The sequence below is a fragment of the Strongylocentrotus purpuratus genome, unplaced genomic scaffold (genome assembly GCF_000002235.5).
Source record: "Strongylocentrotus purpuratus isolate Spur 01 unplaced genomic scaffold, Spur_5.0 spur5_scaffold_16, whole genome shotgun sequence".
Taxonomy (NCBI): Eukaryota; Metazoa; Echinodermata; class Echinoidea; order Camarodonta; family Strongylocentrotidae; genus Strongylocentrotus; species Strongylocentrotus purpuratus.
Window position 1 is genome coordinate 2239439 of NW_022145601.1, and position 72089 is coordinate 2311527.

Below are 72089 nucleotides of genomic sequence, written 5' to 3' on the forward strand. Positions count from 1 at the left end.
GACCCACTTTTTTGTTAGCAAGATAACTTTGAAATGGTTCAATCAAATGCTTTGATATTTGGCACACATATTTATAGGCATATGGACAAGACACGGTAAGGTTTTCAACATTGACCTTCACTGATGACGTCATCTAGGCGCCATTTTGTGAAATTTTCTGAAAATAAACTCATGATCATATCTTCATAACCAAAAGGTATTTCTCATTCATATTTATTATGATCAAGGTCAATATCAGTCCAGTCAATTTCAGGTCAAAAAACGCGCGCATGCGCGTACGTCCGCGCGTCAGTGCGCGCGCAAAATTTTTAAATGCTCAAAATCGTCTCAAATTTTTTTTGCATACGTTTTAGGTCATTTTAAGCATTTTATAAAAAATCGCGCGTACGAGCATGCGCGCGCGTTTTCGCGCGTAACACCATTAACAAACATAGAATCGCCATTTTTTTTTCTTTCATGATATTTCTCATACTTTTTCGAGGAATTTGATACCATGTTTATCTCTTTATGACCATTATTAACAAGATGAGCGTCAATTCAAGATAAATGTCCGTGCGCGCGAGCTCTTTTAATACATAGCATATATGGGCAAAAACATGCCTATACAAACTACATTATAGCTCTTTGGAATGAACCGTGACCTTGAACGTTTTTTCATATTTAGATAGAGTATGAGTCGGAAATATGATTCTATGTCTCATTTGGCCATTAAGTGTATCGTGACATCATCATAATGGCCTTGGAACTCAAAATACGAATTTGCATATTATGAAGTCAGCATATTTATGGGAAATTGATTGTATCTCTGTATATATTGATCGATTTTCTTCAAAATTTCGATATGTTGTAGCTAAGATAATTTTCTACAAGTTTAATTAATATCATTTTTCATTTTGATGACGTCATCAGAGTAAAAATTTCGATTAAAGGGCACATATCAGAAATTTCTGAAGTTGCGTGTTATGCCTATGGAAGGTGAATTTCGTTTACATCATTACATCAATGACATTGTTTTTTAGCAGTATCTCGCTTATTTTTGCTCTATTTTGTCTCAAATTTTAGTTGACCAGCCAACCTATACTTGTTCCAAACAAGTATTATGTCTAGTTATTATTAGGTGGTCTGTTGAAAACAGATCACCTGTTTTCGTCAGAATTTTCTTTCTTTATTATTAGGTGGTCTGTTGTCAACAGACCACCTATTGTTTTCGTCAGAATTTTCTTTCTTTATTTATTATTAGGTGGTCTGTTGTCAACAGACCACCTATTGTTTTCGTCAGAATTTTCTTTATTATTTATTTATTTTTATTTATTTCTTCCCATTTTTTGTTTATCGGTTAACTCAAGATCGGTTGTGTTAATTTCTTTCAATTTTGACACAGTCATAGGTCATTGTCATGAGACGTGACAGGAACATTTTCAAGGTCATCAGGTCATCGTGACGTCATCCAGGCGCCATTTTGTGAAATCACGTTATCCATCATATCTTCATGATGCATAAGCAAAGGTCATTCATATTCATATCACATATACTTCAGGTCAAGGGTCAACAGGTCATGTCATCAAAAGTCACATAAAGGTCATGACGCGCGCGTACGCGTGCGTCAAAATTTTAGAATGGTCAAAATCACCTAACTATTAAAGGAGAGTACGAATCAGGTCATTTTAAGCATTTCAAAATTTTCCGTCCACTCACAACGCGCGGAAATGGTCAAATTCATTTTTTTTTACATGATTTAGATTCCTCTTACCGTAAATGACAATTTACATTAATTTCAGTCACTTTTGACCTTTCATAAGGCCGTGAGCGCGCGTCAAAAATCAAAATCCGCGCGTGCTGCTATGGGCAATATAATGCAAATTTGATCAAAAACATCCCATTTTTAAAATCAAAATAGCTCTTCAGATAGTCAATTGACCCCAACTTTTATATCATGGTTAGAAAAAGCATGAGTTGGAGATATGATTTCATGTGTCATTTGACCCTCAATTAACTCATGACGTCATCATAATGGCCTCCGAACTCAAAATTTCAATTTGCATATTATGACGTCAGCAGATTTTTGCAAAATTGATTGTATCTCTGTAAATATTGATCAATTTTCTTTCAAATTTTGATATGTTGTAGCTGAGACTATTTGCCATCTAAATATTTCCTTATTTTTTCAATCAGATGTCAGGATCATGCTCATGCATGCTCATCATCATCATCATCAATATCATCATCATCATCATCATCATCATCAATGTTACCATCATCATCATCATGGTCTGAAGATGATCATTATCAACATCATCATGATAATGATCATCATCATCATTAACATTATCGTTTTTATCGTCATATAACATTATGAAAAAAAAGAAGTTATCATCATCATCATCATCATCACCTTTATTATCATGATCATCATCATGTTCATCATGATCATCATTGTTTACATGTCTATATAACTTCTCCCATTCTCAAATCTATCATAAGATTTAGACAGACCACCTTATTCGTCTTCGTGACGAATTAAATTCTAGTTTATTTTTATTTATTTCTCCACTTTTTTGTGCAACCGATTTCTAAATATCCATCCACCCAATTTCTCTCAATTTTGACACAGTCATAGGTCATCATTTTGGTATGTTATAGCTGAGACCATGGGCTATAAAAATGGTGTACTTTGTTTTTCGATCAGATATTGAGATCGTATCGAAATTTTCAATCGAAAGTTGAACTTGCAAATTCTCTAGAACTTTGCAGGATGTTCTTTCTTATTAGGTGGTCTGTCTTCGACAGACTACCTATTGATTTCGTCAGAATTTCCTTTCTTTATTTATTAGGTGGTCTGTTGTCAACAGACCACCTATTGATTTCGTCAGAATTTTCTTTATTATTTATTTATCAGGTGGGCTGTATACCGTACAGACCACCTTATAATTTCGTAAGAATTGCCTTTATTTATTTATTTATTTATTTTTATTCTTTATTTTTCTTATTTCGAACCACTTTTTTGTAAGCACGATTACTTGAAAATGGCTCAATCAAATGCCTTCAAATTTGGCACATATATGTATAGGCATATGTACAAAGCACAATAATGTTTTTAACATTGACCTTTACTGATGACGTCATCTAGGCGCCATTTTGTAAAGTTTTACGAAAATCAACACATGATCATATCTTCATAACCAAAAGGTATTTCTCATTCATATTTATCACGATTAAGGTCAATATCCGTCCGGTCAATTGCAGGTCAAATAACGCGCGCGTGCGCGTACGTCCGCGCGTCAATGCGCGCGCACAATTTTAAAATGCTCAAAATCGTCTTAAAATATTTTTGCATACGTTTTAGGCCACTCTAAGCATTTTATAAAAAATCGCGCACAGGCGCATGCGCGTGCGTTTTTTGCGCGTAAAACTATTACACAACATAGAATCGCCATTTTTTTTTCTTTCAAAATATTCCACATATTTTTACAAACAAATTAATACCATGTTTGTCTCATTATGACTATTAATAACGGAATGATTGACCGTTTAACAAAAATTACCGTGCGCGCGAGCTCTTGTAATACATAGCATATACGTGCAAAAACATGCCTATACAAAATCCATTGTAGCTCTTTAGGATGCAATGTGACCCCAATTTTTTTCTTCATATTTTAATAGAGTATGATTCGGAAATATTGTTTCATGTCTCATTTGATCCTCAATTAACTCATGACGTCATCATAATGTCCTCCAAACTCAAAATTTAAATTTGCATATTGTGACGACAGCATATTTACGGAAAGTTGATTGTATCTCTGTAAACATTGATCAATTGTCTTCGAAATTTTGATATGTTTTAGCTGAGACAATTCTCTACGAATGCAAGTGACCCAAATTTTCATTTTGACAAAGGCATCAGGGCGTATTTTCGCGATTAAGAGAGGCATGTCAATTTTTCACATTTTCTAAGGGACATGAGTTTTTCTCAAAACTGGATTCTACAATTCCGTCTTTCGCGAGCAATATCTCTGTCGTTTTAGCTTCGTTTACGCTGAACTTCGAGTATGTTGTAGCTGAGACAATGAGCTATCTCAAATGTGCCCTTTATTTTGTCTTAAATTTTAGTTCGACCAGCCCACCTATACTTGTTCCAAACAAGTATTACAAATCTAGTTTTTATTTATTTCTCCACTTTTTTGTGTATCAGATTTCTCAATATCCATCCACTAAATTTCTCTGAATTTTGACACAGTCATAGGTCATCATCATGAGACGTGAGAGAAAACTTTTCAAGTTCATCAGATTATCGTGACATCCAGGCGCCATTTTGTGAAATCACATTATCCTTCATATCTTCATGATGCGTACTCAAAGTTCATTCATATTCATATAACATATACTTCAGGTCAAGGGTCAACAGGTCATGTCATCAAAGGTCAAACAAAGGTCACGACGCGCGCAAACGCGCGCGTCAAAATTTTAAATTGCTCAAAATCATTTAACTATTAAACGAGAGTACGAATCAGGTCATTTTAAGCATATCAAAAATTTCCGTCCGTACGTGTCCCCGCGCACGGTGTGCGCGCTAACAGCGCGCGAAAAAAGTCAAATTCGAAATGTTTAAGTGATTTGGATTGCTCTTAACATAATTGACAATTTACCTGAATTTCAGTCCCTCTTGACTTTTCATAAGGCCGTGAGCGCGCGTCAAAGTTCAAAATCCTTACGTGCTGCTATGGGCAATATAATGCAAATTTGATCAAAACATGCTATTTTAAAAATCGAAATAGCTCTTTAGGGAGTCCATCGACCCCCGATTTTTATATCATGGTTGGAGAAAGCATGAGTTGGAGATATGATTTCATACCACCCTGACTCGTACAAAGTAAAACAAAGTCATCATATTGGCATCTAAACTCAAACAAACTTATTTTGTTGATGACGTCATTTTTGTCTTTGTTTAATTGAGATTATCTCACTTATCAGTGATCGATCTTCTCCCAGAATTTGATATGTTGTAGCTGAGATAATTCTCTATCAGAAATATGCCATTTAATTTTCATTTGGATGACGTCATCATAGTTAAATATTCGATTAAAGGTGCTAATGCATAATTTGTCATATTTGCGTGTTATGTCTATGGGAGGTCACTTTTTTCAAAACATGAATCTGCATGACAATGTGTTTTTGACCAGTATCTCAGTTATTATTGAACAGTTTTCTCCCAAATTTTGGTATGTTGTAGCTGAGACTATTTGCTATCTAAATATTTCCTTATTTTTTCAATCAGATGTCAGGATCATGCTTATGCATGCTCATCATCATCATCATCATCAATATCATCATCATCATCATCATCAATGTCACCATCATCATCATCATCATGGTCTGAAGATGATCATCATCAACATCATCATGATCATGATCATCATCATCATTAACATTATCGTTTTTATCGTCATATAACATTATCATTATCATCATCATCATCACCTTTATTATCATGATCATCATTGTTTATACCTATAATAATAATACGAGAAGGCTCCGCGGGGGAGGGGGGGGGGGGCATGACGTCTCCGCCGGCCTTTGTATTCTATTGTTTTTTAATGAGATCGCCGACCAAAGTTGGTGCAGCTATCTCCTCCTGAACCCTCCCCTCGGGGTCCCGGTGACCGGTGCCATCGTCCGCGGGAGAGTCTACTCTGTGTAATTGGCTATACTCCGCCCGAGGTCCTCCTCCGTGTCGACGTCCAGGGCGAAAACAGACGCGATATGCATAATGCAGGATATGCGTGACGACAGAGATACCTCATGCATATTCAACATTACATCCGTATCAAAGAGAGACACGACAAATGACGAGCAACTCACATTATGTTGCGTATGAAATGCTCTATGCAAAGGGCGGGGTTACCCCCCGAGTAAGCCCTCTTGCTATAGGGTGTGCTTTGTACGAGCTGCACAAGCAAGAGAGATACACGGGGCTAATTCCCGTCGACGTCCAAACTTAGAGACCTATTTCCATCATGATTGCCGCGATTTTTATTTTGTGATTACTACGGCCATATATACTGAATTTTGATTATCATTTTCTAAAGGAAAGTTTTCACAAGAAAACCATTGGACTGACAGTTCAGTCGCAAGCTGCCTTCAGTCAACACACAGTGCAGCGTAACTCCGGGAAGCTCCAACACCGGCACCCCGCACCGCAGGCGTCCGACGCCTGCGGCGCCGGTGTTCGAGCTTCCTGGAGTTATGCTGTAGTGTGTGTGAGTTCAGCTGAGCTGAGCTCGAGTCGAAGAGATTTGACACTTTGAAATTGTTAGCTGTTGGTTTGCATGATTATTGCCGCGATTTCCATATAGTTTCGTGAATAGATTTACGAAACCTGAAATTAGAATTAGTAAAAGTATTACTAATGTCTACGTTTTTAAACGACTGTCTGATTTTCTTTTGATAATTTTACTTTGAAAAATGATTATCGAAATTCATGGTCAGAAATAATCACAATCTAGGGTCTATTATTTTACAGTTCTTGCATCAAATCAATGCATGAAAACTTAGTTATTGAACTAGAGAAACGTTTTTTTTTTTTTTAAATAGGCAATTATGAAGTAGGAAGCCTGAAACCTTAGCCTACTAAACAAATCTCAACAAAGTGTAGGCTTATCCTTTTATGAATTAATGAAAAAGTAGCACCAGAAAAAAGAGCCCCCGAAAGTTGAAAAAAGTAGCCCACGAAAATTTCCCAAAAATTTGAAATAGAGCTCCCGAAATGAAAAACTTAATTTTTTGCCTGCGCCCCCCTCTAGAATTCCGCGATTTCCGCGGGTCCTGAGTTGAGTGTATATATAATATAGGCGTGGGGTCCACGGGTTTCAAGGGGCCATAAACCCCCAAAAGCTTGGGGGTTACGTTCTTCAAAGTTGGGGGGGGGGGGGGAGAGATCAGATCGCAGCGAGTTGAGTGTATATGTAATATAGGCGTGGGGTTCACGGGTTTCAAGGGGCCATAAACCCCCGAAAGCTCGGGGGTTTTAGGCATTTAATTAGGGTCAGATGAGCATATTTTTAATACTTTATTTGTGACACTTGCGTGTCACTAATTGGCTTTCCACACAGTAAGCAACCATAAGCAAACCTGTATGCCAGCCTACGCATAACCTACGCAGGGACTATTTTCCCATTAATACGCAGCCTAATTTCTGCGAAGTCGGTACGCCACACTACGGAACTCTACACAGTTCCAGTGGCTTAAAGAATAACTACCGGTTCAGTTGGATCTTTTTTTTTTTTTTATATAAGGCCAAATTAAAAAAAAAACATGTTTAGCGTCCTGTATTTTTCGAAAAATGGGAAGGAGGAGGCCCTTTTTTTTTAATGTTCAAAATGGCCGCTCCGTACATTTTCCCTGACATTCGGGCTATTTTTCAAGATGGCGGCCGACAATTTTTGTTTTTCTTTTTTAAAATCAGAAATAATTTTAGCAGTGCTTTTCATGTTTTTTTTCTTTCAAAAAATAAAAAAAATTCAAAAAAAAAAAAATTCAAAAAAAATTCAAAAAAAAAAAAAAAAAATAGGAGGCGGCCCCCAAAAAGGAAGCGGATAGGACGCTGTTTTATTTTCTTACAAAAAAAAAAAAAAAAAAAAAAAAATTCAAAAAAATTCAAAAAAATAAATAAATAGGAGGCGGCCCCCAAAAAGGAAGCGGGCGGGGACGCTAAACATGTATATTTTTTAAAGGCCTGAATGGCAAATAAAGTTCTTGGTGGTTTTAATTGAGACACTCTCTATATATCTATTTACACCCCCGCCCCCCTCTAGAATCCCGCGGATTTCCGCGGGTCCTGCTAGTGTCTATATAACTTCTCCCATTCTCAAATCTATCATAAGACTTAGACGGACCACCTTTTTCGTCTTCGTGACGAATTAAATTCTAGTTTATTTTTATTTATTTCTCCACTTTTTTGTGCAACCGATTTCTAAATATCCATCCACCCAATTTCTCTCAATTTTGACACAGTCATAGGTAATTATCATGAGACGTGACAGGAACATTTTCAAGGTCATCAAATTATCGTGACGTCATCCAGGCGCCATTTTGTGAAATCACATAATCCATATCTTCATGATGCGTACTCAAAGTTCATTCATATTCATATCACTTATACTTCAGGTTAAGGGTCAACAGGTCGTGTCATCAAAGGTCAAATAAAATCATGACGCGCGCAAACGCACGCGTCAAAATTTAAAATTGCTCAAAATCACTTAACTATTAAACGAGAGTACGAATCAGGTCATTTTAAGCATTTCAACATTTTCCGTCCGTACGTGTCCCCGCGCTCGTTGTGCGCGCTCACAGCGCGCGGAAAAGGTCAAATTCATAATGTTTACATGATTTGGATTCCTCTTAACGTAATTGACAAGTTACATTAATTTAAGTCACTCTTCATGGCCGTGAGCGTGCGTCAAAGTTCAAAATCCGCGCGTGCTGCTACGGGCAATATAATGCAAATTTGATCAAAAACATGCCATTTTAAAAATCGAAATTGCTCTTCAGATAGTCTATCGACCCCCAATTTTTATATCATGGTTGGAGTAAGCATGAGTTGGAGATATGATTTCATACCACCCTGACTTGTACAAAGTGATACAAAGTCATCATATTGGCATCTAAACTCAAACAAATGTATTTTGTTGATGACGTCATTTTTGTCTTTGTTTAATTGAGATTATCTCACTTATCGGTGATCGATTTTCTCCCAGATTTTAATGTATTTTATATCTGAGATAATTTTCTATCAGAAACATGTCATTTATTTTTCATTTAAATGACGTCATCATAGTGAAATATTCGATTAAAGGCGACAATGCATAATTTGTCATATTTGCGTGTTATGTCTATGGGAGGTCACTTTTTTCAAAACATGAATCTGCATGACAATGTGTTTTGACCAGTATCTCGGTTGTTATTCAATAGTTTTCTCCCAAATGTTAGTATGTTGCTGCTGAGACTATATGTTATCTACATCACCCCTCATTCTTCCGATAAGATGTCAGAATCACGCTCAAGTAATCATCTTTCAAGAGAGATGGACGTGTTTTTCGCGAGCTCCTGAAAAATGAAAAATGCATTTGCAGCCAAATAATGGACTCAAGGAAACTTTTTATACCAAACTGACGACGAAAGGACAGTGGTGAGATTTGTGTAATTCATTTTCCACAAATTTTTAGACTTTTAAAGATTTTGGCCATTTTATACTGTTATTTTGGTCAATTTTTAAATATTTATTTTCATGATTTTTGAACATTAAGCGCAATATAAACACTTTACGCAGAATTCATCTTGGATACAGCGCAAGTGAGCGCAAAGATACAATGCAAGTGTGCGCTAGTGAGTTATCTCAGCATTTATTACGCACTTCTTCTTCTTATCGAGTCAAAACACAAGTCCTGTCCATTGGTCCACACAGGCTTTGGCACGGCAATTAACGGCTTCCAGGTCATCTTGGGTGCATGGCTCTGGCATGAGTGGGCAGACTAGCAGGTGTTCCATTGTCTGTTCCTGGCCGCATTCACATGCCGTTTGTTCGTCTCCTAGACCCCACCTCTGCATTAGGACTCTGCATCGACCGTAGCCAGTTCTTAGGCGGTTGAGGCTAAGCCAGGTAGGCCAAGTCTCACTGGAGCCGGTTGCGAGGGATTCCTTCGGGCTGAGGGAGAGTTTATGTGGAGTGGTCTGAAGGTGGTTAGACCACAAAGTCATCCTTTGGTTGTGAGGGCTAGTATTAAGAGGCTCTACCGAGTGCAGAAAGCTGTGTCTGGATTTGAGCCGCTTGCCCACTGGCTGTTGTTCGAAGAGTGGGTGGAGTGGATTGTTTTCTTGTTTGTCCTTTTCTTTCTGGGACAAGACCAACCTTCTGACGTGTGGAGGGGCAATACCGCAGAGCAGGTAGATGTCTTCTACTTTAGTTGGCCTTAGGCATCCAGTGATCGCTCTGCAAGATGAATTTAGAGCTGGGTCAATCTTGGGTGCATGGGCCGACCTACTCCATACTGGTGATGCATACTCCGCAGCAGAGAAGCAAAGCGCGAGGGCTGTCGTCCGGATTGTTCTGGCATCAGTCCCCCAGTTGGTGTTGGCTAGCTTCTTGAGGATGCTGTTGCGGGCTCCAACTTTTGCCTTTGTGTTGGCAATGTGGTTCTTGTAGGTAAGGGAGCGATCGAGTGTGACGCCTAAGTAGACTGGGTTGGGAGTGTGCTTCAGCCTTTTCCCATACCAGCTGATCCTTAGTTGATGGTTAGCATCCCTGTTCTTGAGGTGGAATGCGCTTATCTGAGTTTTATCAGGGTTAGCTCTCAGGTGGTTGGTCGCATAGTATGGGATGAGACCGGCCAGGGCATCACTGAGGGACTCCTCCAACTTCACAAAAGACTGGTTCTGGGTGGCGATGCAGAGATCATCGGCGTAGAGGAAGCTCCTGGTGTTTGGGTGGATCGGTTGGTCATTCGTGTACACGTTAAAGAGTAACGGTGCGAGCACACTTCCTTGTGGTAGGCCATTTTTCTGTCTGCGCCATCTGCTGCGATTCTCATTGAGAACCACAAAATATCGCCGATTGGACAGCAACGTCTGGGTGAGTCCAGTCAGTCTCACGTCCTTTGTCAGCTCAAAGATCTTCCTGGTAAGGATTCTGTGGTTCACGGTGTCGTAGGCAGCAGAGAGATCAACGAAAGCAGCTCCGGTGATTAGCTTACTCTCATACCCGTCCTCGATGAACTGAGTGAGGTTTAGGAGTTGGCCAGTGCATGATTTTCCTGGCCTAAACCCTGCTTGTTCTGGAATGAGATGTTCATCCACGCATGGGGCGATGCGGTTGAGGATAAGCCGCTCGAACAGCTTATATGTATGGCACAGTAGGGAGATAGGCCTGTAGCTCTTTGGGACTGGCTGCGTCTTTACCAGGCTTCAATAGGGCAATAACTTTGGATTTCCTCCAGAGCTTTGGGATGTTGTTGGTGCCCAAACATTCGTTGAACATTTTGAGAAGCCAGTTGAGGGCGCCTGGTCTAAGCTGTTTGATCTGCTCGCAGAGGATGTCATCAAGTCCAGCAGCTTTGTTGTTTTTCATTGCTTTGATGGCAGCAAGCAGGTCGTCCATGGTGAACGGTCTAGTGAAGCCTGGGTCATCTTGAGAGCTTAGAGCGTCTGGGACCTTAGGGAGTCTGGCTCTTCTGGGGTGATGGTCAGGGTTTCCCCGACCATTCAATAGGAGTTGATGGGCAACTTGGTCAGCAGTGACTTCAGATCTTGGTTGGGCCTTTGTATAGTCATTGCCCAGTATCCGGATCGTTTTCCATGCCTTCCTGCTGCTATGTGTCATGTCAGGGGATTGAATGAATTCCTGCCACTTCCTCCGTCTAGATTCACCAATTTCCTTGGTCAGATTTTCTCCAGATTCCAGTGTCTCCTCACTAAAGGGGTCCATCTGGAAGTGTTTGATGTAGTCTTCATACATCACCTTGGAGTGGTCCGTCAAGCCTTGAATGTAGCTTGTGCGACATACGCCTTGACGATTTCTTCATCAACTCTACAAAGGTGTCGTAGTTTTGGGGGTGGCAGGTAGGTCCTGGATGTAGGAGTCAAAGTCCTTAGCAAACTTTTCCCAGTTTGCCTTCCTCAGGCTGAAACGACGTCGGAAGGGTACTGCTCGTGGAGTGATGACTGCATTAACCTTAAGCCCTATCGGTCGGTGCTGGGAGTGAGGGATTGGGTCGAGAATGACTTTCTCGCACTGGTTAGCAATCCTGGTAGATGTAAATATCAGGTCAGGGTTGTAGCCACGTCTCCACCTTGTACTGTTGAAAGAGGCAGGAAGCTTAGCGTCATGAATGAGGGACAGCTGGTTAGCATCTGCCCATGTCTCAACGAGTTCACCATCTTCGTTCATTTCTCTATATCCCCAGGAAATGCTATGGCTGTTGAAATCACCAATGACCACATTCATCCTGCCGTCAGTAGCTCTGCCGGGCAGGTCGAAAGGCTCTTGAGGTGGCTTGTACACGGAGCTTACAGTGATTCCCATTAGGTCAATGGAAAGGACTTCAATGTTATTGATGTCTGATAGGTAAGATTTGTCCACAGCAAGATCATTACGGGCAAAGATTGCACTTCCGTATTGGTCATGTGGTCTCTCTGCGATGAGGGTCATTCCGGAGATACGAGGGCGAACTCGTGTAGGCCCGCGATGGGTCTCCTGGAGGCAGAGAATGTCAAAGTTGCTTGTTATGCATAGGTCAGCCAAGAGTTCTTGTTTGGCGCCTGAAAGACCTTCAATGTTGGATGAGATGATACTCAGGGCCGGTCCTGACAAGGACCCATGAGTTCGACCCTGGGCCTCAGCAACAAATTGGTCATCATTGTCATTGGTAGCCATGGTGTTGGTTGTGGTAGTTACTAAAATAAACTTGAGTAGTGTGGTTGAAGGATTCGCAGATTTTCATCTGACGGACCGCGACGTGAACGCTCCTTCAATGGCCCCACTGTTTTTACTGTTCTCCTACACTTAACTATAGTCTAGATACAGTACAGGTGATTGATCTGCAGTAACCTCTAAGTAAGCTATATGGTAATGCAGCAGAATTAATGATAGTCTATCGTATATATTTTGAGGAGGTATCAGCAAGGTAGACTAAACTATAAAAAATTAAAAAATTAAAAAGATAAAGACGTATGACATAAAAAGAATATAATCGAAATGTCCGACTAGGTTCCGTTGCACAAACTCGGCATTATTGGACAAACCTACCATTGGAGAAACCTAACAATTACAGAGCTTGGTCTTGTTGCTCTGTTCGCCAGCAGTTTAAGGATATGAAACCCCGCGGCACACTACTCACAAGAGCTCTAACAAGCCAAGCTTATACAGAGCCTAAAAGTAAAATGAAATAATACCGCGTATGTACCACTCACCCAATCGATTCAAGAACAAATTATGATTAAGTTAATCACGTAAAACAGGAAAATAAAAAAACAATAATTGAATAAATACCAAATTGTGAACTATAATAATATTACCAGCACTCAAACACACCCAACGCACATATCAGTACAAAGCGTAATATATATATATCTTTACAAATCCAGTAATATAATTATTTATTATTATTATTATTATTATTCATTTATTTATTTTTTTATTATTCATATTATTTCATATTAATAGTAACATAAAATGTTCATATTGTAATAAAGGATAATTCCTCTGTGCATACTTCAAATGAAAGGCGCTGGCGCAGGTGTATATGCGCAATTAAAAACAAAGAAGTAATAAAACAAATAACAGAGTGCGCAATATGTTGTCACTGACAACAGGTGTTTAGCACTACGCGCATCAAAAACATCTGCAATTTTGACTTCTTTCACTATCAAAAAACCAAAATTTGATCACTAAATCACCAAATATATGAAAATCACAAAGCTAAATCAAAAGACTCATCCTAGAAATGGCTTGTACGCGTCCAGATCATCACTTTAGTACCAATCACAGCATAGAAACAAACGCCAAAACGGAAAAAAAATATGAGAAACAAGGGAGCTCAGCAGAAACACGTCCGCCCCTACTTGCAGTTTATTACGCACTGATGTTAACGCAGTATTTTTCAGCAAACAGGTGAACAATTATATTAAATGACGTCACAATGACCATCGTTAACGTAAGAAGTCTCCGTGTGAAGGAACTCAAAGCTGAACTGCAGAAACGTGGTCTAAATAAAAATGGTGTAAAAGAAGCTTTGGTTAATAGGCTGCAAAGTGCAATCAATGACAATATCCATCAAGCGAGTAATGACAAAAGAAATCAGGGGACGAATACTGAGCAAGCTGATCTCTATGACCTATTCAATCTAGTTTTGTCGTCAGTTAATCTTGAAGCTAAGTTCGATAGTGCTGATCTGGTAAAGGAGAAAATAGATCTCAATGAGATAGTGGGAACTATCTCAAGAGTTAATCCCGCGAGGTATGAGCGACCACGAAATGTTTATACCGTCCCGACGAAGAATAGGTTCGATGTTCTTGCGGATAATCATGTCACTGACGCTGAGCCTGCTACTTCGATGTCGACGAGCGACCAGATGAAAGAGTACAGAGATGGGCATCGCCAGCGCCGCTTGTTGGAGGTACCTGCTGCTGTTTTCGAAGGCACTGACGCAAAGCCTCCTACTCCGATGTCGATGAGCGACCAGATGAAAGAGTACCGAGATGGGCATCGCCAGCGCCGCTTGTTGGGGGTACCTGCTGCTGTTTTCGAAGGCACTGACGCAAAGCCTTCGACTTCGATGTCGACGAGCGACCAAACCAATGAGTTCCGACAAGGGCATCGCCAACGCCGCTTGTCTGAGCTACCTGATGTTGTCATCGAAGGCGACTCGATGATCAAGCACATCGAGGGCCGACTCCTGAGCCGAAAACATCGAGTAGTCTGCCATCCGAACCCAGGGGCAACGGTGGCTGATATCTCCTTTAAGAAGGCTACTAAGGGTGTAAAGGCGAAAGGAGACGTCATTCTACATGTCGGGTCAAATGACTTGTCGAAAGGTAATGGCAGTACATCCACCGCCGATGACATCATAGCATTAGCAGACGTGATTGCAGCAAAAGGCTGTGATGTATGCTTATCTGGTGTTATACACCGCAGATGGGAATCGGTTCACCAGAGGCGCAGTGTCGATGGGGTTAATGGGCGATTGAGAAGAGCTGCCCGTGAAAGGAGATGGGGTTTCGTTGACAACGAAAACATAGGTGACAGGTACCTTGGCAGAGATGGGGTCCACATCAATAAGGCAGGACAAGCTGTTCTTGCCTCGAATCTACGCCACTTTATTGAGCGACCTCAAGGGCCACCTACACCTACTCAAATGTCCTACGATCAAAGTTGTTGGATCTTCAACGCAGGATTTCGAGATGATTGCTCCGAGAGGGAGGCTAAAGTCTGCACCTGCTCTTCCAATGTTTCCACTGACAAAAGCTCAACAGGGGTGGCACGAGCATCTACGTCTCGTCATGGCAACATGCTGTTAAACTCTGTCTCTGGTACTGGCATACTACATCATAATCTTCAGGATCAATCTTGGTATCTTGGTACGTCATCCAGGCGCCATTTTGTGAAAATCAACTTATGATCATATCTTCATAAAGGAAAGTAATTTTTCATTCATATTTATCATGATCAAGGTCAATATATGTCCGGTTAATTTCAGGTCAATAAATGCGCGCAAAAATGCGCGTACGCGTTTGTGCGCGCATTAACGTGCGCGTAAAATTTCAAATTGCTCAAAATTGTCTGAAATTTTTTTTGCATACGTTTCAGGCCATATGTAGCATTTGATTAAAAAAAACACGCACACGCGCATGCGCGCGCGTTTTTTGCGCGTTCTAGCATTTTGCAACATAGAATCGCCGAATTTTCTCTGTCATCATATTTGGTACATTTTTCCAAGCATTTTGATAACTTGTTCACCTTTTATTAACGCAATGAGTGTCCGTCAAAGTTTACAGCACGCGCGGATTTGCGTTATCTTTATCCACAATACTTGGGCAAAAACATGCCTATATAAAATTCATTGTAACTCTTTAGAATAGATAGGAACTCCCAATATTTTTTCATATTCAGATAGATTATGAGTCGGAGATATGATTTCATGTCTCATTTGATCCTCAATTAACTCATGACGTCATCATAATGGCCTCCAAACTCAAAAATTCAATTTGCATATTATGACGTTTGCATATTTTTGGGTAATTGATTGTATTTCTGTAAATATAGATTGTTTTTCTCCTAAATTTCGATATGTTCTAGCTGAGATAATTTTCTACAAATGCAATGCCACAGCTTTCCAGTTTAACAAAGGTATCATGGCGTATTTTTGCGATTAAAGGAGGAATGTCAGTTTTTCACATTTTGCGTGTATTCTCTATGGGACATGACTATTTCTCAAAACTGGATTCTATATTTACTTTTTATTTTTTGATCAGATGCCGGGATCATGCTCATATTGCACTTGCAAAGTGGGATTTGAGAATCCCATTTTCCGTTTACGTGTAATCGCTATGTGAATTGTTTTGGTATATCGTTAACGCACTTGACTTCTATCCTCGAGGTCCCTGGTTCGAGTCTGGGCGTCTCCAACCATTTTTATTTCCTTTACTTTTTTTTTCTTTTTGACCTTTCAATGTACCATCTCCTTTGACTATTAAAACACGAAGATCCGCAAATAATGTAATAAACTATTTGTTTTATTATTACCCTATTTTCATTTAAACGATTACTTTTTGTGTCTAATCCCTATGGGAGATGACTTTTCCTCAAATCTGGATTCTACATTTCTGTCTTTTGCGAGCAATATCGCCGTTATTCCTGCTTGGATTTTGTTGATTTTTGAGGATGTTGTAGCTGAGACTATATGCTATCTAAATCACCCCTCATTTTTTCAATAAGATATCAGGATCACGCTCATGATCATTTTTATCTTCATTATCATCATGATCATCATTATCATAATGATGATAATTATTGATCAATTACATTTTCATTTCTTTGAATAAGATAAAATCGTCAAAATGCGTTCTTCATGATGTAAATTAGAGTCAAAGGTGTAACCGGTTACTAATCTATCTTCCCTAGATCCATAATGATCAAGGGATCGACACAATTTAAACTTGACATATGGATAGATCATAATGGGAAAAGTATTTTATAAAATAATATGATATGGTGTATTAAATGCATTCTTCGTTATGTAAACCAATATCATACGTATCACCTAATTCGTCTAAGTGACGAATTAAAGTCTAGTTAGGTGAAACGTAACGAAGTCTACGTATCACCTTTTGATTTCGTCAAGATTTTTATTATTAGGTGATACGTACGTAGACGTTTTTATTTATTTATTTATTTATTATTATTCTTCCTCGAATTTGTTCGCAGGATATCTCAAGACTGAATGAAGCCATTGTTATGAATCTTTCAATGATGATAGATCTTAGTCTAAGAACTGCGTGACCTTTCAAAGACTCAAAGTCATCGTGACGTTATCCAGGCGCCATTTTGTGAAAATCAACTAATGATCATATCTTCATAACGGATAGTAATTTTTCATTCATATTTATCATTATTAAGATCAATATCCGTCCAGTCAATTTTAGGTCAAGAAACGTGCGTAGACGCGCGCGTACGCGTTCGTGCGCGCGTTAATGCGCGCGCAAAAATTTTAAATGCTCTAAATCGTCTTAAATTTTGTTTGCATACGTTTCAGGCCATTTAAAGCATTTCGCAAAAAAATTGCGCACACGCGTATGCGTGCGCGTTTCCGCGCGTACTGGCATTTTGCAACATAAAATCGCCGAATTTTCTCTATCATCTTATTTGGCACATTTTTCCAAGCATTTTGATAACTTGTTCATCTTTTATTAACGCAATGAGCGTCCGTCAAAGTTGACAGCACGCGCGGATTTGCGTTATCTTTATCCACAATACATCGGCAAAAACATGCCTATACAAAATGTAACCCTTCAGAATAGATAGGAACTCCCAATATTTTTTCATATTTAGATAGATTATGAGTCGTAAATATGATTTCATGTCTCATTTGACCCTCAATTAAGTCATAATGTCATCATAATGGCCTCCAAACTCAAAATTTAAATTTGCATATTATGACGTTTGCATATTTTTGGGAAATTGATTGTATTTCTGTAAATATAGATTGTTTTTCTCCTAAATTTCAATATGTTCTAGCTGAGATAATTTTCTACAAATGCAGTGACCACACTTTTCCAGTTTGACAAAAGTATCATGGAGTATTTTTGCGATTAAAGGAGGCATGTCAATTTTTCGCATTTTGCGTGTATTCTCTATGGGACATGACTTTTTCTCAAAACTGGATTCTACACTCCTGTCTTTCGCGAGCAAAATCTCCGTTGTTTTAGCTTCGTTTTCGCTGAGCTTCGGATATGTTGTAGCTGAGACAATGAGCTATCAAAAGTGTGCACTTTATTTTTCGATTAGATGCCGGGATCATGCTCATATTTCACTTGCAAAGTAGGATTTGAGAATTCCATTTCCCGTTTACGTGTAATCGCTATGGGAAATGTTTTGGTATATCGGTAACGCACTTGACTTCCATCCTCGAGATCCATGGTTCGAGTCCGGGTGTCTCCCACAATATTTGTCTTCACTTTATTTTTTGACTTTTCACTGTACCATCTCCTTTGAGTATTAAAACACGTAGAATCGCAAATAATGTAATAAACAACCCTATTTTCTTTATTATTACCCTATTTTCACTTAATCCATTACTTTTTGCGTGTAATCCCTATGGGAGATGACTTTTTCTCAAATCTGGAGTCTACATTCCTGTCTTTTGCAAGCAATATCGCCGTTATTTCGGCTTGGATTTTGTTGATTTTTGAGTATGTTGTAGCTGAGACTATATGCTATCTAAATCAACCCTCATTTTTTTCTCAATAAGATGTCATGATCGCGCTCATGATCATGATCATTATCATCATGATCATCATTATCATAATGATGATAATCATTTATCAATTACATTTTCATTTCTTTGAATAAGATAAAATCGTCAAAAGGTGTTCTTCATGATGAAAATTAGAGTCAAATGTGTAACTGGTTACTGCACAGGGTCAAAGGTCATATATTGTTTCAATCTATCTTCCCTAGATCCATGATCATCAAGGAGACACAATTTAATCATGACATATGAATAGATCATAATGGGAGAAGCATATAAATGGGAGAAGCATTTTACAAAATAATATATCGTGTAATGCATTATTCGTTATGTAAACCATTATCATACGGTAAACCATTATCATACGTATCACCTAATTCGTCTAAGTGACGAATTAAAGTCTAGTTAGGTGATACGTACGTGGACGTATCACCTTTTGATTTCGTCAAGATTTTTCTTTATTATTATTATTTTTTTTTTTTATTATTATTCTTCCTCGAATTTGTTCGCAGGATATCTCAAGACTGAACGAAGCCATTGTTATGAAACTTTCAATGATGATAGATCTTAGTATAACTTAGAACTGCGTAATTTTTCAAAGACTCAAAGTCATCGTGACGTCATCCAGGCGCCATTTTGTGAAAATCAACTAATGATCATATCTTTATAACGAATAATAATTTTTCATTCATATTTATCATGATTAAGATCAATATCCGTCCGGTCAAGTTGAAGTCAATAAACGTGCGTAAATGCGCGCGTGCGCGCTCGTCCGCGCGTTTACGCGCGCGCAAAAATTAAAAATGCTCTAAATCATCCCAAATTTTTTTTGCATACGTTTCATGCCATATGGAGCATTTGATAAAAAAATTACGCGCACGCGCATGCGCGCGCGTTTTCGCGCGTACTGGCATTTTGCAACATAGAATCGCCGATTTTTTTCTGTCATCATATTCGGTACATTTTTCCAAGCATTTTGATAATTTGTTCACCTTTTATTAACGCAATGAGCGTCCGTCAAAGTTGACAGCACGCGCGGATTTGCGTTATCTTTATCCACAATACATGGGCAAAAACATGCCTATATAAAATTCATTGTAACTCTTTAGAATAGATAGAAACTCCTAATATTTTGTCATATTTGGATAGATTATGAGTCGGAGATATGATTTCATGTCTCATTTGATCCTCAATTAACTCATGACGTCATCATAATGGCCTCAAAACTTAAAATTTTAATTTGCATATTATGACGTCAGCATATTTTTGGAAAATTGATTATATCTCTGTAAATATGGATCAATTTTCTTTTTAATTTTGATATGTTCTAGCTGAGACAATTTTCTACAAATGTAATATTCACAATTTTTATTTTTGACAAAAGTATCATGGTGTATTTTTGCGATTAAAGGAGGCATGTCAATTTTTCGCATTTTGCGTGTATTCTCTATGGGACATGACTTTTTCTCAAAACTGGATTCTACACTCCTGTCTTTCGCGAGCAAAATCTCCGTTGTTTTAGCTTTGTTTTCGCTGAGCTTCGGATATGTTGTAGCTGAGACAATGAGCTATCACAAGTGTGCCCTTTATTTTTCGATTAGATGCCGGGATCATGCTCATATTACACTTGCAAAGTAGTATTTCTGAATTCCATTTCCCGTTTACGTGTAATCGCTATGGGAGATGTTTTGGTATATCGGTAACGCACTTGACTTCCAACCTCGAGATCCCTGATTCGAGTCCGGGTGTCTCCAACACTTTTTTTTCACTTTTTTTTCCTTTTGACCTTCACTGTACCATCTCCTTTGATTATTTAAACTCGTAGATTCGCAAATAATGTCATAAATAACCCTTTTTACTTTATTATTACCCTATTTTCACTTAATCCATTACTTTTTGCGTGTAATCCCTATGGGAAATGACTTTTTCTCAAATCTGGAGTCTACATTCCTGTCTTTTGCGAGCAATATCGCCGTTATTTCGGCTTGGATTTTGTTGATTTTTGAGTATGTTGTAGCTGAGATTATATGCTATCTAAATCAACCCTCATTTTTTCAATAAGATGTCATGATCGCGCTCATGATCATGATCATGATCATCACGATCATCATTATCATAATGATGCTAATCATTTATCAATTACATTTTCATTTCTTTGAATAAGATAAAATCGTCAAAAGGTGTTCTTCATGATGTAAATTAGAGTCAAATGTGTAACTGGTTACTGCACAGGGTCAAAGGTCATATATTGTTTCAATCTATCTTCCCTGGATCCATGATGATCAAGGAGACACAATTTAATCTTGACATATGAATAGATCATAATGGGAGAAGCATATGAATGGGAGAAGCATTTTACAAAATAATATATCGTGTAATGCATTATTCGTTATGTAAACCATTATCATACGTATCACCTAATTCGTCTAAGTGACGAATTAAAGTCTAGTTTATTTTTATTATTCTTCCTCGAATTTGTTCGCAGGATATCTCAAGACTGAATAAAGCCATTATCATAAAACTAGACACGATGATAGATCTTAGTCTAACTTAGAACTGCGTGACTTTTTAGAGACTCAAAGTCATCGTGACGTCATCCAGGCGCCATTTTGTGAAAATCAACTAATGATCATATCTTCATAATGGATTGTAATTTTTCATTCATATTTATCATGATCAAGATCAATATCCGTCCGGTCAATTTTAGGTCACTAAACATGCGCTAATGCCCGCGTGCGCGTTCGTCCGCGCTTTTAAGCGCGCGCAAAAATTTAAAATGCTCTAAATCATCCCAATTTTTTTTGCATACGTTTCAGGCCATATGGAGCATTTGACAAAAAATCACGCTCACGCGCATGCGCGCGCGTTATTTACGCGTACTGGCATTTTGCAACATAGAATCGCCGAATTTTCTGTATCATCTTATTTGGCACATTTTTCCAAGCATTTTGATAACCTTTTCATCTTTTGATAACGCAATGAGTGTCCGTCAAAGTTGACAGTGCGCGCGGACCTGCGTTATCTTTATCAACAATACATGATCAAAAACATGCCTATACAAAATTCTTTGTAACCCTTCAGAATAGATAAGAACTCCCAATATTTTTCTCATATTTAGATAGATTATTAGTCGTAAATATGATTTCATGTCTCATTTGACCCTCAATTAACTCATGACGTCACCATATGTCCTCCAAACTCAAAAATTTAATTTGCATGTTATGACGTCAGCATATTTTTCGAAAATTGATTGTATCTCTGTAAATATTGATTGATTTTCTTTCAATTTTGATATGTTTTAGCTGAAACAATTCTCTACAAATATAGTGTGCACAACTTTTCATTTTGACAAAGGCATCATGGCGTATTTTTGCGATTAAAGGAGGCATGTCAATTTTTTACATTTTGCGTGTATTCTCTATGGGACATAACATTTTCTCAAAACTGGATTCTTCACTCCTGTCTTTCGCGAGCAAAATCTCCGTTGTCTTAGCTTAGTTTTTGCTGAGCTTCGAATATGTTGTAGATGAGACAATAATCTATCACACGTGTGCCTACCTTTGTCTTCACTTTATTTTTTGACTTTTCACTGTACCACCTCCTTTGAGTATTAAAACACGTAGAATCGCAAATAATGTAATAAACAACCCTATTTTCTTTATTATTACCCTATTTTCACTTAATCCATTACTTTTTGCGTGTAATCCCTATGGGAGATGACTTTTTCTCAAATCTGGATTCTACATTCCTGTGTTTTGAGCAATATCGCCGATTTTTCTGCTTGGATTTTGTTGATTTTTGAGTATGTTGTAGCTGAGACAAGTTTCCACGAGATTTATGTAGACTATCTAACATTATCATGACGTTATCATAGTCCAAAATTCAATCATAGGTGACATGTCAATTATCATATATAACAATCCTCAATCGGATACCTGAAGGGGGCGCTATACCACTTTCAATCATGGTCATCTAAAGGAGAAGGAATATATTGTAAAAGAAACACATAATGAAAATCAAATTATCTTTAACAATATTTTTATTGAAGGTAGGATAATTCCTTTTAATGCAAAATTGTTTCATGTGAACATTTTTTAAGTTAAACATTTGACGGACGCTGAAGGTGATATGAGATCAGGGGACTATTTCATAAGGAAAGGTCTTAATGTAGACGATCTGTTTTTTCTTAATGATCTATACACCAAATTGCCAGCTGCCTGGAAGATTAAGAGAATTTGCAGAGGGAGAGATGATACTCTAAATGACACTGTTGATCTTTCCAACATTAACTTTATCATTAACAAAACAGTGTATTCTTTTGAGTCTGTCTCTTCCAAAATGCTCTATAACATTTTTATTGCTATAATACAAGATGCATTTGCTTTTAAACATCCAGAGGTAATAGCTTTAAATCTAGATAAGTCGGAAACTACAACATGTTTCTCAATCCCTAGATTTTCCACTCTGGATGGGAAGTTAAGAGAATTTCAGTATAAACTTTTACATAACATCATCTTTTGTAATGATAAATTGTATCTTTTTGGATTAACACAGTCAAATTTATGTTCCTTTTGTAGAAAAGAAGTAGAAACCTATCGTCATATTTTCTTTGAATGTTCTGAAGGGTCCAGAATATGGAATGAGATGGGAAACAGTTTAAAGATGTTTCAGTTTCTTAATATGCAATGGATTGATGTGTTGCTTGGTTTCAGAAAAAATATGAAAGATAATATATTGTTAAATCATGTATTGATTTTGGTCAAATATATGATTTACAGTAATCGTAAAAAAGGAAAGTTCCCATCTAGTAAAGAAATATGTAAGGCTGTAGAGAACTAAAAAAAAGTTGAACATGAAAAAGCAAAATTAAAGGACAAACTGCCAATACATTATCAAAAATGGGAAAATTTTACCCCTTAAGGCAGGGGAACTGATACTGTTTTCACACTGGCAATATTTTGCTTAACCCCGTACTATAGGTGGGGTTAAGGGGGGTCTTAGCCCCACCTATAGTACGGGGTTAAGCCTATTCCACTTTCTGTTCAGACTGGTTTTTACCAAAGTGGGCTAAAGTTGGCTAACCCCACCTATAGTACGGGGTTAACTAACCCTGCAAAATAGCAGGGCTAACTCCGCAATTGTGGTGCTAACTCCTGCTAACCCCGCAATTGCGGTGCTAAGCAAATGAATGAGAACAGAAACGAAAAATAGTCCGGTACTACGCAATGGAGCGTATCGCAGCTGGCCAGATGCGAAGTATGTCCTATCATAACATACACGATATCCGGGGTTAACGAAATGCAGTGAGAACAAGCGGGAATTTTCTTATTCCGGAATAGGCGCTAGTACGGGACTAAAAACAGCGAGTGTGAAAAGCCAAAAAAATAGTCCGGGGTTAAGGATAGTACGGGGCTAAGCAAAGTACGGGGTTAAGCAAAACCAGTGTGAAAAGAGTATGATTGTATTATATTGTAATTCCTGTTTCCTGTTCACTCCCTCACTTTCTCATCGATCCGGACACTTACCTGCTATCGTGTTTGCCTTGGTGTTTATATTTTATATTTTTATTTTTTTTAAATAACGGTATAGTTAAAGACCTCTACTGATACAAGACCCTTATATAGTTATAATAAAAAATGCACCATACCATTATATGTAAATATAACAAATTTTGTTATCATGGTTTATGAAGCAGCACCTTCACCTTATACTTTTTGTTTATATAAGAAAATCTTTGTTCAGATTGCTTAATTTATATTGAATTAATTAATTTGCTTATTATGTTGTAAAAATTGTTCCTTTGTATATTGTTGTATCCAAGTATTACCGTCACCTTTTCCTTTTTAAAGGAATTGGAGCATATTCTGTACACCTGTTTTGAATGTTTACTTTATTAGTTGGGATACTCATGGAAAATATTTTTTGAATATGCCTGTGTTTAAAATGTATGAGACAATGTACTACATGTATGTTTATACTGTAAGAACAATTGTGTTCCTATTCATCATTTTGTATAATTATGAAGATCTGAATAAAGGCAAAAAAGCTTTAAAAAAAAAAAAAATCTGGAAGGCATTGTTCTCAATTGCATCTCTCCTCTCTGTTGCTCTTTACTTCTCCTCTCATGTTGTGCCCCTCTCCTTTTTTGGTCTGTCTCTGCATCTATCTATCTCTCTTCTCTTTCACCCTCTCCCTCTCTCTCTCTCTCTTGCCTTGCGTCCCTCTTATTCTCTTGGTCTGTCTCCCTCTTGCCCTACAGTTGAAACTTGACTCATGGATAGACCATAATGGGAGTAGTAAACGAAATATGAAATCGTGAAAATGCGTTCTTCATTATGTTACACATGAGCATACGTATCACCTAATTCGTCAAAGTGACGAATTAAAGTCTAGTTTATTTATTATTATTCTTCCTCGAATTTGTTCGCAGGATATCTCAAGACTGAATAAAGCCATTATTATGAAACTTACCATGATGATAGATCTTAGTCTAACTTAGAACTGCGTGACTTTTCAAAGATTCAAAGTCATCGTGACGTCATCCAGGCGCCATTTGTGAAAATCAATTGATCATATCTTCATAACGGATAGTAATTTTTCATTCATATAAATGATAAAGATCAATATCCGTCCGGTCTATTTTGGGTCAATAAACGTACGCAAATGCGCGCGTACGCGTTCGTCCGCGCGTTTACGTGCGCGCAAAAATTTAAAATGCTCCAAATCATACCGAATCTTTTTTGCATACTTTTCAGGCCATTTGGAGCATTTGACAACAAATCATGCATACGCGCATGCGCGCGCATTTTTTTGCGTGTACTAGCATTTTGCAACGTAGAATCGCCGAATTTTTCTTTTTTCATATTTGGCACATTTTCAAAGCATTTTGATAATTTGTTCACCTTTTATTAACGCAATGAGCGTGCGTCAAAGTTGACAGCACGCGCGGATTTTCGTTATCTTTATCCACAATACATGGGCAAAAACATGCCTATATAAAATTCATTGTAACTCTTTAGAATAGATAGAAACTCCTAATATTTTTTCATATTTAGATCGATTATGAGTTTGAGATATGATTTCTTGTCTCATTTGACCCTTAATTAACTCATGACGTCATCATAATGGCCTCCAAACTCAAAATTTAAATTTGCATATGCTGACGTCAGCATAATTTTGGAAAATTGATTGTATCTCTGTAGATATAAATCGTTTTTCTTCCACATTTTAATATGTTCTAGCTGAGACAATTTTCTACAAACGCGGTTTTCACAATTGTTCAATTAGACAAAAGCATCATGGCGTATTTTTTCGATTAAAGGAGGCATGTAAATTGTTCACATTTTGCGTGTATTCTCTATGGGACATGACTTTTTCTCAAAACTGGATTCTACATTCCTGTCTCTCGTGAGCAATATCTCCGTTGTTTAACGGGTATGTTGTAGCTGAGACAATCAGCTATCACTAATGTGTCTTTATTTTTTAATCAGATGCCGGGATCATGCTCATATTTCACTTGCAAAGTAGGATTTGAGAATTCCATTTCCCGTTTACGTGTAATCGCCATGGGAAATGTTTTGGTATTTCGGTAACGCACTTGACTTCCAAGCTCGAGATCCCTGGTTCGAGTCCGGGTGGCGAATTTGCGATTCCCAAACCATTCAGCTTAGGGAGACTTTATGAGTAACGTGATTGGTCGAGAGAAGAAATAAATATTACTTCATTTACTGCACGCTTGGGCTCGCTCACAGCTGACACAGACACGCAAACACTCACAATGTTAGTCTGCAAGCACAGACTCTAATTTGACACTTTACGAAAGATATGTCTGAGGGAAGTCTATCTACATGTAATGGCCTACTGTAGTCTCACGATTCAGACTCTGTATTTTGCACAGGTATGTGCCTGCAAACTACTCACATGCCTTAGAATTCTGCTACTAAAGGTGTGTATCAGTAACGCATAGAGAGGGATGGGTCAGTGAGATGGGTCGAGATGAATTAATTTAATTTTGGAAACTTGCTCTAGTTTTACCATTTTAATCTGTTTGAGGATTTCTGACCTGGAAATTTTGTAATGCCTAATCCTTTCATCAAGCTCTGATTATTAGAACAACTGCTGGGCCTCTCTGCAACCCCTTTTTTCACTCAGACTCAAGCTCTCATTTATACATAGACATCTAGACTAGTAAGTTAGACTCCCCCCCCCTCCCCCAATAAATAATGTTTCATTTTTTTTATTTTTTATCATAGGTCTATATATCTAGGGTCTAGATTTAAAAAAAATAATAAAAAAATCATCCAATCGATATCTATATTTCATTAGAACATACTTGTATTTAACTGCACATACGCTTTGTTGTTAGGTACAATGCACTTCACACGCGAGCTAGCTACAGGCACATACAGGCCCACTGTTATCCCTTGTTTATATGCAGCCCATTCATGCAAACATCATTCCAAAAGTCATAGACACGGATCTGATCATGGCGACTTTATAATAAAATAATTAAATACAGGGTCTAAATATCTACTTAGATCTACATGCAGATTTGGAAAATCATTTTGAAGATGTGATGGTTCACTCGGACTTGGCCCCAGACACATTCGCACCGCCATGATGAGATGGCTCGCGTCGATGTGGGCGTGTCTTTATAACTTTTTTAACCAATCACGTTGCTCAAAATGTTTCCCATAGCTGAATGGTTTGGGAATCGCAAATTCGCGTCCGGGTGTCTCCAACAATATTTGTCTTTACTTTTTCTTTTCTTTTTGACCTTTCACTGTACCATCTTCTTTGATTTTCAAAACACGTAGAATCGCAAACAATGTAATAAACAATCCTATTTACTTTATTATTTTTGCGTTTAATCCCTATGGGAGATGACTTTTTATCAAATCTGGATTCTACATTCCTGTGTTTTGAGCAATATCGCCGTTATTTCTGCTTAGATTTAGTTGATTTTTGAGTATGTTGTAGCTGAGACTATATGCTATCTGAATCATCCCTCATTTTTTCAATAAGATATCAGGATCACGCTAATGATCAAGATCATCTTTATCATAATGATGATAATTATTTATCAATTACATTTCATTTCTTTGAATAAGATAACATCGTAAAAATGTGTTCTTCATGATGTAAATTAGAGTCAAAGGTGTAACTGGTTACTGTACAGAGTCAACGGTCATATATAGTTTTAATCTATCTTCCCTAGATCCATGATGATCAAGGAGACACAATTCAATCTTGACATATAGATAGATCAAAATGGGAGAAGCATTTTATAAAATAATATATCGTGTAATTCATTATTCGTTATGTAAACCATTATCATACATATCACCTAATTCGTCAAAGTGACGAATTAGGTTTGGTTTCCCTTAGACTGCCCGCCGCGTCATGGGAGTCTAGTATTTATTGTATTTTAAATTTCGTACATCATGTTTGTACACCTGTTTCATATTGTATTGCATCTGCCAACTTTTTTTCCGAATTTAATTATTTATGTTTGAGGATATAAGTTGCCAATCGTGCTGTCCTACATACACAATAGGAAGCAAAACCAGGGTTAGCTGACGAATTTCTTAACACAGCATCTTATGAGTATTTCACTATCTTCTATACTTAAACTAGTGTTATATCAATTTTTCACAAAGTCAAATTACCCAGGTCATCTCGAAAATGTATTTGTCGGAATTTTCCTTTCATTCTAAAAATGTTGCAAGTGAGGAGCTAATATTGCTTTGCCACCTTTACTAAATGAAAATCATACTCTTATTCACCAGGTCCAATCTCCAGTTGTGACTTCGACTTAGACCTGTGCACCTTTACCCAAGCTACTACCGATGATATTGATTGGACGAGGCGGGCAGGTAACACGCCATCTTCGTCTACCGGCCCGGAAAATGATCATACAATTGGCACAGGTACGTGTATTTTGTTTAACCATTTGACTACTGAAATGTATATTCCCCGTATTTCGCGTACAGGAACCATCCAGTTCCAGCAGGCAATCGCTTAAATTGGCAATAACATTTCCCCAAACAAAAGTTATAATGTTATGTTACGTCTTTCTATTGCTGCATTCTCATAATGAGATGAAATGATTCTGAAAAAATATACATGAATAGGAACAGTTTGAAAGTTTTAAAAATTCAATTTTTATTGAAATGAAATGATATTAAAGTTATCAACTCCTATTTACATTTTTGTTTCTTCTTCAAATTCCAAGTTTAATTGGTACCTGATAATAATTACTGGGGTAATAATAATTGAAGGGTCCTAGGGAAGAACGACAACATTGATGCTAACGAGGTTCCGATTGGTTAACAAAAGTATATTCATCTTTATTTCCTACATAATACAATAAATAATAATCGCCCTTTTACCTCAATAAAAGCTTGATTTCGATAACTGTTCGTAAGATTGATTTCTTTTGGCATCGTTTTGACTCCACTGGTATTAATTTTTCGATCTCCTTTCGATAATAGCGGCTGGATTCTATATCTACACAGAAGCATCGTCATTTTCCAACAAAGTTGCCGTACTGGAGTCGGAACTCATTCTTGCGACGTCCCGGCGATTGTGCGCCGATTTTTGGTACCACATGTGGGGAGATGACATTGGTACACTCAATATCTATGCCAAGACCGGGACCACGCTGGGCCAGGTCCTATGGACCCAAAGTGGGGCCTATCTGTCCAGGAACTGGTTTGTGGCTCAGATTGATTTCATCCCTACTGCCGATTTTAAGGTTAGACAATCAAAGTTGTTGATGTTGTTATTGTTGAGATTAATGGCGTTTCCATCGTCATTGGATGATTTTTGCCATGGTTTGTTATGTTCCTAATATTAGAAACGTTAGTGTTTAGTTTTTCGTAGTAAAAAAATAGAATTGAAAAGAAACATGTTTTGTAATCTCAAAATAAAATGCACCTCTGGGCTCCTTTAGTATTGTGTAAATGGTTTCATGGCAATTGTCGTTGCGATAACATTTATAGGGACAGCAGGAATAGCAGTATAAATACTTATGTGGCTACGCTGAGTCAACAAGACCAAATTATTTATTATTAATTATAATAATGAGTATTCTAGTAACTTTGAATTACTTTTTGTTCTTCCTTTAGTTCGTATTTGAGGGCGTTACTGGTGCTTCGTACAAAAGTGACATCGCTCTCGATGACATCTATATTACAACAGGAGCATGCAGAGGTATATATCTAATATTATTATTGTTGTTGGTGTTCTTGTTTTCATCATTATTAGTATCATTTTCATTATCATTAGTTATTATAAACCTCACTTAAGAAATCCAGCCATCTGTTTGGTCGAAATTGCAGTCATGGTTTTAACTATTCCTATAAAATTCCCGGTAAAATTACAATTACCGGGAAAATAGTTCAGTCTTGGTGAAATACCCATAGGTTTGCATGTTAAAAAGTGGTTTGAGCGATCGAGGATACCGTATGTGTGCGAAGAATTGGTCGGTATTTTTAATACGGCAATCTCGATCGTACTGAATTCCAAACAAGGCAAAAATGGCTAAAGAAACTCTCCCAAGATGTTAATTTCTTGATGGTGACCAAATGCAAGAATTGCTGACAGCAAGAACACCAAAAAGAGTAAGTGAAATTCTCCATAATTTCTTTTCAAAATAGATCTAGTAGGGGTCTAGATTCTAGTAGGGGTCGAGTAGGCCTAGTGCTAAAATCCTTCCCGTAGAGATTGCACACATCACTATGCATTGGTCATTGCGCACTCATGCTAAATTGGTCGATGTTTTAATTACCAGAGATTCAAACTAATATTGCTTGTGATCCTGAAGGTGATACTAAATAAGTGAGGTGTCATGAAAGCGCAGGCTTTTCTCCATATTCCCCACAAGGACGGCTCACCCCCGAAATTGTAAAAAAATATCTTGCTTAGACTAGAATCTAGATCTAGTTAGGTGGTCTGTCTTCGATAGACTACTTATTGTTTTTGTTCAAATTTTTAGGTGGTCTGTCGTAGACAGATCACCTATTGTTTTCGTCAGAATTTTCTTTATTATTTTCTTTATTCTTTATTTTTATTTATTGTTCCCACTTTTTTCTTCACAGGATAAAATTTAAGATTGGTTGAGTAAATTTTGTTCAATTTTGGCACAGTCATAGGTCATTGCCATAAGACGTGACAGTAACATTTTTAAGGTCATCAAGTCTTCATGACGTCATCCAGGCGCCATTTTGTGTTTTTTTTTTTTGGTACTTTTTACTCAGGATCATATCTTCATGACGCGTAGTCAAAGGTTATTCATATTCATATCACATTTACTTCAGGTCAAGGGTCAACAGGTCATATCATCAAAGGTCACATCAAGGTCATTACGCGCGTGTACGAGCGCGTCAAAAATTTAAAATGCTTAAAATCACTTAACTATCAAACAAGAGTACGATTCAGGCTATTTTAAGCATTTTGCTCAAAAAAGCGCACACGCGCATGCGCGTGCGTTTTCGCGCGTCCTGGCATTTTGCAACATAGAATCGCCAAATTTTCTCCGTCATCATATTTGGCACATTTTGCCTAGCATTTTGATACCTTGTTCACCTTTTTGTGAACATTAATAACGTAATGAGCGTCCGTTTAAGATACATGTACTTGCGTGTGAGCTCTTGTAATACATAGCATATATGGGCAAAAACATGCCTATAAAAAATCCATTGTACTGTTTAAGATGCCCATTGAACCCTAATTTTATTTTCATAATTGGATAGAGTATGAATTGTAGATTGTAGATATGATTTTATGTCTCATTTGACCCTCAATGAAATCATGACGTCATCATAATGGCCTCTGAACTCAAAATTTCAATTTTCATATTATGACGTCAGCATATATTTAGAACATTGATTGTATCTCTGTAAATATTGATCGATTTTCCTCCGAATTCGGATATGTTCTAGCTAAGACAATTCTCTTCGAGTAGAGTCATCACGATTTTTCACTTTGACAAAGGCATCATGGCGTATTTTTGCGATTAAAGGAGGCACGTCAATTTTTCACATTTTGCGTTAATTCTCTGTGGGACATGACTTTTTCTCAAAACTGGATTCTACATTCCCGTCCTTCGCGAGCAATATCATCATGACCATCATCATCATGATCATCATTGTTTATATGTCTATATAGTTTCTCCCATTCTCAAATCTATCATAAGAAGTGAAGACAGACCACCTAAATCGTCCCCATGACGAATTAAATTTCTAGTTAGGTGGTCTGTCAATGACAGATCACCTATTGTTTTCGTCAGAATTTTCTTTCTTTATTAATTATTATTATTAGGTGGTCTGTCAATGACAGATCACCTATTCTTTTCGTCAGAATTTTCTTTCTTTCTTTCTTTATTTATTAGGTGGTCTGTCAATGACAGATCACCTATTGTTTTCGTCAGAATTTTCTTTCTTTCTTTATTTATTTATTTATTTATTAGGTGGTCTGTCAATGACAGATCACCTATTGTTTTCGTCAGAATTTTCTTTATTTATTTTTATTTATTTCTTCACACTTTTTTGTTCACAGGATAACTCAAGATCGGTTCAATCAATTTCCTTCAATTTTAGCACAGTCATAGGTCATTGTCATGAGACGTGACAGTAACATTTTCAAGGTCATCAAATCTTTATGACGTCATCCAGGCGCCATTTTGTGTTTTTTTTTGGTACTTTTTACTCATGATCATAACTTCATTATGGAAAAGCATTTCTCATTCATATTTATCACGATTAAGGTCAATATCCGTCCGGTCAATTTCAGATCAAAAAACGCGCGCGCATGCGTACGTCCGCGCGTCAGCTCGCGCGCAAAATTTCAAAATGCTCAAAATCATATCGAATTAATTTTGCATACGTTACAGGCCATTTAAAGCATTTTGCAAAAAAACGCGCAAACGCGCATGCGCGCGCCTTTTCGCGCGTACTGGTATTTTCCAACATAGAATCCCCAATTTTTCTCTCTCATCATATTTGGCACATTTTTTCAAGCATTTTGATACCTTGTTCACCTTTTTCTGACCATTAATAACGGAATGAGCGTCCGTTTAAGATAATTTCCGTGCGTGCGAGCTCTTGTAATACAGAGCATACATGGGCAAAAACATGCCTATACAAAATCCATTGTAGCGCTTTAGGATGCAAGGTGAACCAAATTTGTTTTCCATATTTTGCTAGAGTATGAATTGGAGATATGATTTCACGTCTCATTTGACCCTCAATTAACTCATGACGTCATCATAATGGCCTTCGAACACAAAATTTTAATTTGCATATTATGACGTCAGCAGATTTTTGGAAAATTGATTGTATCTCTGTAAATATCGATCAAATTTCTTTCAAATTTTGATATGTTCTACCTGAGAATATTCTCTACAAATTTAATTATCACAATATTTCATTTTGACAATGGCATCATGGCGTATTTTTGCAATTAAAGGAGGCATGTCAATTTTTCACATTTTGCGTGTATTCTCTATGGGACATGACTTTTTCTCAAAACTGGATTCTACATTCTCGTCTTTCGCGAGCAATATCTCCGTCGTTTTATCTTTGTTTACGCTGAGCTTTGGGTATGTTGTAGCTGAGAGAATAAGCTATCACAAATGTGCCCTTTATTTTTTGATCAGATGCCGGGATCATGCTCATATTTCACTTACAAAGTGGGATTTGTGAATTCTATTTTCCGTTTACGTGTAATCTCTATGGGAAATGTTTTGGTATATCGGTAACGCACTTGACTTCCGACCTCGAGGTCCCTGGTTCGAGTCCGGGAGTCTCCAACAATTTTTTTTCTTCACTTTTTTTTCTTTTTGACCTTTCACTGTACCATCTCCTTTGAATATTAAAACACGTAGAATTGCAAATAATGTAATAAACAACTATATTTATTTTATTATTACCCTATTATCACTTGATCCATTACTTTTTGCGTGTAATCCTTATGGGAGATGACTTTTTCTCAAATCTGGATTCTACATTCATGTCTTTTGCGAGCAATATCGCCGTTATTTCAGCTTGATTTTTGTTGATTGTTGAATATGGTGTACCTGAGACTATATGCTTTCTGAATGTCCCCTCATTTTTAGGATCACGATAATGATCGTGATCATCATCATCATCATCGTCATAATCATTATCATCATCATAATTAACATTATCATTATCATCATTATCAACATATATCATCATCACCATATACTATTATGATCACCATTCTATGTTCATCATCATTATCATTGTTTACATGGTTATATAACTTCTCCCTTTCTCTAGTAAATATTCAAATCTATCATAAGATATACGTTATCATTACCCTATTATCACTTGATCCACTTTGCGTGTAATCCCCATCGGAGATGACTTTTTCTTAAATGTGGATTCTACATTCCTGTCTTTTGCGAGAAATATCGCCGTTATTTCTGCTTGGTTTCTGTTTTTGTTTGAGTACGTTGTATCTCAGACTATATGCTTTCTAATTGTCCCCTCTTTTTTCAATCAAATGTCACGATCACGCTCATGATAATCATCAATATTATCAACATTATTGTAATAATCGACATCTAGTTCAGCTCAAATGTAACTTTATTACTTGATACATACTTATCGGTACGTGAGACTCGCACGGTAGCATCCATGCATTGTTGTTGTCTATATGACATATCTCACCACAAGGTGGTGCTATTAACGTTAGACTAACGAGATATATATATATATCATTACATCCCCCTTTTCATCAAATACAAAGAATACATATATCTTTTTTTGTTTTTGTAACAACTATCAAATCTGATACAATGTGACCCACTATTCAAATCCAGCCAGGTTTGAGATTAGATGAGATTTACTTCCGACATAAAGTTGAATATAGTCCAGTTCGCATTTGTGTTCCTTTGTTCGAGTGTTCATTTCAGTGGAGTTCTTCCAGTATTTGCTTCCTGTTTTAGATCTTGATTGTTCGCTTTCAACACGATCCTCTGTCAAATATTACAACTTTACAAGTAAGATTTTTTCACTTTTTCTACAATACTTAATAAGTAAATGAGTAACAGGATAGACTGTCTGTATCTCCAACTGTACTAGAGGATTATTCTGCCTCTTGGATAGCACAGTTTTCCTTCTTCAACACTAAATAATAGTTGAAGATACTAGCTACATGCCTATACTATTTAACTAATATGAGTGAAGGGGTTGACTACCCAACACTCCAACTGTACAAAGGAGATTATTTTATTTTGCCTTTTTTAACTTGTACAGTTTACTACATGTATTTACAAACCCAACATAACCGGGCGTCTTCGTACTCTCAAAGGATAACGACGTTCACGCTCGGAGATGGTTTACTCTCACTGGGGCTTCTTGGCGATGTCATGTCTCGCGAGTTGGTTTGTAGCTTCTCCTGTGATTTCGCTGTCTTCGTAGTCATTGACACTCACGCTTTGTTCAAGTCGTGGTCGCTTCCTTTTTTTTCTTTTTTGTGTTGCCATGCATGATATTTTATATACAAATCATCGTTTACATAGATTCAGGTTTCATTAAAATGGGTTGTGCTCTTTTTGCAAAAAAAAATTGAAGAAACTTATCAACATGTAGTATTTGAATGTAATAACATAAAAGAAATCTGGGGGAAATGTGCCGATAGACTTAATTTACCAATTCTGAAGATATTATCCTGCATGGAAAGAAATTCATATAGGAATAGATGACAGTACATGTTCCATAAAAACAGAGCAATTCTGGAACCATATTTGGATTTATCAAATTTGTGATTTCCACAGTAAAGAGATGGAAACAAACCCTTAAAAGCAAAAGAAATAGAAGATATATTACTGGGAAAAGGAAATGAAGAATAAAAACTTTCATTGGAACAGTATACCCTCTCAATTCATTTAATGAAACGGGAAGCCTTGAAAAGATTTTAATTTTTGTTTCTTCTTTTCAATATACAATTTCTAGCCACTTTTCTCTTTTCTACCCGTGCTTTTCCTTTCTCCTTTGTTTGTTCGTTCTGTGGCACGGTGTATGTGTGTTTTTTTAAATAAATTTTAATACCGTTGTACTTGTTATCGTTTGTTATAGTTGTAATAATCATGCTTGACATCTAGTTAAGCTCAAATGTAACTTTATTACTTGATACATACTTATCGGTACTCGAGACTCCGTTTCGTTAACAATGAGCCATGCATGAAGTCTTTCGTCTACGGCCGATTGTCAACGGAATGGAGTGAAGTCTTTTGTCAATTTTGCATGTTGCTACTGCAGGCAGCCAGTGAAAACGAATACGTTTGATAAAATTATGGAATTGCAAGCACTACTTTAAACAAACAAAACTTTGTCGTTCCTTGCTCATTTGTCCTGATTGAGGTGTCATATGAAAGGGCCGAAACTCAACTTTTTAGAAATGTGAATTTCTTTTTGCCGTTGAAATTCAGATACCGTCCGCCAAATGACTTTTTGGTTTTCTGTTTTCAAATTAATTTTAATCACTCATGCGTGAAATATTTATCACATGAGTTGCATCAAATGAAAGAAGAGGGTCTAAGCTTTCCAAATATGTGTCGTTTATTAAATGTGACCAAGTTATGATAAAACATCGATAGTTCTCGCTTTCGTTTTTTGTGGGACGTACTGTATAGTAAATATTCAAATCTATTTATGCTAGAAGTATTGAGTGCCTCGTTATCAATTCGTCCTTGTTTTCACGAAGTGACGGTAGTGAGGAAAATCGTAACGCAAAGTGAATGCAATTTTTTTTCACTACCGTCACTTCGTGAAAACAGCGACGAATTGTATCTCTTTCTCCTCTCTATTGCCATGTCCCCCTTCTCCTTTCTTGTTTTGCCCTTCTCTCTTGCTTTGTCTCTGCATCCCTCTCTCTCTTTACTCTTTACCCTCCCCCTCTCTGTGTCACTTCTTCCTTGCCTCCCTCTTCCTCTCTTGCGATGTCTCTATCTATCTCTGCCCTTCTCTTTTTCATACTCTCTCACCCTCTCTCCCCCTCCCTCCCCTCACTCAGTGTTATGTAGGGTATGCATAATGCATGTTCCCTCCTTTTGAAAACACCCCCCTAAGTCCGGTGTGTAAAGTCAATACAAGCCGGACTTTGGTGCGTGACAAGTACCTCTTTACCGGACATTTTGGCAACACGCATGGTATCCCTCTGTTCACGGAGTGGGGGGGGGGGGGGGGGGGGGCCTCTCCCTTTCCCGCCTCTGGCTCTTGTTTTACAGTGTTCCCTAATCTTCTTGTTTCACCCCTACATTGTACTTTAGAGAAAAACATGAAATGAAGTACATTAGTAAACAGGTCTATTAATTGTTAACATCATGTTCAAAGCACTAAACAAAGCTTATCAAACCAAAGTCAAAGCTAAATTGCATAGACCTATCTTCATGCATGTAAATGACATTCTGCACCAAACTTAACATCACGCTACTTCCTAGGCTATGTAAAAAACAACAGCAATACAATATTACAAATGGTAATCGCCTATCATGTTCAAACACATTTTAAAAGAAATAAATTTAAAAAACAGCATATCCAATAAAATTTGATATACTAAATAAAAGCACATACTAAAAAAAAAGGTCTTGTACAAATCTCTGAAAAGGGCATTCTAACATGTATATATATGTCTAACAGAAATGGAATACATATATAACACAGGTACATAAACAAAGATACCTACTGTCTATATGATAGGCCCCCTGCATAGCAAGTGAGATATAAGCTCAGATATTCACAACAAAACTAAAAACAATGTATATTATGGATAATCCCTAACAGCCCTATACCTTTTTGTTACAACAAGCAACACAATGCTATGTATAATGAATGTAGTAGAAATTGACAGTTGATCGTACGTTACCACTATATATAGGGTAAATGCTGCAAATAAACTGACATTATAATCATAAAAAATGAATATATTTGGAAGCCTTGATTAAACAATTGAGTTTTGATCTGTCACAAAACTATGATTACAATAGCAGTGTAAATGGCACACCTAGGAATGTGTTAAAAACCAAGATCAGATGTTCGCAAAAAAGAAAACATTATTAACCAAAAATGAAATTCCTCTTTGCAGAAAACATAAGTATTTAGGTGAAACAAAAAAAGAAAACTTTCTTCCCAACAGGCAACAAATCAAAATATGCCTTTCCACAAGCTGTTCCATGCTATCACCTGAAATAAGATACAACAAGAAAGGGATGAGAGCAAAAAAGGAATTGAACCATCACAAACAAAAATTATCGTATAAAAATACATGTATTTACATGGAAGTGGACACAAAATCCAAAAATATCTTGTGTGGAACAAAAGTATATGTTTACATTGTCATACCAGTAAAAATAAGACTGAAATCGCACAGCAACGTGGTATCAGAAAATAAATGTAAGAATCAGAGGTGGAAAAATGGACATGAACACATGTTAGTATGAATAAAGAAAAAAAAAGTATGCTTAGCCATACAGAGTGGCATTCAAAAAGTCTTGGTCAAGAGGCTAGGCATAGTTATCGTCACGATTGTTGACAAAGGCAGGATTGCTGACCAGGATGACGCTAAATCTTTGCGACGTAGGAATGGCAGGGTCTGTGACCGGCCATCACGTTTTAAGAAGCTGACTGCGCCAGTGTCAGTCCTGACTGAAACGATTGCAGTGGGACTGCAGATGGGGCGTCTGATCCAGTAGACAAGAAATGCCAAACTGCTGTACAAATAAGGAGGGTAGAGCAGTCGTCCCTTATCTAAAGACAGGATGATATCACCGGAGGGCTGAAGTCCTGGGGTGATGTTACGGCTGTGTGTTGGACGATGAGGACAGCCTTTTGACTCGAGGGCGGTAGTCTGTTTTAACTGGTCAGCAAAGGGATATGGTGATGCCCTGTCATTGGTGATTAAGGTTGTAGAAATGAGCTTTGCAACGTTGCGCCTTGCAGTCATCTCAAGAAGTTATCTGAAGAAGTGAAATAAACAAAAATCATTCGAAGATTAGGAATATGAACAGTACTGATTTTTTTTTCTCTTAAAAGTGTTAATCTTATTAATGAACGCATTTGACATAAAAATTGTTCTGTCTATGCAACCCCAATGTAACATTTTCAAAGCAAAAAGATATGTCATAGAATTGCTAATTTACTCAAGGTATACCAATTTTGTGGGAATCAACAGTGTAGTGGCCGAGGTTAGCCATCTATCCAAAGGAGCTTGAACTAACTCAGTACAGTAGGGTTAGGCTTTTTCAAACATTTTAGTTTGGCAATCTTTCCTTACCCTGTGAAGGTCCCGATACATTACATGTATATGCTGGTATTCTGCCACAATGATGTTATGATGAAGGAGCCGTAAACATTCCCCAAGGCCTAGTCTTCGCTGAACCAGGTATCACCGGAGTGCTGAAGTTCTGGGCTGATGTTACTGCTGTGTGTTGGACGATGAGGACAGCCTTTTGACTCAAGGGCAGTAGTATGTTTCAACTGGTGAGCAAAGGGATATGGTGGTGCACTGTCATTGGTGATTAGGGTTGTAGAAATGAGTTTTGCAACGTTGCGCTTTGCAGTCATCCGAAGAAGTGAAATAAAAAAAATTCATTTGAAGATTAAGAATATGAACAGTACTGAATTTTTCTTTCTTAAAATTGTTAACCTTATTAATGAACGCATTTGACATAAAAAGTGTTCGGTCTGTGCAACCCCAATGTAACATTTTCAAAGCAATAAGGTATGTCATAGAATTGCCAATTTACTCTAGGGGGGTGTTTCATCAACTAAAATCGATTTCGATTTTAAAAATCAATTTTAAGGCCGAATCGGTTTTAGCTTAAAACCGATACATGTGAGCTGTTTCAGTGAGAGTCCTTGAAAAGTAAGTAAAATCTGTTTTTCTTTGAAAATATCAATTCTGTTGATAACAAATCTGTTATTTTGGAAGAAGAAAAGTGTTCCTCTCATTATTATGCAATTTCATTTTTGTGTAACTGAACGAAATCTTAAATAAAATCAATTTACATCACTCTCCAAGTGGACGAATTGCACCGGCTCAACCATTTCAGTCCCATTCATATAAATTCATGCAGGTTAAATAGTAATTACCTAACGACGTTTATTATTCGGTTAGGACAGACAGGTACAAACTCATTAGTCTAGTTTATTCTTGCAGTAGTATTGTCGTTTTACTAGTTATGCTACTAGTTGTAGATTTGGACTTAGAATCAAGATCTAGGCCTAGATATAGACCCTATCCCTTATTTAATATTTGTTTTAGCATTGTCTTGTTTTTGTTGATATAGACTAGTCTAGTCTAGGTCTAGAGTCTAGAGACTAGTCTAGTCTAGGTCTAGATTTTCTAGACTCTAGATCTAGACTAGTCTAGCCTGTAGATCTAGGCCTAGGGTCTAATTATAAATGATAGATCTAGACTCTAGGTCTAGATCTATTAGGCCTAGGGCTAGGCCTAGGGCCTAATTATTAAAAATCAATAGGGGGTCTAGGATTATTTGTTTTGAAGGTAAAATTTTATGAAAGAAAATTAGACTCTAAATCTAGATCTGGAGTTCCTAGAGTGTTACTGTCAGACCCAGGTCTAAATTTACTCTAGATGTAGATTTAGTCTAGAGTCTAGGTCTAGATCTACATGATACTTGATAGATCTAGATCTAGGGTAGATGTAGACATGATGTAAGTGAGGTGGGGGGGGGGGGGGGTAAAGAGCGCATTTTTATTTTAGGTCCCGAATATTTGAAAATCGCGCCGGCCGCAAATTCGCTCAGTTGGGGGGGGGGGGGAAGTTAACACTTTTTTCTTTTCTTTTTTGGCCGGGGGGGGGGGGCACGTCCCTGTTGGTCAGTACATTTTTGGAAAATTTTGCTGATTTTAACATTTTTTTTTGGGGGGGGGGGTCGGGGGGGGGCACGTGCCTCCTGTGCCCCCCTCAATCCGTCCCTGGTATTAGGGTCTCTAACACAGTCCAACTCCAAGCTCTAGACTATACTAGAATTTTTTTTTTTTTTTTTTAATTTCAGAGTCGGACTAAAAGATGGAGTGGACCACAAGTTGTATCCACCAAAGAGACCTTGGCTTTAGTCCAAGACTCAAAAGTTCTCTTCTGCTTGTCTCTACAGTCTTGGACTTCTCATTCTTCCTTGGCCTCAGGCTCAAGGAAAGGGTTTGGATATACAGAATGTACTCAAGCTCAATGTCTAGGTGTACAACTATAGATCCTACTGTGCTAAGCGGCCTTGTGGAGTGATCTTCTTACTAGTAACATTTGCACACCAATAATAAAACAAAGGTAAGTTTTTTTTTGTGTGGTTCTTCTAGACCTATGTATAAATAGATTACTTATTTGTTGTTGAGTGTGTAAATCTTGATTTTCATTAAATTTTCTACGTACAATCGCAAACTGATAAATCCATGTGAGGGGGAAGTCAACTATGACATGTCTAAATCATAGATAAATTACTTCATCTGCCAGCCTGATTAATAATATTGTACAAATAATAGGGCAGCAATTAATAAATAAAGAGGTGATTGAAAAAACTCTAATGAGAATATATGTATGATGAAAGCTGCTCTGTTTTATACCTCTTTGCCTTCTACTCACGACAGGGGAATGTTCATTGAATCTGTGTACAACAGTGTTTGGTTCAAGAGCAGGGTATCCGAGATCAAGATTAAACTCCATAGTCAATCTTCCAAATGTCTAAAACTTACAATTTGGTTGGTAACAATGTCTTGGACCGAATACATGTAAATTACTGTTGCAATTACTGATAAAAATGTACTTATGTTCTTTTGAACACATTTAATACAGTGACAATTAATTTTCTGAAAAATAGATGTGCTCTCTTCATAACAAATATATGTATCTCTGTTTTAAATCCTAGGTTGCAAAATAAAGAGCTATGGCATCTGCATGTACTGCTAGTTCATGACAAATGAACATTTATTGTCCATCTCTTCAAATTGAAAAGGTAAGCAGTATCAATTACCAAAATTGATCTATCATTTTTCATAATTTGATTTGATTTGATTTGATTTATTTATTTCTGTTTGATTTTCTTTTTCTTTTGCATTTTTACAAATATATAACAGACAAATATTGCAAATTTACACATGACAAAAGAATATATGTTGAATAAGGTAAGGCTGGGTGTAACTAATCGAGAACATCAAACAGGAGGGTTGACAAAATAAGCAAAGCTTGATAGTATGACTACCCTTGTAAGAAGTCTAATACCCATCTTACCCATTCTGTTACATAAAACATACACAAATGGTAATGAAAGGATTTTTTTATATTTTTATCCAAAGCAAACAATTAATCATTTATCTTCTGTAACTATTTTTTATTCTCCGACTTTATTAATTTAGCAATTAAAGTTTTTGAAATAATCATAAATACAAAAGTTGAAGATTGATTGAAAATTTGTACTAGTATTTAGTAATTGATTCATTTATTACATAACTTTCAATTCCTATTCTAGACTGCAGAGCCTGAATTACCTGCAACGTTATGCTTCTTATGAAACATCAGCCAGCCTACAGATAGAAGCTCCCTTTTCCAGCTTTAAGCAAGAGGAACCACAATGAGATACAGATCTTGGTATCGTGGACTGGTCACTTTTTACAACCAACACTACTTGTAAAATAAGATTTACAAATTAATTCCTATAAGCTATTAAAAATGCTCTAGTCAAGGTACTAACATTCATCTGAGCAGCAGTTTGATGACCTATTTGGAACTCTTCCTAGAGGCAATTCTTGCATGACTATGTATCGATAATTACCTGTTGGTGCTTAAAGTGCTATTGTAGCAATTGCACATTGAACACTGTGATTGAGTAAAAACTGATTTTTCCTGCAGGAAATATATTAACTCTGACTTATGTTGTCCTTAATAATAATAATAATAATAAATTACATTTATAAAGCGCTTAATACAATGTTTCTAAGCGCTTAACATACAAGTAATTAGGTACAACGTAAAATAAACATACAGCAATAATAATACATAATTCTAATAATAACATTACAGATAATTAAACTGCTCTATAAATTACTATTTCCGGTAAACAAAAAATACTTCAAACTTGCCTTAAAAGACTCTACAGATGGGGATTGACGAATAATAATAGGTAAACTGTTCCATAATTTAGGGGCTGCAATGGCAAAAGTACGATCTCCGTAACGGGTATTTGTTCGGGGACCAGGGGCGTATTGGAAATTAGCATGTGTAGTTGACCGTAATGAACGTGATGGAACAATAGGTTTGAGAAGGTCGTTTAAATATGATGGAGCATAACCATGCTTAATTTTGAATACTAACAAAAGAATCTTAAATTGAATGCGAATTAAAATAGGTAGCCAATGAAGAGATCTGAGAATAGGAGTTATGTGTTCATATTTTCTGGTTTTGGTAATGAGACGGGCTGCCATGTTCTGAATACGTTGGAGTGGAGAAATGGTGGAATCTGGTAAGCCAAAGTACAATCCGTTACAATAATCTAAATGGGAAGTCACAAAAGCGTGGATCAATCGTTCTGTAGACTGTCTGTCCAAATATTTTCGAAGTTTACTAATCCTGGATATACCAAAGGCAGCCGTCCGACAAGTATTCCTGATGTGTTGCTTCATATTCAATACATTATCAACAGTGACGCCGAGGTTACGAACTACTTTTGAAGGTACGATTTCAACGCCAGCAGCATCCAAGCACGGCAGACTGCAAGAACTTCTAAACTGCGAGAACTTCTTTTTAGTAATCATCTTTTAAATGATTATCAGTTTGGCTTTTTAAAAAATGTATCTACCGAAATGGCTTTGATTAACCTGCATGATTATATAATTAATGCATTGAATAAGAAACTTCATACTGTTGGAATATTTTTAGACTTAAGTAAGGCGTTTGATTGCATCGACTATACCATATTATTACATAAACTGCAATTTTATGGAATAAGGGGTCTTCCTCTACTCTGGTTTAAAAACTACTTATCTAGCCGTGTGCAATATGTTTCTTACAATAATGTTTTATCCGAGCCTTTAAATGTTATATGCGGTGTGCCCCAGGGATCTATACTTGGGCCACTTTTATTCTTGATATTTGTTAATGATCTTCCAAACTGTTCAAATAAGTTGAGATTTGTACTCTTTGCGGATGACACCAACATTTTAGTTTCTCATGATTCTTTACAATCTTTGAATAATATTCTCAACTTTGAATTGCAGAAGGTATCGGAATGGTTTTATTATAACAAATTATCCTTAAATACGGACAAATCAAATTATATATATTTTTATGTTAAAAATACTAAAAAAAATAACATAGAATTATTGGATATAAAAATGAATAATCAAGTTATAAAGCGTGTAAGTCACACAAAATTCTTAGGCGTCTTGATTGATGAAAAACTTACATGGAATAACCATATAACAGATGTAACAAACAAAGTATCCAGAAATGTTGGTGTCATCCGCAAACTTAGCAATTTCTTCCCTCAACGTATTCTTATTACTTTGTATAATACCTTAGTCTTGCCTTATTTATCTTATTGTAATGTAGTGTGGGTGAACACATATCCAACAAAATTACAACCATTGTATTTATTACAGAAAAGAGCTCTTCGTATATGTTCATTTTCTTGGAGACAAGCCCATACTAAAGAATTATTTGTTAAATTTAATGTTCTCACTGTGTTTCAACTCAACTCTTACTACTGTTCAATATTACTTTTTAAACATAAGCAGAATATGCTCCATAAATCATTATCATCAATGCTCACTTCTAATACAACTGTTCATGACCATAATACAAGAAGCAGAAATAAATTGGTTGATATTGTCATCCTGTATAAATATTTTTAAAATAAATAAATAAATAAATAAATAAATATCATCTATGGACTGTTAATAAAAATTACTCACTATTCTCTTTTAGACGTCATGCTCCTGTTATCTGGAATAATCTGCCACTTGAAATAAAATCACTTAACTCAATGAATATCTTTAAAAGAAAACTCAAATCGTACTTAATCACAAGTGTGTGAAATTTTAAATTGTTGATTTTATTGTCTTGTATTGTCCTGTGGTGGGTTTGTGCGGTTATGTATTTTTTAAATAAATTATGTTATATTTTCATAATTGTTTATTCCTTTATGTACTTTATTATCTTTTATTTTTTTTAATATTATATTGAATGTTCAATGAAACGTATTTTACCTTCATCAAGGGTGGTCGTCTCGACAAATCCACATAGTTTTTTATGGCCACCCAATTCCAATAATCTTATGTTGTTATCTGATGTATCACTTTATAGTTTTATAATTTTACCTTATTTTGTATTATTGATCGACTTATTCTGTCATGATTGTATTCTGTTTTGTATATTTTATTGGAATTGAATAAACTGAACTTGAACTTGAACTTGAACTTGATATGTAGTACCTCAGTCTCAGATTGATTTAACTTGAGTTTATTTGAAGAAGACCAGGACATGACATCGGAGACGCACTCGCTCAGTTTATGCATAGAGCCTACGTGATCTTTGGATGTCATGGTCACATACAACTGGGTGTCGTCGGCGTACATGACATGATGAATGTCCCGATGGGAAGAGATGACCGCACTCAACGGACCAGTATACAGGATGAACTCCAGTGGACCTAGGACAGACCCTTGAGGAACACCCCAGGGCAGGGGAAATGGTCTGGAAATAGAGTCATTCACAACGACGTGCTGTTTGCGATTATCCAGGTACGAATCAAGCCACTTCAGAGCACACCCCTTGATGCCATAGCCTCGCAGGAAACGATCAATCATAGTTGTATGGTCAATAGAGTCAAACGCAGCAGTGTAATCAAGGAGCACCAGCACAGCCTCATGACCCTTATCAACTGCAAGAAGCACGTCATTGAAGACTCTGATCAATGCTGTTTCAGTTGAATGGAACTGTCGATAAGCCGACTGCATCTCAGGAAACAACTTTTGTTTATCAAGGTACACCCGAAGCTGAGAAGCAACGATTTTCTCAAGGATCTTAGCAAGGAATGGCAGGTTTGCTATGGGCCTGTAGCTTTTAAAGTCATCTGGGTTTAAGTCAGACTTCTTCAATAGAGGTATAACGTGAGATGTTTTGAAAAGTTCTGGGACAGTACCAGAAGACAGAGAAGAGTTCATTATGTGTGTAATGGATGGTACTAGTTCTTCAAGGCACGATTTCACTAAATGAGTTGGCATAGGATCCAAACGACAAGACTTGGAAACAGAGTTCTTAATCAGTTTTCTCACCTGTGTTTGCGTAACAGGCTCAAACTGCTGGAACTCACAATCACATGAAAGGGTTTCATCAGGGAGATTTGAAGGGGGAAATGTTGTCCCAATCTTTCGAATTTTATCAAGGAAGAACTCTCCAAAATCATTCGCTAATTCCTCGTCCGAACTGCGATCAGGAAAAACTGAGTCAGTTTTGGGAATGGTGAGCTTACTAACCAGCTTGAAGAGCTGCTTGGTGTCACACTCTTTAATCTCAGTCGTCATGTACTCAGTCCTGGCTCCATCAAGAATGAGATTGTAAGCCTCACACTGTTGTTTGTACAGCTGGCGATTTATTTCAATGTTCGATTTAATCATTTTACGTTCAGCGCGACGTCTCAGGCGCTTGGATTCTTTGACAGATTATGTGTACCATGGAGCATGGGGCCGCAACGAAACAAGATGTGACTGTACCGGCGCATGTTTGTCCAGGAGTTGCCTCAGGGTAGTATTGTACTCTTCGACCGCTTCCGAAGGGCACCGGGTAGATAATGAACACAGAGAACCGTCCTTAATATCCTCCCTCAGTATGTTCAAATTAATGTTACGAAGCTTTCTGCAAGTGATGAGTTTCTTTTCAGGAGGGGGGCGTCCTAGATTAAGTGGACAGATGAGTGCATGGTGGTCTGAAGGGAGCCCACTCACTTTGTCCACAGTGTTGACCAGGTTATCAATTTTCCGAGAAATAATCAAATCTAGAATGTGTCCCGCTTGATGAGTTGCCACAGTAACATGTTGCTGGAGACCAGCAGAGTCCAGCATCTCTACGAAGTTCATGGCGTCTTTGTTGCGTTTATCATCCACATGTATGTTGAAATCGCCGACAAGTAATTGAGCATTATCATTTACAGTTACTAGTTCAAGAAGACGAAAACTCGTTTACAAACAATCTATATGTCAGTGTGTTCTTGGAAGAAGGAGGTGGTCTATAGACGGCATGTATTCTAATTACAGCACGCTGTGAAGCATGGACAGTCAGATCCACATGTTCAAACGAGTTAAAAGTGGGAAAATCGTTGTTCAAAGAGACATTAAGAGCAGAACGATGGATGATACAGATTCCCCCACCAGATCCAGTGCGACGTGCCTTGTGGACAATCACATAGTTGGGTAATGTGTAGTTAATGTTCGCAATGGTGTGGTTGTCTTGTGAATCACCCTTTAACCAGGACTCAGTAATGACAAGTAAATCAAGGTTCTTTTCGAGGATGAGATCACAGATAGATACTACTTTGTTATTCATGGATCTAGCATTCCAAAGACCCAAACTTAATGGTGGATCAAAACAGGAAATAGTTGCAGGATGTCGCCCTTGGTTGCGGCGTCTGCATACATCAATCAAGTTGGTGAGATCCCGATGACGAGGAAAATCTGCGCATAAAGTACGAGAAGGCTGTTTATATGAATTCCTGTCAGTAGTGATAGTAGGGATATTAGATTCAATGCAGTGTGCGAAAACTGGAGGATGAATCTGTTGACGCTTGGACCCTCTGGCCTTTTTTCTTCCTCGACGCGTCCGCTTTCTATACGAAATACCAAGGGAAGTAAGATTTCTCCACTGGGTAGGGGGCAGCCAATGAGGGCATGTTTTAGTCCGATTACGGTTGTACAACTGTTCTCTGGTGTAAGTGACACGTTGTCTTGACGGTGACCCATAACTATCTCTGCATATATCATCGGCAGGCCCAGGATTAGGATTAATGTCACCATCCAGTAAAATGGAGATTTGGAAGGAAGCCTCCGAATTCGGGTAGTAGCTGATGGGACCCCCCAACAATTTCCTTGCAGGTTTTAATGATAGAAAATTCAGCCTACCTTCATGTGGGTATAAGTTGCCGGTTATACTGTGATAAGGCAAAGTAGAATGTTGAGATACACTGTATATATATCTATTCAGCAAGTAAAGTCCAAGAACAAACACAAAGGTAGGACGCTTGACCAATGCCATTGTCCCAAGAGGCTTGTATTGTTCATAACAATAGGAACACCAAGAATGGTATTCAGGCTTGGGTGATCATCAATAGGATGTGTGCATGAAGCAGTTTCAATATGGCTGCACTTGGCTCCAAATACATAGATAGCAAAGCAAAAACTTGAAAGTCTAGAACCTCTCATCAAGTTGCACTAAGTCCTTCAAAAAATTGTCCAAAGTGATCCAGAGGGTATACTTGGTAGATGTTTATGTTTATAGACACACCAATATCCACTCTAACCTCACAAATAAAGCATAAAAGTGGAGAGGAGAGGAGCTGCTCACATGCTGAACGCTCACTCATGAAGAAGTTTTTCGTCCTTAGAATTTTTTGTCAAAGCTGATAGAAAAGAATTGATGATTAATTTCATATAGACAAACTATTGCATCAAGAAACCGCATTCTCACCGACTGTGTGACCTTACATGACAATGTATATCATCCTTAGATTAACAACCGTATGAGTAACATAAATATTTGTGACAAGTATTAATCTTTTAATCTCCATAAAGGTAACTCGAATAGAGAGTGACAGATATCAGCTGCAGAAGTTTTAACAACTGGCTGATACTTTCATAGGAGCACTTTTATTTGTGTCATTTAAAATATTGTAATTGTATCCCTTGAATCCCCATCATTTGCAAAATGTAGATTTCATTCATTAAAGCATAAACATATTGATTATACTTTAAAATCTGTATTAATTTTATTTTGTATGTATTGTTTGTCTTTTAAGAAGATAAAAGGGGGGGGGATGAATAGATGAGATTGTACGCTAGCGCATGGTGATAATAATTACATGATGATAAAGGGCAATGATGTGATTCAAGAATGGTGTGTTTGTATGCCGGTGAGTTATTGTTATATTCATTTTTATTCATTTTTGTTCTTTATTTATTTTTTTGTGGGGGAAGGGGGGGGGTGTTCATGAAGAAACACAATTACGGCAAGCAAAGCGTTGTGATGGGAGTGTCGTTTTATGTTAATGAGAGAGAGAGAGAGAATATGAAAGAAATGACACATAATTGTAAGTGCATATGGTAAAAAAATATATAGAAAAAGGGGCACATAACAAAATGGAAAAGGGTCACTTCTGAGAAGAAAACATAAAAAGTTATTAGAAATAAAAAGAGGAACTTTAAAACAAAGTGAAACGGGACAAACTACATGAAGGAAAAGTGCACTTGTAATAAACAAAAAGGGATGTTAATCAGATGTAAAAGGGGCACTTAAACCCTATCTAGCATGGGTTATTTTGAAACTGCATAGCCTGGGGGGTCCGGGCCCCCTCCCCTGGAGAAAAAAACGTGTAAGAAAACATTAACTGTACCTTTTTTTTTTTGGAGATGGGCCCCCTCCCCTGGCGCTCAAGGGGGGGGGGGGTGCGATTTTTCAAATTTTCGAGGGCCCCCCCCCGCAATAATTTTTTTTTTATTGTTCACTACCCCCCCCCCCCCCCCCCCCCCCCACTGAGCGAATTATTGGCCGGCTGTTTCGCTGCTAAATATTGTCTCACGAATTGGGCCCCCTCCCCGTGCCGCCGGCTGGATAAGGCCCCCCCCCCCGGCTAGATAGGGTTAAGGGGAAAACGGGCCGCCCATGTATTTTTGAAGAAAAAATGGGCCATTGTGCTCCCCCCCCCCCTCCAGAGTGCCTCATTTGGTATTATTAGTGCCTAACTATGATGATTTAAAAAAAAATTGGTTATGAACAAAGATTTGTTCCCCCAAGAACATAATTCTTCATGTTCAGATGTATGTTCAAATTGAAGCTAGCCGACACTTGCGCCTTTGAAACCAATGAATGCTGAACATAGCATATCAATAATGCAATGAATAAGGATAAAATTGATTTAAAATTAATAAGGATCACACTCTAACTTAAAATCGATTTTAAGGCCAAAATCGATTTTATTTATTTAGTGAAACTGCTGCTAAAATCGAAATCAATTTTAAGCCCTTAAAATTGATAAAATCGATTTTAGATCGATTTTAGGGCTATAGTGAAACACCCCCAGGTGTGCCAATGTTGTAAGAATCAACAGTGTAGTGGCCGAGGTCTCCCATCTATCCGGAGGAGCTTGAAATAACACAGTACAGTAGGGTTAGGCTTTTTCGAACATTTTAGTTTGGCAATCTTTCCTTACCCTGTGAAGGTCCCGATACATTACATGTATATGCTGGTATTCTGCCACAATGCTGTTATGATGACAGAGCTGTAAACACTCCCCAAGGCCTAGTCTTTGCTGAACCAGGTATCACCAGAGGGCTAAAGTCCTGGGATGATGTTACCGCTGTGTGTTGGACGATGAGGACAGCCTTCTGACTCGAGGGCTGTAGTCTGTTTCAACTGGTGAGCAAAGGGATATGGTGGTGCACTGTCATTGGTGACTAGGGTTGTAGAAATGAGCTTTGCAATGTTGCGCTTTTCAGTCATCTAAAGAAGTTATCTGAAGAAGTGAAATTAAAAAATCATTTGAAGATTAGGAATATGAACAGTATTGAATTTTTCTTTCTTAAAAATGTTAACCTTATTAATGAACGCATTTGACTCTAAGTTGAATGTCTTCCTCAGAGTAATGGTTTCCACCCCATCTCCCACTCCAACCCAGTCGGGAAGGAGCACTTTGCAAATTCATACATGTAGAATGTTCCAATTTTGAAATTCTGATCAGGTTTAAAATCTTTATCCTGGGAAGAAAAACCATGAATTTATCATCCTGTTATTTATTTATGAATCTAATACTTTAATATATATATATATATATATATATATATATATATATATAAATATTTGTGTGACTGTACAACATAATTGAAATCATAGTGAATACTTTTCTCATCAAACATCCTACATATCACTAGCAAACAATTTGTCTTTCACAGATTATTCAGCATTGCATCCCAATGATAACATTTATTTATAATTAGGAACCTTCCCATTCTGATATTCCAGAACTATAATAATATATTTTGTCTTTACTTAGCTTTGCAAGTCTCCTTGTCATGTTCAAGCTTAAACTCTGAGTTGAATGTCTTCCTCAGAGTTGAATGGTTTCCACCCCGTCTCCTACTCCAACCCAGTTGGGAAGGAGCACTGTGCAAATTCATACATGTAGAATGTTCCAACTTTCAAATTCTGATCAGGTTTACTATCTTTATCCTGGGAAAAAAAACACATGAATTTATCATCTTTTTATTTGTTTATGAATCCAATATATTAATGTGTACCACTCTTTTTTTTTATTGCTATCTAAAAGTTGAAAATACATGTATATGTCATGATGCCAGTAAATTTAAAGTTACTGTGGGGTAAAAGGCAAGGATTGACAACATACAAAACACACACATTACCTTAAAGTAGAACGAGATGCACACTGCATTACTCCAAAAATTTGATACAGAATTGTGAGCATGTTGCACCTATTTGATAACTTAGTACGGAATACAATTTCTCTATTTTACCCTTGCCTTGTTAGACGTCCTTTTATGGGAGTTACCAGTTTGATGAAAATAGTAATGTCATATTTAAACAAATTTTTGAAAAACCAACTGAGGAACTTGTTTTACCAAGTTTACATCATGCTTTCAATGTGATGTCAATCGCAGATGGTGTCATTGATAAGTGTAAGGCAATCCAAAAAGAATACACAACTATTATGCTTTTTAAAGATTCCATGTAATTTACTCATATTCATTTTTGTAAGAATAAAAACATGATAAATAAAAATGTTATTTCGCAAGAAATTATGGAATTTACTCTTGTTATCATTCTCGTTTTACAATAAATATCAAAATGCAATCTTAACAGCTTCGTGGTAACTATAATATGTAGGGATGACCTCTGTTTCCAATAAATCTAGTCCTTTGCTGTACACATGATCTATCATTGTTCCCTTCTCAGTAGTAGCATTAACAACATGCTGTTTGTAACCTTTTTTACACATTAGCTTGTTTACCTGTGAAGAACCTTTAAACAAATCCTCATTAAAATCTCCCATCACAATACATCTAATGCTTCTTTTGTGTAATGCATTTAGCAAATTGTCTAATGATTCACAGAATGATTTGATACTATATGATGGAGGTCGATAAACAACTGAAATCACAACAGAAACTGGTTTGGTGACAAGAATTGCGATAAACTCTAAGTTGTCGACAGATATGTCTAATCTACTTGAATATGTATTCTTGATATACATTCCAACACCTCCATGCGATTGTTCTTTGAGCACATTTCCAACTCCAGAATTACAGTATGAAAGATGTCGTGGCTGATGATAAAATCGAAAGTTATCTAAAACAACGTCACAGAGATCATCATCATTAATCCATGTTTCAGTCAAGCAAATACAATCTACATTCACAAATTGGCACTAGGATTTGAAATCAGTAAAATGCTGTTTTAATCCTTGCACATTTTGCATTACCAAAGAAAAGTTATAATCGTGAATATCTTCAGAAGTTTCATTCTCGATAAACGGCTTCATAACCTCAATGCGTTCTTTAATTTCTGGATTACAATATAGACGTTTAGGATCGAAATGTTCTATCACAAGTCCAGATAACGAAGTAATGCGACTAAGTCCAACATATGCCTGTCCAGATTGAAATACATTTTTTAATGATACAACAGCTTTGTCTAATGTCGAACCTTGTACTTTATGAATTGTGCAAGCATAAGCAAGCTTAAGTGGAAATTGTTTTCTCACATATTTCTTACCAATGGATTCTTGAGACATTTCGATTGAATGAATACCAATATCGGCCTTCGCAAAATTAACTTTGATGCAAACTGGATTCAAATTTGTATGATCCGTTATTATTTCTGTTACATTTCCGAAACATCCATTTGTCAGGCCTTTACTAACATCAATGTTTTTGAGCAACATCACTCTAGCATTAACTGCAATCCACAGATAAGGAGGCAACTGGGTTTTCATCTTTGTATAAGGTTTTTCCCGTATTTGATTTCCTTTTTTAACATCTTTGTCCATGTCATGTGCTTTTACGCATATCACATCTCCACATTTTTTATGCAATAATTTCTTGTTCCAAGCATCTACTTCATTGTTACATGCATAGATATGCAGAGCATTTTCACATTCTTCACCAGTCTCACAGGACTTGAGCGTTGCTAGGTCTTCATCACAGAGAATCTCTTCCCCTTGTTTTACACGTAATCTATTTAAGAGAAAAGCAAATTGGGTATCGTCCTTTTGTCTCATAATGTCTTCAAGTTCTACTTTCTTGAAATTAGCATTCCACAATGCACCATTGAGTGTGTCTTTATATAAAAGAGTTCCTAAGACTGGAGGTAACTGATACATGTCTCCCACAGCAATAACTGAAACACCAGCAAAAGCAGTTTGATCTCGTGATTGTTTTATTTGTCGTAGGCGGCCGTGAATGTAAGACATCATCTTTTGATCTACCATTGATACTTCATCTATGATTAAAATTTGCAATTCAGCCAGCTTATTTCGAAGGACACTTATTTTCTCATCACTCAGCGGTTGATACAGTACTTGTGCATTGATTGGAATAGAAAGAATACTATGTATAGTATGGCCATTGATATTGTATGCAGCTACTCCGGTTGGAGCCATTTTCAATACTGAGACATCATCAGGATGTGGCAACATTCGGGCTAGTATACGTGTTGCTTCATAGTAAAGACATTTGATCAAATGACTCTTTCCAGTGCCAGCACCTCCAGTTAGAAACATATGAAACGGTTCAACCGATTTTCCATTTACTCTATCTAAACACCACTGTCGTATTTTGTAAAAAACACTCTGTTGCTTCTCATTCAAAGACCTCATCAAAGAATGTCCATCTTGTTTGGAAATTTTTACTGAACGTAGTTCGATGCTATAGTCATCTTTTTTCGGTTCATTCTTTAAATCTGGGATATCAAGATCTCCATCATAATCTTCGACATCTACATTTTCTTTGGGATGTTCAAGTTGCTCTACTTCCTTTTCCGGACATAAAAGACCCCATGCATCTTCGTGTAGACCAAATTTGTCAAGATGCTCCTGTGCATGATCAATTGCATCGGCATTCATTTCAAACTTTTTTCGGTTAGTACAGACAATTGACCAGACTTTCTCCAATTCACGTCCACATATTTTCACAGAACCTGTCTCATAGAACTCTTCATGTGTTTCAAATGTTGGGGGCTTTAATTGTCCATCTTCAAAATATGGCAGAAAGAGTTGCAAAATGCTCAAATAATATTTTTCGGGTGAGATGATGGGTGAGAATCGGGGATATCTTACAACTGCATCTTCCGTACGAGTACGCTTCTGAATATACCCCAGATCGTTTTCTAATTTAAAGACATTTTTACTTCTTGTACTTGGCTTTTGGGATGCAGTTAAGATTCTATACTGAGAACAAAACGTTGCAAGACACATATCACTGAATTCTGCGTTTCTAGGTCGAGCTTTGTATCTGTCGAGCTTGCTAGGCATCCAAACATTCTCATCATCATCATTATCGTTATCTGGTCTGCTTTTTATAACGCTTAATGGTAAACTCATTCTGACAGGGTCGGGTCCAACAGGAATGAATTCCACTTTCCTAGAACATTCTTTCAATCTGAGACTGCAAACACGATAAACGCTTTCTTGAGCAGACACTTCACGATTTTGCATGTAAACCTGGCCAAGTTTTTTCATGCTTTCCTTTGCGTTCTCATTTCCCTCTTTCATTTCTGATAGTGTATGACTCAATAGCATTCCGATTTCTCGTTCAGCTTTTGACATGTAGGATACAATATAAGCCACGCATGCAAATACATTTGTTACGAACTGCAAATCCATGTTGGCATTCCAGCTTCTTAGTAGACTTGGATTAAACTGTTTTACCCATACATCATGTATTTCTCTTTTGATGATTATACTTTGTTGTGATGCTAATTCATTATGTGCATTCTCAAATTGATTTTGTGTAATGCCAAGCTTTTCAAAAAGATGGTTTACACTGTTGTACTCGAATCCATTGGATAATGCATCTTTAGCTGACTTCAACAATTTTTCTGCATCATCTTTAGTCTTTTCAGAAGCTTTAACTTGATCATTGTCCTTTCCCTTATTTTGCACTTTCCCACAATCTTTAGCTGGAATCTCTTCAACAGGTGTTACAATGAATGTTTTTTTCAGATGGTGGTCTCGGGAAATTAAATCTACACGCCTTCCCTGTTTTTGTGCAAGATTTAGAATGTTTCTTACTGTGTTGTTGGACCTTGCTTACTATTTCATGTAGTTCTCGATCTTCCTTTTCATCCGGTTTCTGGCAAGAAATGTATTTATCTACAAATTGTACAACATCATCATCTTTATCGATACTCAACTGTGGAGCATTTTGAACCCAGAACAAGGCATGAATGTGAGGGGAACCACGAGCTTGATACTCTACTCTCCAAAATGAATCAACTATTTTACCAATCGGTGCAGCGGGAGATAAAATAACTCTCGTCATAAAAGTGTGAAATCTTTTATCAAACATTCTGGCAACTGTTACTGGATTTGATCTTAAAAGATTACATTTTTCAGTATAGTCTAATTCACTCGATTCCCTGGTGTCTCCTTTTTGTCTAAGCAATGTATTCATTAATTCTGGCCATCTCATATCAGCAGATGAGAAAGAAGCAAACCATGTCGGCTTTCCAAGCTGTCGTACCATTCCCAATACATCTTTTTGTGTCTTTTGCCAAAAAGGAGGTGTTCCACGAATTTGCTTTAAAAATTTATAGCCCTTGTCTGATTTTAGTATTTTTTAAAACTTTCTCTGCATCTTTCAAATCTGAGGCAGTTATTGAAGACGAATCATCTTTTTTGTTTGGACTTTGCCTTAATGCGATAGAAACTTGTGATATAACCTGTTGAATTTCATAGATATATTGTGCATAAAAGATGTAATCTGTATTCTGAGCAAATCTGTTGTCCACGTGCATCAATCGGTTGTGCAGATAACGTCCTAATGTTATTTTTTCATCTCTTCTATCATGGAATGTTGGTTGACCTTTAGGAAATAACACTGGGAAACATTTGGCCTCATTGCTTTCATCTTGTAGAATTGATACAGGGCTTCTTCCTTCACAAGGAGCACAACATATTATGTCTTCAAAATACTGATCTAATATTTCCTGTCCAATATCTACTGGCTGGAGACACGAGTCTAACTGAATACCGCGTAATCTTTCTTCCATATCGTCATCAGTGTCATTGTCATCTATTTTTTTGTGTAGTTTACTGTTGTCTTGCATGTTTTCATTAGCATTTTTGTCTTTGGACAAAATGTAATCAATTTGTTCTTCCATTTCCTTCCAATATTTTGCTAAACGAGCTTTACCACCAACTTCCACTGCTTCTTCCTTTTCATTATCTTTTTCATTTCGTTCAAGTGAGTTTTCCCATTTATCATTTACTGTAACATCAAAATACCACTTATTATTTGCTTTTAAATACTTCAGAGCATTAAGCAAGTTAGATTTATCTACAAATTTGTACTCATAATAGCTTTTGTACGATAATTTTCGTTTGAGTTTAACACGGATCAATTGATCTTCAGTCTGTGGTCTTGGCAACATGTCTACCGTTTCATAAGTGTTTGAAGACACGCACACAACTGGGCCATGGACTCCATTTTGACCACCTTTAGGCAAGGCCATTAACTTCATGAAAGGGATATTCAATGCAATCAAATGCTGTTCTAAATTGTTCAGATTGGCAAGTTCTTCTGGAACTTCATGTAGTTGTAAATTGTTCATATTTGCTTCTGCAGGTACTTTTTCAGCTTTCAGTTTTCTATGACAGGTGAAGCATATCCAAAGTGACGATCTGGCTGACTGACCTATTAAACATTTTGACCGGCATTCTGACTGGCAAACATGCAAATATTCTTCACTTATGCATGTCTGAATTTTATAATTACGCTTTTTACATTTCAATACTTGGTTCTCAAAGAGAAGCTTTAAACATACACAGCACACATATTCTGGGCCATGAGAAATTATCTTTCTAAATTCTTGAAGTACAATATCAAACTCGGACAATTTTACTGTTCGAAGTACAGATCTTTTTCGATTTTGTTTTATTACATTTTGTCTATATTTTTCAATTCTTTTATATTTCATTTTTAAGCTCATCAATTTATTTTCCTTATATTGTTTGCCTTTATATCTAATTTTGGACAATGTTTTCATATTTGCCTGTTTTATATTTTTGAATTGTTGATCGTTGTGATATAACTTCTTCATTTGTTTTTTCATGGTATCTCGTTGTTTTCCCTTGAAATTTTTATCATTGCGATATAATTCCTTTATTCGTTTTTTCATGGTATCTTGTTATTTTTCCCTGAAATGTTCATCATGCTGGTATTTACTTCTTATTTTGCTTTTGTGAATTCGTTTAAATTGTTCATCATGCTGGTATTTACTTCTTATTTTGCTTTTGTGAATTCGTTTAAATTGTTCATCATGCTGGTATTTACTTCTTATTTTAGTCCTCATAGCTGTTTTAACATTTTCTTTGAATTCTTCATTTCTCGAATATTTCTGTTTTTATTTCTATACACAATTTTCCTTTTTATAATGTAAATCAGAACGATATTTGGTTTTCATAATATTTAGCTGTATGTTCCTAAAATTTGAATCCTCTTTATACATTTTTTGTTTGCCTTTGTTTGACATAAGCTCCTTGTTTTAATTTGTGTGATAAATCAGTGTTGTAATTAGGTGGTCTGTCATTTTTGACAGATCACCTATTGTTTTCGTCAGAATTTTCTTTCTTTATTTATTTATTATTATTATTATTATTTATTTTTATTTCTTCCCGTTTTTTATAGTCCGGATAACTCAAGTTTGGTTTAATTAATTTCATTTAATTTCGACACAATTATAGGTCATTGTCATGAGACGTGACAGGAACATTTTCAAGGTGATTAGGTTATCATGACGTCATCCAGGCGCCATTTTGTGAAATCACGTTATCCATCATATCTTCATGATTCATAAGCAAAGGTCATTCATATTCATATCACATATACTTTAGGTCAAGGGGCAACAGGTCACGTCATCAAAGGTCACATAAAGGTCACAACGCGCGCGTACGTGCGCGTCAAAATTTAAAATTTGCTAAAAATCACTTAACTATTAAAGGAGAGTACGAATCAGGTCATTTTAAGCATTTCAAAATTTTCCGTCCGTACGTGTCAACGCGCGCGTTGCACGCGCTCACAACGCGCAGAAAAGGTCAAATTTATTTGTTTTACATGATTTAGATTCCTCTTACCGTAAAGGACAATTTACATTAATTTCAGTCACTCTTGACCTTTTATAAGGCCGTGAGCGCGCGTCAAAGTTCAAAATCCGCGCGTGCTGCTATGGGCAATATAATGCAAATTTGATCAAAAACATCCCATTTTAAAAATCAAAATAGCTCTTCAGATAGTCAATTGACCCCAACTTTTATATCATGGTTGGAAAAAGCATATTTTCCAACATAGAATCCCCAATTTTTCTCTCTCATCATATTTGGCACATTTTTTCAAGCATTTTGATACCTTGTTCACCTTTTTCTGACCATTAATAACGGAATGAGCGTCCGTTTAAGATAATTTCCGTGCGTGCGAGCTCTTGTAATACAGAGCATACATGGGCAAAAACATGCCTATACAAAATCCATTGTAGCGCTTTAGGATGCAAGGTGAACCAAATTTGTTTTCCATATTTTGATAGAGTATGAATTGGAGATATGATTTCATGTGTCATTTGACCCTCAATTAACTCATGACGTCATCATAATGGCCTACGAACTCAAAATTTCAATTTGCATATTATGACGTCAGCAGATTTTTGGAAAAATTGATTGTATCTCTGTAAATATTGATCAATTTTCTTCCAAATTTTGATATGATCTAGCTGAGACAATTCTCTACAAATGCAGTCATCATGATATTCATTTTGACAATAATATCATAGCTATTTTTTTGCGATTAAAGGAGGCATGTCAATTTCTCACATTTTGCGTGTATTCTCTAAGGGACATGACTTTTTCCAAAAACTGGATTCTACATTCCAGTCTTTCGCGAGCAATTTCTCCGTCGTTTTATCTTAGTTTATGCTGAGCTTTGAGTATGTTGTAGCTGAGACAATAAGCTATCACAAGTGTGCCCTTTATATTTCGATCAGATGCCGGGATCATGCTCATATTTCACTTGCAAGGTGGGATTTGAGAATTCTAATTTCCCTTTACGTGTAATCACTACGGGAAATGTTTTGGTATATCGGTAACGCACTTGACTTCCGACCCCGAGGTCCCTGGTTCGAGTCCGGGTGTCTCCAACAATTTTTTTTCTCACTTTTTTGTGTCTCTTTGACCTTTCACTGTACCGTTCCTTCGAATATTAAAACACGTAGAATCGCAAATAATGTAATAAACAACCATATTTACCTTATTATTACCCTATTATCACTTTATCCATTACTTTTTGCGTGTAATCCCTATGGGAGATGACTTTTTCTCAAATTTGGATTCTACATTCCTGTCTTTTGCGAGCAATATCGCCGTTTTTTCCTCTTGGTTTTTGTTGATTTTTGAGTATGTTGTAGCTGATCGAGACTATATGCTTTCTAAATATCCCCTCATTTTTTTTCAATCACATGTCGGATCACGCTCATGATCATCATCATCATCATCATGGTTATCATAATCGTCATCATGACAATCATGATCATGATCAAGTAGTTTATTTCTCAATACTTTGTGTCATATTCATTAGGCCTACTTATTTTGATATTTTTTGCATTAAATTTGATCATGATCATCATACATCATCATGATATTTTCTCAATATTTCGTTCATCAGTTCAGCTCATCAGTTTGGTTCAGTTCATCAGTTTATCCGTTTAGCTCATCAATTCAGTTCATTTCACATCAGTTCAATCTATCAGTTCATCAGATTATCAGTACTTCATTCATCAATCTATATCTTAATACATCATTTTACATTAACATCAGTTTATTACGTAATTGAATTGAAGATGAGCATGATCATATGAAATGAAGACAGACCACCTAATTCGTCCCCATGACGAATTAAATTTCTAGTTCTCTTTTTGTCTTTGTTTTACTTCATTTATTTTTTTCATTTTGTAAGTTAAATCATTTTGATATTTATTTTTCATTTTAATCGCAATTTTCATTTTTCTCATTTGCTCATTGTGAATACACTTTTCCTTTTTCTTAACGATTTCATCTTTGGTCAAGGCTCGTTTTTCTCTCATTCGCTGTCTACTGCGCTTCCTTCTTTGATTAGAACTTTGTCTGTGTTTACGTTTTTTCTCTCCATGGTCTACATTTCTAACATGAACTTCTCCAATTATTATTAATTCGTCATTACTATCAGCACATTTGCTTGCATCAATTCTTAAGCTGTCGTTCTCATTCATTTTCACCCATTTGGATTTTCGAATTTCCTTGCCAATTAGGTCAACATCAACTTTTGCATCGCTTTCGAGGTTACTCCATTTTCGTTTTTTGCTTAAGATAGAATTGGAATTCTGAACTTTGGTCACTAAATTCAATCTATCAGAGTCATTTTCACATTTAGTACAATTTTTTTAGTCTCCCTTTTGTTCATTTTCATATTCTGTTTTTATGGAGTCATTTCCTTTCAAAAGACAACTGTTATTCAGCTGTGGTTCTTTTAGTTTGGTTAAGGTAATTGTCACACTCTTCAGTTTTAATTCCTGACCGTTATAATGTACATCATGACCGATTGTTTCATTTGCTTTTTCAGGGAAGAGATATACATTTGGGTTATCAATCATCTTTTGTGGGGAAACACTCTCATCCAATCTTTGAACTTCATCAAAGCTTTCACAATGTATGGAACATCCAGATCTTCCAGACTGACTTTCACTGTGCGTATTTGACGAAGGAATTGGACTACAAACAAAATCCTGTAACTGTGGATAGTCTTTCAAGGTTTCATTCTTACCGGAAGTTGCTTTAGCACAAACACTAGTCACTTCATATTCGGTATGCAGGGGGCATCCCATTGTTTTTGCTAACCTCATACAATGCTTGTACACACCTTGCCAAGTTGGAGTACTAAGTACAACACTGTGTCCGTTACAAATCAGGAAACCTCGACTGCTTCTGGAATGTGAATCAAATATAAAGAAACCATCTTGACCAGATAATACAATGAAAGTACTTCGAGCAAATGTCACAAAACATGCATCAGAATCAGTACAGAGTTCTTTTTCGAGTGCTTGCTTCAATGTCATCGAAAGAGACTGGGCCAATATCAATTCATCTCCATCTAACAATCCAGTGACTGGTTCACGGCATACTATGTTAAACAATTCATTGTACGCATCCAAATATTCAAATAGATCAGATATCAATAAGTATTGGTTGTCGAGTGAAGTGGATCGCCGTATGTAACAGTATAATTCATTACCGTTATTCAAAATCCTATCTAGATCTGTACTTTTCCAATCATTGGCATTTTTACCTTGCTATACAACAGTGCAGATAGTGAATTGGTAACACACTGCTTTCCACTTAAGTAACCAAATCTTGTATCACCTTGATTGAATGTCCCTTGGGCAACAAGCGTTATTTGTGTATCGACTCTCGTGCATTTGTCTTTGTGATCACTTTCAAGGGTTTCATCTTTGGTGTTACATTCGTTGTGAACGACTGATTCAGACTGTTTACTTTAAATAGATGGCTTGGCCGAATGGAAGACGGCCGCATTCCAAAAGAAATAATGTATGGAAAGTTAGCGACCGGGACCAGGGCTGTTGGAAGACCTGTCCTTCGCTTCAAGGATGTGTGCAAGAGGGATATGAAGGCCAGTGAAATCAACCCTACAAACTGGGAAGCATATGCCTCAGACCGTCCTGAATGGAGACGCGTTGTAAAGACGGGTGTACAGAGGAGTGAGCAGAGGAGCGTAGAACAGTGGGAGGAGAAAAGACAACAAAAACAACAACAAAGACAACAGCTAGCTACGGCTCCAACAGCACAGCCACAAATGACTTTTATCTGCAGCAACTGCAACAGGACCTGTCTCTCTAGGATTGGACTGTTCAGTCACAGCAGGAGCTGCACACCAAGAAACTGACAACTATATAGCGCAATATTCTATTGTCTTTCGAGAGAGACAGATGCCGAAGACTTGCACACTGTTCATATGTCATGTCAAAAAGATTTGAAGTACCTTTCCTCTCATCGTGATTTATCGTACCAGTTTCCAACGTGAGCCTACGTTTTTTTTCCTTTGGATCAACATGGTTTTGAAATGTTTCAGGAGACTTATCCACTACTTCATCAATTTCTTCCTCTATCTGACACTTGGATCTACACTTCTTGAACACATGCTTTACTTTAACATCAGCCTGAATTGATGGACATGGCGAAGTTCTCTTTGACGTTCTATCTTCTTTAGTTGTTCTTGTCTGTTCCAATGAATTGAAATTGACAAAATCTACAGATTCAACAACATTAAAATGAACATTTCCTGTGTACAGTATACAAATTCCCTTATCAGATGTTACAATATTTATTCTTCCAGGTTTCTTTGCAGAGAACAATTGCCAACATGGTACTTGGTCATTGTATGAATAAATATCAGTATCGATTAAATTTGTTAAAGCGCTAATTTCAGTGTCTGTAGCCCACATTCCGTCTTCCTTTATTCTACGTTTCAAAACATATTCTCTGACTGTTCTATATTCTTGCCTCAATGTATTACTAAACATGTCCTTGGTTTGCAATAAATGTTTCACAATGGCATTTCTTAAAATTGCATGATTACGCTCAGTTCCAGAAATTACATAGGAAATTGCACGAAAGAAACAATTGCCATCACCAGTAATTTGTTTACTCTGTAAAGGAACTCCAATACAGCTATTTCTATCTAACCTTGAATCACAGCCTTTGCCTATATATCTGATATTCAGTTTTGAACAAATGTGCTGTTTGTCATTATTCTGGAGGGGTACAAATTTGAAATCTTTATCCGGTCTATCACGTAATCCAAGATCTGCTACAAATTCAGCTTCTGTTTCTGTTTCATCAGTACATGTGTACATATTAGCATCTATTGCCTTTTCAATGTCTTCATCTTTGATATTTGAATCTGAAGAAGATTCTAAAGGATTCCTTGAATGAGCATAATCATTAAATGACATATCAGTATCATTGTCTGTACCATCTTTTAGTGTATCAAAGCTTCTATTCTTCAGGTCATTGTCAAACAGTACTGCATCTTCTTCTACACCATCTGAAACATATGAAAAATCATTTTTCATCATATCATCATTTTCCAATACTGATTCACAGACATTGTCTACTGGTTCATTTATGGGCATATCTTTTGGTCTATCACAAACATTCAAAGGCATATTGCGTTGTGGTAAAACACTTCTATCGAATAAATCATATCCAGGACTTGTGTCTGTATCACTATCAGATTCTATACAATTTCTTGCACACGAACGTTTCACTGGTATTTGAACATCACTGCCACTATCATCGTCTGTTTCAATTTCCCTATTTTCATCGAAATTTGATTTCAACAGATTATTCTTTGAATCGTCCTGCACAACTCCATCTGAACCTGTGTTGTCTTTCATATTGCAAATATGCTGGTCTGAGTATTCATCATTTTTACATGTATTTGGATCAAGTCCTTGGTCACTTGCATTTATAGATTTCTTTGTATCCAGCTTCTCATTCTTTAATGCTAATTCTATTCCTTCATCTTTGTCAAATCTAATCTCTGATTTATCAGAAGAGTGATTTCCATCAGTGCCTTTTTTCCCGGCTTTGGAAGACTGACCTTTTTTGTTCCTTGCTCGACCTTTCTTGTTCTTTGCTTCTTTTTTCTTACCACCAGCATGAACTCTGTACATTCGGAAATCCTTGATCTGTTCAAAAAGATTACGAGTGCAGGCATGAATATCAACACATGAATCTGTTCTTGATCGAGATGGCAAATCAATCTCCTATCATTCAGTTTGTCTTCACAGGGCAGTTGCATACATGAAACATGAAAATGACTATTGCAAAACTCACAAATTGAACTTATTTCATTTCCGATCTCACTTTCACATTTGCAGCATGCATCAAACTCTGAATTCATCAGCGGTGCACAAGTAGACAGTACATCTAAGATTTCATCAACAACTGTCTTGAATTCAGTAGTGTCTATCAATCTTCTATCATTTGTGTCATTGATTGTCTCCTTACATGGAAAACCCATTCAAGTAACATGATAGGGACCAGTACATGACTTGCAAGTTACAGTAATCTCATCCTCTGCAATTAAATTCTTACAAACACAACATGTATCAGTGTATTCCTCCATCACAAAATATCTCGTACAAAGCTTTGAACTATAAGATTACAACTGCCCTTTTGCTTTTTTGCCAAGACAAGGTTTTCCGTTCCAAATTATCTTATACAGTGTATCTGTATTCAAATTATGATGCACAATTGTAATTTGAAGTATCACTGTTGTCAATATCAATTCAAAATCTTTACTGAAATTCAGTGTATATCAAAGCCTGAACTACAGACTATTATGTTTTTGTGTCAAGATAAAAACTCCTTTAAAGGAAGCCTTCTATTCGAGCTGTAATGTCTTGATCACCTCAAATTGCCTTATAATGGTCTTTGATTTGCTGTTCAAAGTGTTTGCTTTTGGGGGGATTTCTTTATTTTTTAAAGTTAAATGTATGGATTATAGGTCAATGTATGTTGTATTTTGTATAATAGACAATGCAATATCTTGTCAATACTGTATTCCTTCTTGGAATTATTTCCTTTTAACAAAAATGAAAATTAATGCCTAGAAAAATATATAGCTTTCGACAAAAGATGGCGCTCTTCGGCAATTGTGTTAAATATTAATCTAGAAGGTATTGATCGGGACGGAATTTCTCTTTATTATATTAATTTGCCTTGTGATGGCGCTCTATTAACAACAATCTGTATTACAACTCTGTGTAAAAAAAAGTCCACTTTATATCCTAATTTAAATATTTTTCTTATTATCTTTCTAATCAATCAAGCCGATTTATATTTATAAAACTATATATATATATATTCTGATACAATGTTCGTTCTCAACCTCTCTGCAATCGGCTTACTTATAATACTAAAGCTATATAATGTATAAGGTATAAGATGTAAGGTATAAGATATAAGTAGGTAAGTATGTAAGTAGATAAGTAGGTAAGTATTCAGATATATTCAGATATTGGTAGAAATGCTGTGTACCACAATTCGAATTGACTCACACCTAGCTTATAAGTGCTAGGGCTATTGTCGTGAATTGTGAATAAACAGACTTGAGAATTGCTGTGTACCACAATTCGAATTGACTCACACCTAGCTTATAAGTGCTAGGGCTATTGTCGTGAATTGTGTATAAACAGACTTGAGAATTGCTATTTACCACAACCAGAATTGACTCACACCTAGCTTATAAGTGCTAGGGCTATTGTCGGTGAATTGTGAATAAATAGACTTTAGTAAGAAGTGCTGATGATATCAAGGTGAAGTTCAATCCTCGTGTCCTGCCAAAGAAATAGAAAGAGAAAATAAAAACTTTACTTAAATGCAGTAGATAAGTCTGGGCAAATTGTGGATAACAAATTAAAATACAGTTATCTCTGCCTGAGGAAAATCTCTTGAGACCGTAGAAATCTGTTTGACTTAGAAGAGGTGAATAACATATGTCTTGTATAATCTGGACCTTGAATTACTCTGACTTAGCTGACTATCAAGTTCGAAGTTCTTAACCCTAACCCCTCCGGAAATTTCGCGATAACTTTGTAACGCGTGAAAATTTTGCAGCACGCTTTCATGAGTTTTTTCATTCAAATCTTACGCATCTTTTGACACCAACTTTGCGAAAATCGGGCGTACCACTGCTAAGTCATGTGACCTTTTCTGACCCCATGTCAGCCTAAAATTGGAGGATTTATTGATTTTGTGTACAAAACGAATGGGAAACTGTATCTCTCATTTGCTTAGTAAATCAGCCATCATTTCCCAATTCACAATCAATAATCCTCTTTTTTGTCTCAATATTGATCCTGATGGAAAAAACTATAAAAAAAAACCAAAGAAATAAATAAAAATTGAAAACATTACAATACATAAGAAATTCATAAAATAAAATACATAATAGAAATTGAATCAAATGTTTTGTTAGTGGATGATTGCTTCTAAGCTTAATCAGAAACATTTCATACAAAAATTTGCTCAAAATAATCACTATTAACTGATTAATGAAAATTTTATTAACAAAATCAAATATTTTCAAATAAATTAACAATGCAATCTTGTTCTTTACGTGAATAAGGAGATGCGTGCAAAATTTCGCGATGATCGGACATTCAACGGCCGAGATCTTGGGGGGGGGGGGGGCAATCATGCCCCCCCCCCTCCAGTCCTCAACACCTCCGAAATAGCCCATTCTTTTTAGGGTTAAGATATCGCGATAAAGAGGCCATTAGCTGTAAATTCATAACTTCACATTTTACATACTAGTATATACTACCTATAATTGTACGTCATACAATTAAGTTTTCCAATACAATGAAACCAAGATTACACATTTTAGCTAAACAATTGAGATGTTAGAGCCTATTGCCTGAGGCAGTATCTTTTCAAAAATTATTACTTCTGTAACTACACGCCTATATGATGAAGGAAAAACCTTATTCCTAATGGTATTCTATAGAAATGGTTCCTTGCCTAATAATAAACATATGCATGATTTTCCTTCGACTGAGACATTGGTCATTATTCAAAATAGAGGCATGCAGTATTGTCAATGTGGATGGGAAGACAACATCTTAATGGCGATTGTCACATTGATGAGTAGACTATTCTGCTTTTATTAAAACCACTGTTGCTTCAAAGTAGACTTCCCCTTTAACTCAACGTAACAAAAACAAACGATATGTGTCAGAGTTCACTTAGCAATTTAGCATTAAAGATAAACTTTAGTACTGGTAATGCGATTGCATTGTGAAAGAAAAGGTGTGGAAAGGATCAGAAACTGTTGATCATGTAGCATGTAAGTATTGGTGTGCACTGCAAGGTTCTGGAATCATCAAAATCATAATAAATTTGACCGAGTCTTGGTAAAGTAACAAGCACTCACATAGAAAGCTATATATGGGACAACACACATGGTGTCGGGGCTAGTACTATCTTGATTTCCTTGTCTTTCTATGCTCATTACTCAGCCAGCTACATTTTCTTCCAAAATTGTTTGGCACATGTCATTTATTTGTAATCTTGAACATTCAGTGTAAGTTTCGTTTGATTCTGTGAGAATTACTTCTCCTTTTTTAACCAGTACTGGAGTTTATCTTTAATATTAATTAGATCAGATTTCCTTCAACTTAAAAGAACATATCAATTTCTTTTTTTTTAATTGCACAACAAATGTGAAGCATTTTTAGAATGGACCAAAATCTATAAACCATGAATCTGCATAGCATCCTCCTCCAAGACCGGGGGAAAAGAATTTGCTATAATGAGCTAATGCTTTTGTTGTCTGTACAATTATGCAATTTGCTGGTCATACATGTAAATTAGTTTAACTACCTATCCTAACTCATGAAAAGGAAACACCTATTGATTTGGATGTCGGTGACCTCTTGCATAAATTATTTTTCGTTATGTTAAATGAGCACAAAACTACTTGGGTCATTTCATCAGGTTGGAACACACTAGGACTTAAAGGTGTGAAATGGCTCTGTATCATCACAGGTATCACTACTTTTGATACAGTTAATAGAACAAGCACCATTGGGTGTCTAAGAAATGGACAAAGTTTTAAGACATATGCAGGTGTCTTGTCCAAGATATGATAGAATACACATTCAAGTTTTCAGACATTTACAGCATGCAGAATGGAACATTTACACATCAAACAGCATATCTGGTAATATTTGGTTTATTTGATGACAAACGAACGTAATTAATCTTTTTGGTGTTGACTTTTATGCCCTCTCATTAGTAAACAAAATCATTTGGACAAATTCATGTTGTAAATGTCAGAATATCTTCAATGTGTGTGAAAGTACGACGTACCATTACGGCGGTGTAATGTTACATCTTCCACTAAGTTTTTGATCATATCTCGGACAAAAAACAAGGGTATGTTTTAAATATTTGTAAATTTCTTGCACAATTGAAGGTGCTTTTTCTGTAAAATAACTGTATCAAAATAAGTGATACTTCTGATGATACAATGCCATGTCACACCTCTGCATCCCAACCTGATGAAATGACCCACTTACCAATATACCTACACAGGAATAACTTGCTCTCTCCCACCACAAACTTTGCTCCTTGACCACAAATCTTGATCTCAACTGATGTCAGCTGTCTTCAAAAAACAAAACAGAAGACAAACATATGGGTAAAACATCACAAAAAGAAAAATACACAATTTTAATACATATACAGTGCATCTCAAAAAAAACTATACACTTTTGAAAAGGCTGCCAAATAAAAAAATATATGGTTTTGGGGGAAAAACTGTATATGTATGGATAGCTCATGAACTCAACTTTCATATGAATCCAGGAATTCCGAAAATGATTCATGCTTGGATGAGCACTGCTCATATTTGTAAAGGGTATGGAAATTAGGGTGCACAGGAATGGGCCTTTCAATTTTGTGAGAGAAAAGTCCTTTGGAGCTTACGGAATTGAGGATTATATGAAAAAATTACGATCAAATGTGATGAGTTTGGGTTTGCCGAGTGAAATTTGTGGTTTATGGGATTGATATTTTATGCATAAGTGAACAGGTATTACATTTATTATTATAGCATTGTAACTTCCCTGATAGACTAATAGGTGTGTTTGTGGGAGTCAGGATGGGGTGATGATGGTACATGGTGCAGAAGAGGTGAGATGTAACATAATGAAATAACATTTCTTCTTTTTTGGTTGAGCTCTGATCACTTTACAATTACATGTAAATGCTTAAAATAACATTTTTTGTTGTGTACAGTCTAGAATGCAGTTCCAGCTTCTATCAGAGCCTATGCATAAAAATTATATTTCAACATCTTTTTTATTGTTATTTCTGTAAATCACAAACCTTTTCTTCCATTATGAATAGCGGCCCTCTTCTACTATTATGAATAGCGACCCTCTAATCCGATACTGTATATATTTGAGATTAGTGACTTATACATGGACTAAATCGTTTGCAATAAGATTTCAATACAAAAATGTTGTGTTTTCATTAATTTGATGGTTATAAATTCAAGGTCACTGCCAAAAAAATCTTATGACAGTCATATATCAGTAACACAACATTTTCTCTGGCAAGAATTGCTCCAGGTTAGGTATAGTATAAGTCCAGGACTTAAGTTAGTGATTCGATTAATATTTGGGATTGACTGCAGGGCAATTGCCAGAGCAAATCTCATAAACTTCCAAGTTTTCATAAATGATACAGAATCACCAAAAAAAGCTTGAATTCGGGAAATAATCAAGTATTAATGATGGCTTGAAATATGATATTTTTGGTGTATCGGTAGAAAATGTTTTTCATGATTTCGAAGGTCGTAAGTTGAAGGTCATTGTTAACAGAAATCATTTATTTGTCACAAACCTTCCTAATACTCATTAACAAAACAAATGTGACTGCGTCTCCTATATAACTCCGCCCTTAAAATGAATAATTTCAGAAATTGACCACTATGACCTCGACTTTTGACCTCATTGCTACAAAAAAAATGTCTTCCTATGAAGACCTCATAAGTTTGAAGTTCATATCTCAAGTGAGTCTTGAGATATTGCGATGAGCTCTACACATGGAATTTCATAAGTTGACCTCTGTGACCCTTGACCTTTGACCTACCTTCTCCAAAATCTAATCAGATCGTCTTCCTATGATGATACATTCTATCCTCAAGTTTGAAGTTTATATCTCAAGTGGTTCTTCAGATATCACGATAACGAACTCAATACATGGAATTTCATAAGGTGACCTCTGTGACCCTTGAACTTTGACCTACCGACTCCAAAATATAATCAGATCGTCTTCCTATGGAAATACATTCTATCCTCAAGTTTAAAGTTCACACCTCGATTGGTTCTTGAGACATCACGATAACGAGCTCAATACCTGTAATTTCACAAGTTGACCTCTGTGACTCTTGACCTTTGACCTACATTCTCAAAAATCTGATAAGATCATCTTCCTATGGTGATACATACTATCATCATATTTGAAGTTCATATCTCAAACTGTTCTTGAGATAATGCGATTACAAGGCTAATACCTGTAATTTCGCTAGTTTCGTTGTTTTCGCTGTCCCTCCTTGCTTCTTTCTCATTAACTGTCCAACAGTAAGAGCTCTATTCACCTCTGCCTCCTTGCTTCTGTCTCAGTAACTGTCCAACAGTAACAGCTCTATTCACCTCTTCCTCCTTGCTTGTCTCTCAATAACTGTCCAACAGTAACAACTCTATTTACCTATGCCTCCTTGCTTCTCTCTCAGTAACTGTCCAACAATAAGAGTTCTATTTACCTCTGTCTCCTTGCTTCTCTCTAATTAACTGTCCAACATTAAGAGTTCTATTCACCTCTGCCTCCTTGCTTCTGTGTCAGTAACTGTCCAACAGTAAGAGCTCTATTCACCTCTTCCTCCTTGCTTGTCTCTCAATAACTGTCCAACAGTAACAACTCTATTTACCTCTGCCTCCTTGCTTCTCTCTAAATAACTGTCCAAGAGTAAGAGCTCTATTCACCTCTGCCTCCTTGCTTCTCTCTCAGTAAATGTTCAACAATAAGAGCTCTATTCACCTCTTCCTCCCTGCTTCCCTCTCACTAACTGTCCAACAGTAAGAGCTGAATTTACCTCTGCCTCCTTGCTTCTCTCTCAGTAACTGTCCAACAGTAAGAGTAGATCTATCAAATCTGAAATGGAAAGATTCAAACACCACATTACATCCCAAACTGCATCTTAGACCGAAATCAATAACTTTTGTAAGAACCAACAGTTCAGAAATAATGTTAATATCAATATTTTGTTTAGGTACTTCAATGCATTTTCATTTTAAGCTCTTTTCCTGTTTCAAATTGTACCATTTCTGTAATGACATTATCATGGGTGGTGGCACAACATACATTTTTAACTGACCAATGTCTAAACCTCATCTACTTTGTGGATGACTTTTCAGTTTAAACAAGGCATTAGCGATGTTGTGTCTCGCCCACTTGTGAAAATAACTAGAATATCGCAATGTCCATTGCCATCTATAAGAATTGTAGGGCCTATCACAAGCTGATTTTGAAATATCTGCCATAGAATGCAACATCCCATAAACTTTGAGAAGGGGTATTACATGATATGCTACTGCCTTTCACCTGCTTCCACTGCATCTACTCCCTCCCCCTTTGATACAAGTAAAATTATTGCATTGATATTTTACATGTGTGAAGGTAAAATGTGTTTGTGGTTGTAGTGTAGCTGAGGTTGCAGGTAAACTTTAACGCTTGACCTCAAATGACTTTTGACCTCTCTATGTGACCTCCGACAGCACCGCAGCATAATGTTACCCCTAGTGCCTATATCACCCAAGTTTGGTCACCATTGGACTAACAGTTGTCAAGTTATGTGTCAAAAGAGAGTCTTGCACGCAAACTTTAACGTTTGACCTCAAATGACTTTTGACCTCAAATGACTTTTGACCTCTCTATGTGACCTCCGACAGCACCGCAACATGATGTTACCCCTAGTGCATCTATCACCCAAGTTTGGTCGCCATTGGACTAACAGTTGTCAAGTTATGTGTCAAAAGAGTCTTGCACGCTTGTCACATACCTTCCAAATACTCATTAACAAGACAAATGCGACTGCGTCTCCTAAATGCCTCCGCCCTTAAAATGAATAATTTCAGAAATTGACCTCTATGACCTCGACTTTTGACCTCATTGCTAAATAAAAAAAAAGGTCTTCCTATGAAGACCTCATAAGTTTGAAGTTCATATCTCACGTGAGTCTTGAGATATTGCGATGAGCTTTACACATGGAATTTCATAAGTTGACCTCTGTGACTCTTGACCTTTGACCTGTCTTCTCCAAAATCTAATCAGATCGTCTTCCTATGATGATACATTCTATCCTCAAGTTTGAAGTTTATATCTCCAGTGGTTCTTGAGATATCACGATAACGAACTCAATACAT

The 72089-nt window shown here is 36.7% G+C and overlaps 1 protein-coding gene and 2 long non-coding RNA genes across 4 annotated transcripts; 2 read left to right on the top strand and 1 right to left on the bottom strand.

Annotated features, from left to right (window-relative positions):
* The first annotated feature begins 28323 nt into the window (after window positions 1-28323).
* Window positions 28324-29789, top strand: LOC115924761. Its single transcript, XM_030987576.1, has 3 exons — window positions 28324-28441; window positions 29006-29268; window positions 29642-29789. The coding sequence occupies exons 1-3, from the start codon at window positions 28361-28363 to the stop codon at window positions 29736-29738; spliced, it is 441 nt and encodes a 146-aa protein (XP_030843436.1). The 5' UTR covers window positions 28324-28360; the 3' UTR covers window positions 29739-29789.
* A 7059-nt stretch (window positions 29790-36848) lies between these two features.
* Window positions 36849-38873, bottom strand: LOC115924450. The gene is made up of 2 exons (XR_004064308.1): window positions 38817-38873; window positions 36849-38499 (listed from the first exon to the last, which is right to left on the bottom strand). It is a non-coding gene; the product is annotated as an uncharacterized LOC115924450 (long non-coding RNA).
* A 515-nt stretch (window positions 38874-39388) lies between these two features.
* On the top strand, window positions 39389-42247 carry LOC115924449. Of its 2 annotated transcripts, none has more exons than XR_004064307.1 (3): window positions 39389-39407; window positions 41428-41514; window positions 42028-42247. It is a non-coding gene; the product is annotated as an uncharacterized LOC115924449 (long non-coding RNA). The 2 variants fall into 2 exon arrangements; XR_004064306.1 differs by lacking the exon at window positions 39389-39407 and adding an exon at window positions 40769-40832.
* The last annotated feature ends 29842 nt before the right edge of the window (window positions 42248-72089 follow it).

What these genes read in the sequence shown, in the direction of transcription:
- LOC115924761 (XM_030987576.1), top strand. Translation starts at nt 28,361, where the DNA reads ATGATATTGATTGGACGAGGCGGGCAGGTAACACGCCATCTTCGTCTA. An exon ending in TGATCATACAATTGGCACAG is followed by an intron (nt 28,442 to 29,005) that starts GTACGTGTATTT and finishes TTTCGATAATAG; the next exon opens with CGGCTGGATTCTATATCTAC. An exon ending in TCCCTACTGCCGATTTTAAG is followed by an intron (nt 29,269 to 29,641) that starts GTTAGACAATCA and finishes TTCTTCCTTTAG; the next exon opens with TTCGTATTTGAGGGCGTTAC.